This window comes from Melanerpes formicivorus, unplaced genomic scaffold, assembly GCF_026170545.1.
Source record: "Melanerpes formicivorus ecotype bairdi unplaced genomic scaffold, bMelFor1.0.p_v2 SCAF_74, whole genome shotgun sequence".
Taxonomy (NCBI): domain Eukaryota; kingdom Metazoa; phylum Chordata; class Aves; order Piciformes; family Picidae; genus Melanerpes; species Melanerpes formicivorus.
Genome location: NW_027142426.1, coordinates 2,279,713 through 2,350,072, shown reverse-complemented (window position 1 = coordinate 2,350,072; position 70,360 = coordinate 2,279,713). Strand labels below are relative to the sequence as shown.

Below are 70,360 nucleotides of genomic sequence, written 5' to 3'. Positions count from 1 at the left end.
AGCTAAATAAAATGGCTTTTTTAGTGTTTTCTCTAAGAATAGCCCTGCTTCTTTGTAAATATAGCAAAGGAATTGTTGATAATAATTCTTTGGGAGAATAACTGGTGTTATTGATGTTAAAAGTGGAAAGATTGCTGTTTCTGTCTCAGAAATACAGCTAGCCACTTAGGCTGGGACTTCAGAAAGCCTGAGCATTCTTCAGCCCGTTACTGAGATTAGGCTGGTTTCATTCCTCTGCCAGAAGGTGTAGAATCAGAGAAGACTGGTACTGAAGCTCAAGTGAACAAAAAAAAATTTTTCTAAGCTTTTAATTTTCTTTCAGAATGTAAAACTGAACGTTTTCCCTTCGTGTTTGCATTTCTCAGTTTGCAGAAGACTCTGCTTTTTGACAGCTTACCCTGAAAAGCTAGAGGTTAATCTACTCCGATCGACTCAAGTATGCACAATTAAGACTTGGGCACCCCTAAATTTCTGAGGTCTTAGGTGAAGTTCCATCCTTCTGAGATACCAGAAGGCAAAGGCTGTCATTCTCATCTAGAAGTTGACAAGTTGAGACAAGTGCCCAGGAAGGTGGTGCTGCCCAGGGAGGTGGTAGAGTTGCCATCCCTGAAGGTGTTCAAGAGGGGACTGGATGTGGCACTTGGTGTCATGGTTTAGTCATGAGGTCTGTGGTGACAGGGGGGACTGGATGATCTTTGAGGTCTCTTCCAACCTTGGTGATTCTGTGAAATTTTAGACCACAGGACCCTGGCAGCAGCTGGTTTGATGCCCATCATGCACCAAGACCTTAGAAGTGTTTTGTAATGCCATATGCTAAACCAGGATTGCATCATGAGACCTTGAACCAACCGGTGCCATGCTCTGACTACAAAGCATTGCTGCCATCCAGGATTACCAGAAAGTAGAAAGCACACAACCACCTACTCATATGTCACTTTCAGGAAACCAAAAGGCTTAGATTATTTTTTGTAAGGTTGACTGAAAGCCATCCCTGCAGTTGAGGCAACCTCTCACAAAGGTTCCCTGTCGTTAACTAGACCTGCACTTCAGTTAAGCATGCAGAGATTTGATGCCTGTTCAACCAGGCCTTGTCAGGGCTGGTAGCCCTTCTTAGGATTATTTTTCAAAACAGAGACTCTATGGGGCCAGGCTGTAGAATACACTGCCCAGATGCTGCCTTTTATTTGTTCTGACTCGGCTCCCTCCTAGCTTCCCCAGTTACTCCCTGTCTCTGCTGGAAAAGGCAGTAGACAGTTGCTTCTGATTCAACATTGTCAGTGTCATGCAGCAGTTTATAGACCTCTATCATATTTTCTCTCTTGTTTGCATCCCAGACTGAAACACCCCAGCCTCTTCCTCATGGAGATATAGTAGAAAAAAAATAGGATCATTTTGGGGAAAGAGGCAAGCAGTCAGTCCTGTCATGACTTTTTTCTCCTCTATTGTCAGTTTAGTTACATGGTCTCCTTGTCAGTGAGATTTACGCTGTGCTAGATGGCATTTGAGCCCAAGAATCTTGACATCTTTTGAGTCAAAGGAATTGTTCTGTTTCACCTTCAAACCTCTGCTCATTTCACAGCTTTGATGATATTCTCTATCCGAAGCTATGACATTTAGAATGGCACCCAAAATCGTGGAGCCTGTAAGGGAAAGCCATTCCATCATGTCTCTTAGTGATTTGTGAATGTGAGATGAAGAAGGGTGAAAGGCAAAGCTACCTCCCCATAAAATTTTCAAGATTAAAAAAATAAATAAATAAATCAGCCTCCAATGGTCTCCAAATCTACCAATTTAACACAAAAAAAATGGAGGGAAAAAAAAAACACCTCAGCACCCAAACTCAGTTTGTTTTTATCAAGATTGAGAGATGCCTCACAGGGGCATGTCTGTGGTTTAGTAAAGTCAGGATTCAGATCCTTGTCCTGTTATTTCCAGTATATGTATGGGCTGTTGGCTACTCTGCTTTTATCCCTATATCTTATGTTGTTGCCTCTAGTTCCAAAGCAGGGTTGAATCTCAAACAGGCAGGATCTTGTTCAGGTTGAAACAGCAACCAGCTTATCAGGCTCACATTAAAATCGGTTGTCCTATGATGAGATTTTTGTCTTTCAAAGCCAAACCCACATGCTAAACTTGATTTGTCTATTCCTTTTACTGCTCACTGGAAATGTCTGAACTTTGTGATAAGGACCAGGTGGAGTATGATGAGAGAAGAACAGGTTAAACATTGCAAATGTGCTCAAATTTGGGTTAGGGAGAGAACTCAATGGGAGAGATCGTCTGGGATCCAAGCCACTTTGTGACTTCTGTGTAACTGGAGAATTGAGTCATAACAGGATACAGAGAATCTGTGTGTTTGTCTGGCCATGAGAGGCAGAGCTTCTTTTAAATTGCCTGGACCACAGGCCCTGAAAGATCTTGTACTAACTATAGGATAAAATAACTGTTGCCTCCCTGAATCCCTCCATGTATGTAAGTAAGAGGGTTGTGAGTGAGGGCTGAGTTCCCAGAGTGGTTGCTGGGAGCACAGTGTGAGAGCGTGCGATGCTGTGCAGAAACATGGCTTAAGGTCAGACTCGGCTCTAAAGCTTCCCCAGAATCCCAAATCCTCTTTTTATATGAGTTTCACTCAAACACAAACAATTAAAGAATTTCATCTTCTCCTAGTATGGTGGGAAAGCCTGGATGCTTCCCTGGTCTCTAAACTTTATTAAATAGCCCCAGAGTGTTCCCTAGATGAGGGTCCTGCTTGGCTTCAGACAACCCACATCTTTGCGCTTGATGAGAATAAATTGGTCAGTGATTCCAGTTGGCAGTGGGGAAGAAAACACAGCCTGTTGCAAAAGAAAAGAGGGGGAAAGGGTAACTATGAGCCTTGTATCTGCTCCTATGCTTGGTGTCATTTGACAAAGACTTCAATTAATAGCAGCTTTTCAGAGACCTGGGATAGTCTATTGCACGTCTCCCCTATCTGCCTCCTTTTATGTTACCCTTTCTAAGGACAACACTCACACCAGGTTTTGAGCTTAAATGTTTGCCCAGAGCACAGGGAGACTTTTTTTGTAGTTTTAATTTTGGAATTTGCCACATTAATAGGAATGGTCTGGTGGAATGGGGAGAAATTTCCCCCCCGAGCTGGATTGCTCTGGACACCAGCAGCTCTCTCATCACCAGGGGTTTGTCAAAGCGTGCAGTATGCTAACATCCTGCCAGCTCACCTTTCGCAAGCTGAGTCAAAAGCATTAGTCCCACCAGTGCAAATAAGGTGTCTGCCACATGTCTGCTGGTTTCTCCCTGGTGCACTGAGGCAAAGCAGCCCTTCCTTGTCAGTCATTGACCAAAACTGTTGATTCTGGAACAACTGACTGGGCTGGTTGTAAAGGATGCCAAAAGCTCTTAAAGTTGGGAGGCAAAGGTGTTTTCTTTTTAAATGAATTAAGCTGTAGAAGGAATTTTCCTAAGAGCTTACTTGATATATGGAGTAGTAGTTACTTTCCTTCTCCATCTCCAACTTCAGCACTCAGAATCACATCCAGAGACTCTTTCAGACACATTTCTCTTCTCCACACTCACTGCATTCGGAGTTCCTCTGCATTTATTTCTAGACAGCTGACAAATGTTCCAGGTGAGTCCAACTTATCTGCTTGCTGGGTGAGTGAAATGGTCTTACTTTAGCCTGGGAAGAATATATCAGTTGTAGACATAATTTTCTATTGTATTAGATGGTTTTGGCAGGGCTGAGCCGGAGGAAAGTTGGTCCAGTTTGGTTAAACTGTCTGTTAAAATGACAGCTAGTACCTGAACTGCTTGTTAAAGCCCAGCTCTGCTACATCTCACTTGATGTACATGCTCTGTTTTCCTGAAAGCCACCCGTGCTCAGTTTCACAGGCAATTCTACCCTTCCTCTCCCCAACAGCAGGCTGAGAGGGGATTTCAGGCCAGCTCCAGGCCCAGGGTTACCCAGACACCTCAAGACCCACTCTGCCGCTCCTGAAAAACGTAGCTGTGCAAAACAAAAGCAGACCCCAAAAGCTGCGTGAGCCCCGAGCTGCAGGGACCTGTTGTGTTGCTAAATGCTGTCATGTGCTGGGCAACTGGGGCACGACCTTGCAATGCAAAAGTCATTTTGCAGACACGTAGGAGAGCAACCCCTGATAACAGTGGCTTTTTAAAAACAAGTCTTATGGAGAGGAGTGGTAAACCCAGCTCTACCTGTACCTAAACATGCAGATAACACCTGGTGACACTGATAAAGCACTGGAGCTGTGAGCCTAATGCCCCTTGGCTCCTGTAGGAAACAGGACCTCTACCAGCATGCGTAAATAAATATCCCTCTGTGGCTTTACACACTTAAATACCTTTGCAAACCTGGCTCCCTGCCTGTTTCCCATAGTCAGATCCTACTTCTTTACTTTTGCACAGCAGCAGGAGCAAGGAGCTCAACTGTAGTTTGGGGCTATGTTGTGCTAACTGCTGTACAGGCACAGAACAAAAGCCAGCTGACCATTTCCCAGCATCTAGCTCTTCTTGTCTTTTTAAAAACAATCCTCTCTGGTACTCTCTCTCTCTTTTTTGTTTTTCCTTCCCTTTTATTCATTGTTTTCTTGCTTCCTTTATATTCCTGGTGCCTCCAAGCTAGAATTCCTTTGCTGAGCTCCTGAGTGAGCCAAGCCAAGCCAGGCACATGGAAAGGACTTTTTACCTGTGTCCATCTTATGTGTAAATGGTAAGTGTGGCTGCAGTGAAACTGCAAGGGTTGAAACTAAAGTTGTGAGGGGTAATGTTGCACAACAAACTTAGTGCTTCAAGGTTCCCACTGGGATTAGGAAACGTAAGCGTCACTGGGTGCAAACCCAAAACTTCAGACTTTCCTCTAGGTTTATGTCAAGGAGCTTGGTTCCTTGTGTCTTGACCCCTAACTAGGTAAAAGTTGTTATATTAACAATCAACCAACCTTGGGCTCCTGCTCTGAGTAACGATTTGCATCTGTCCTTGAGTTACGTAAATCTAAGCCACCGTATTTTAGAGAACATTTTCTTGAGCTAGTGTTGCTCATGAAATCCCAAGGGGAGAAGTGTGTTTTAACGCGTGCTTTGATGCATTTCACATTCACTTTGGGGCTCTGCAATGCGTGGCTGCTGGTTCTCTGATTATTTTATATTAAGGACCAACTTCCAGTAACATCAATGGGAGCAGGATTTTAGCTCTAAAGCTATTATTAACTAATGCAGCACAACAATGCCTGGCTTTCGTTCTGTTTTGTTTTCTCCCGGGGTTGGAACGTGTGTGTATCCCATTAACTCTGTCCTCGCTGCGCCCAAGATGCTCCACACAAATGAATTTATTTTTTTTGTAAGAAAATATACTTTACTAGGCAGTTTTATGAGAGCTGACAAAATGCCTCGTAAATAACCCAGCAGGAAATATGGGGTAAATAAAATTTTTACAGCTTTATCATAAACCTGGGAAGTCTTTGGTTCCTTTTCGAATGGAATGAGCGAGGTATTTCATTAAAGGAAAAGACATGCTCTCTAAAGCCCAACAATTATAGACACAATGCCTTTTTAACCTGCAATTCAGTCAAACAGGTTTGGTGGCAGTGGAAAATGTTAAAGGCCCTGTTTTGACAATTTGGGTCATGCTCCCCACAGATCAGTTTGTGCTGCAGGTTCCCTATGCAGCAGAGCTGGAAAACTCATGTGTGCCTGACCTGCCCACAAGGTATCCAGGACCTCTAAGGAAACACGTATCTAGGGGAACATACTGAGGACAGGCTGAGGTTTTCTGTTGCCTTTGTACATGTCCTAGTACTGGGGGCTGTGGCTGGGCCCCTAAGAGCAAAGGGAGTGCAAACAAATATGGTCCTCAGGTCTTCCGCACAAGCCTGAAATGCAGTGATTTGGTCAAAGACCAAGAGTCTGAAATAGAAACGCTTGTAACAAGCCTCAGTTCTTGAACTTTGCGTGAAAGGGGAATTCAGCTCTCAGCAGGGGGATCTTTGACGTGTGATATTTTGGTACTGTGGGAAGACAGGGTGGGGGGGTGTCACTTTTAAGTAGTTTGCCCTTGTAAAAATTCATGTTGACATCCATGACTATTTTCTTCTTACAGTGAAACGGGGATTTGGCAAAATGCAACCTGTTCCCTGGGTGCATAAGAGGTATGGAAACTACCTCTCCAAAGAAGTGGTAAAGTGCCGACTCAATCTGATGAAATACCAAAGAAAAATATTAGGAGTGAAGATCTTTGGCATTTCTCACACTACTGTTTCTCTGATCCACCCTACTTGTGTCTCTGAGTTGACTGAAAACAGAGAGAGAACAGTCCTGGAAAGACCAAGCTTCACAGAACAATTGGAGATGTTCTGATAAGCAACTTTATCTTCCCTGTCTTGAAAGCAGGACTCTCAGACTCATCAGAGAAAGACCAGAGTGGACTCCAACACCCAGGCCTCACCTTCCTGGCAGCACAGGTAGTACTGCACAGCCATAGTCTCCACCTCTCCTCCAAGGCATTATTGCATAAAGCCCACCACCCAGGGTGGTATGGGCCCCACCTTCCCTTAGAGGCACTGTCACATTCCCCTGCCTTCCCTTCCAGGCCCTCTGCTCTATAGTCCTTCCCCACCTGCTCACTAGATCACTTAGGTTCCTCAGGACATCTATAGCAGCTTCTTACAGGAATGTCACTGTCACCTCAGGAAAGCATTTAAAGCCTTTGTAGCTCAAATGCCACATAAACAAGGAGAGAAGCATACCCTACACAGCCATTCTAAAGCCCTTTTAATGTTGATTTCCTTGATGGCCACCAGCCGTGCTTTGGGAACAGTGCACCTACAGGAGAGCTGGTCCCTGCACCAACAGGTCTGCAGTCCTGCAACCTGGTCCTACCAAATGCTGAGTACTCAGAGCCCCAGCTGCCTTTCAAGCCAAGTCAGAGTGTCCCTGAGAGCTTTGACTGTATAAGGGCTCCAGTCTCTGGCATGTTGTCTAGAAAGCACTGTGTTAAATAGGAGAGACAATTATCGCAGTCCTTTCCCGAAAGGAAATTCCATATTGGCACCAGCAGCACATTAGTGTGGCAGAGCACAGTCCTGCCAGAGCAGGCTGGGCTGCGTGCAGGGCTTTGCCCTGCTTGGCAGCAGCTGACAGCATGTCAAGGGAAATTGGCTTTTCGGTGGGACATGCTGCTTTAGTGAGAGCCCATATGTGAGTTATCTGCTCTGAATCCCTCCTATTATCCCCACGCCTCTGTTACCGCCTCCCTGCCTCTCCCCTCCCCTCAGGCCCCCACCCTGATGCAGAGGTTAAATAAAATATCATTTCCTTCTGATTTAGCCTTTGTCTTTGGCAATCAAAATGCCCTTCAGGCCTCTGTGGATTCAACCTTCCAGGTCAGGGTAGGACATGGGAAACCCCTTCCCAGGCATTTCACTGCAGATAATGCCGTGGCTGATTCATGAGATCATTCAAAGTGCTGCCTTCCGCCGTGGCTGCTGCTTTTGGTGCTGCTGCTTCTTGGCTTGGGCTCTAGCTCCTTTTCTCTCCCAAGCAAAACCACCTCTCCTTCTTGTTAGATTTTACGAACCATCTCCTGGGCAGCTGGGAGATATAGGAGGGGTGCCCAGATCGAGGGGAAAAAAATGAAAAATAAAATCTTTTAAAAAGGCAGGTTAGGCATAGTGCAGCAAACCTCTGTGCAGAGGAGGAACAGAGTGAGTCAGGAGTGCCAGCAAGCTCTGTCTCTCTGCTCCAGAAGGGGCTGTGCTAGGTAAGCAACAGAGCTCTTGCAATCCTCCTGCTCCTGTTTGAGCCTCCAAGTTTCAAAGTGGACAGAGGAAGCATGAGAGCTCCTGTTTTAATGTTACTAGGCAGGTAGAGCAAGAGACAGGAGAACATGTATACATGCATATCAACAGCAATGCTCAGCATCACATCTGTGTCATTCCTCAGCTTAAGGGTGCAATACAAAACAAAGGAATGTATTTTTATTTGTTATAACTCTTCTGTTCTCCTGCTCAGCATCTTCCGGGAGACTCCCTCTAACACCCAACAGAGGTGGTGCTGGTAAAAGAACCAGTGGTGAAAGAGGAAGACCTATAAAGGGGAGTATATTGACTGTCTTTTATTACAGACTGCTGTTATTTTAACCTCCCCTTCCTTGTGCAGTTTTACATACTTGGGTTGAAAGTGCAAAGTGGCAGCAAGGAGATAGCACTGACTTCACCTTGCTTGTAATGGTCAACACAGGTAAAAAGGGAGGAAGCTTGACAGTATTTTGTGTCATTTGTGTGATCACCAAGGTAAACAGGGTGAGCGCGGAAGGGAAATCTCCAGTGCTGGTGTACCATGCACTTTGCTGACTGAGTTTGTCCATTTCTGACACAGTTAAGTGTGCAGATGTGTGGCTGGGGTAGGATCAGGCTGCTGTCTTAGATATGCAGCAGGTATACACCAGGATGCTCTGTAGGTGGAAGCCTCTATGATTGCAGGGCTTTCATCCACCCTTCTGTCTGATCAAAACCATTCTGGTTCAGCCCCATGCAGGGATACATGCTGGTAGAAAATCATGCTAGTGAAAACTGTCCATGAATCATCAGTTATCATTCCCCCAAAAAAAGTATCTTTTGACATGGTTTAACTGCAGGTATAATGGCTGGGTGAGTCCCAGGACTCAGCCCCACGCATCTCTTCACTGTCTGTTCTTTGTAGAAGACAATGTAGGGATGCAGAAAAAGGCAAGCATGAAGTAAAAGACAAGGTATGGGTTGTGTGTGCACATCCACCTTACCACGGGGTTATCCATGGGTCAAAGGACCTTGTATCTTTGGTGAATGGAGTTGTAGGGAATTAACTCTCAGGAGTTTGGGCTATGAGGCTGTTCCCTGGTGTTCCTTGCAGATATAGGGCCTATTTATCTATCTGTTTATTTATTTGGTTTTAATCATCAATCCCCTAAATAATTATCTGAAGCATTTCAAAAAGCCATGCTGGCAAGACAGGAAAATCAGAGGGAGCCAGCAGGGAGGGGAAAGCGCCTGAAAGCCGGGAATAGAGGACAAATGGCCCCCGCCCCAGCAATGGTCCCAGCCCCCACCCCCCCATTCTCACCCTGCTAACATCCCTCCCTTTGGTAAACGGAGACAGGCAGGTTGGCACCTTGTCTCCTCTGACAAAAGAGCTGGCCCTTTGTTTCACTGTGTGACTCCCTGGCAGCTGGGGGGTGGAGGGTGCCTGAGGGGTCTTGTTCAAGGAAAGCCTCCAGTATGCAAAGCGCGCCCACAGGCAGACAGGAGAGCGATGAGTTTCCTCCTGTGAAACTGCTGGGGAAAACAGTTTCTATCTCCTGACGGTTCTTTTTTGATTTCGAGAGAACATAAGTGGGCTATAGTTTTCTTAACTGAGCCTCTCGTTTTTAAAGGAACAGAAAAGGAAGCCTGGAATTTGGAGTAAAAGTTTGTTCTTTTCTGGAAAGGGAGAAAGCCAAAATCCTGATGGCAGGAATGCATGTATGTCTTAAATATTTAAAATTCTTGCACGAAATTTCTTAGGAGGTGAGAATATGGCCCACAAACCAGTGAGATGCAAGTTTGGCAATGCTTGCCCATCCCTGCTTTCAGGCCCAGGGGATTTACTGGATTTTATTCTTGCTGCTTTCCGGGGCCTGTGTGTGGCAAACAGAGGAAACAGCCAAGCCAAGTCACAAGAATCGATGAGAAGCCCTTAGTTAGTTGGTCAATTAGTCTATCACCCACTGGTGTGTTTTAATCAGGTCTTCTTCCAAGGCCATTGAAGCACATGTGTAGCCTAACCTTGGTGTTACGTGCTTTCTCCAGACTCACACACCAAAAGGAAAAAACAAGAAAGAAAAAGAAAAAAAATAAAGGCAAACAAACAAACAAAAAAGGCTGAAATAATTAAATCACTGAGAATATATTGATGTCTTCAGGGAATGTGTCAGGCACTGCATGAGGAGACTCATGCCATATTTCCATATCCAGCTCTACTTGTGGATGGGAAGTGTATGAGCTTAAACTGGTTTCAGCAAATGGACCTATAGGGCTGGCATGGGGCTCTCAAACCAGCTGGTAGCAGAGGCATGCCTGCATTGCTGTTGGCATGATTTGTCCCCTTGTTTCATTATTTTCTTTCCCTACTCTGACCTATTATTAACAGACCCACCTTCTACCTAGTGCTTCTGTTTCCCCTGATATATTTGTAAAAGGCCTCTTATTCTCCTTAATCCCTTTGGCTATAATTAACTCATTCTGCATTTTTGCTGCCCTTATCTTTTCCCTGCAAGCCTTAACTGACTGAATATTCTTGTTTGGTTGCCTCCCTGTTTTCCATTTCTACTAAAGGTTTCTTTTTAATCCTTAGATCTCTGAGCAGGTTTTGCACACTTATATCTTGCATTCTTTTTCTTTATTTACTCTTTTTTCCCTCCCACCTTACTTACTGTGCGTGTAAGGATCCCTGTGTGCCTTACACATGGGAAGCTTTCAAGACCACCTCACATGGCACCTTACTTCCTCAATCTCTTAATTGCCTTCGATGGATTCGCTTTTTGCTTTGGCAAGATGCAGACATTTTGGCACTGTTGAATTTGTCCTTCACATTTGGGAGATTCCTACCTTTTAGGCAGCTTGTTTCTTTCACCCAGTACCTTTTGTTCTACAGAAAACATGGAAGGTAAAAATTATGTTTGTGGTGATGTTTTTGTTTGTTTGGGTTTTTTTTTCCGTGTTTTTTGGGGTTGTTTGTTTGAATTGTTGGGATTTGTTTTGTTTTGTTTTGTTTTAGTGTGTGCAGGGTTTATTTTTAATCCAGAAAACTAAAAGGGCTTAGTGCTATTCGTGAAAGTGGATCTTGGCTCTCGGTGCCAAACTCTCTTTAGCATTTGGGTCTGGTGTCACTTCCCAACAATACCCTCTGATAGGTCTTTGCTTTTACTCCTCTCAGTCACCAGCTTTTCCACATGGATTTGACTTTACCATAGTGTGTTTGAGCAGATTTTATCTTCTCCTAATGCAGTTTAACTCTCTTGTCAACAGCAATACCTCTGAGGGGAGTGCTCTCCTGCTACTGGGGCCTGGCTGGGAATTGGGGTGTTCAGAAGAACAAATTGGTGGCACATGATGGAGATCCACCGTGTTTACCTGAGAGGAAGGTGCCAAAAGCCGGGCTGACACTGTGTGGCTGTGGACTGGGGTGGTAAAAGCCCACAGGGGGTGATGAAGACCTGTTCACCATCATAGCACTGAAGTAGCTGCCATTTTAGGCTGCAGAAGGAGAGAGCTTGGCCACCCCCTCCCTCCTTGTCCTGCTGCTAACATCTGCCTCAGGTGCAAGGGAGAAAACTTTTATTGCTAACAAAGAGCTGTAAACACAAGTGGATCTCCAGCCATGCTTTACCTCTCCCTCCTGCAAACCCCAAGGAGAGGCCACTGGGCCATAATTTGGTGGGTGGGGATGGGGATAAACAGCCCATTCTTTTGTTCCCATTATTATGGAAACAGAGGCTGATTGAAGCCGCCTTGGAGGAGACCCACAGGTGAACTTGCTCTGTGTGGCATCAGCACCCAGGAAGCTGCCAGAGTGAGTGGTGAGAACCTGGCTCAGATTCCATCTTCTCTGTGAGACGACAGGACTGACTGAGCCCTGCAGCATGTACCCTGTGAGAGAGCAACCATCTCACCATGGTTTGAAGAGCAGAGTAAGACAACTAAATTGTCTGTTCTTACCCCACCAGCAGCTCCTTTTGTCCTTCCCACCAGCTTCCCCCAGGACTGGTACTCCATGGAGGCAAAGGCTGTGCTGCATGGACACCAGGATGGCCATTGAGAGAAGGGAGGTTTAGAAGTGGTGGCATGTAGGGTGCCTACCCTCTTCAGTCTCACTCCCTCACACTGGAGCTGGCAGCTGGCTACCCACTCTGCTCCATGCTCAGGACAAAGTGAGGGCAGCAGTAGCTGCAGATGACCGTGCCCGTGGCCAGTTTGCTGGCATTGGCCCCTCGGCATCACTTTTTGCAGCAGCCATGGCCATTTGTTTGTCCTTCATTCTCCTCTAATTTCAGGCTCTGCCACTCCAGGGCTGTGGTTCAGCAGGGCAGAGTGGAGGAGGGAAGGAGGAAGAAGTGGAGGGCTGCTTTACAGAAAAGAGAAAAAAAAAAAAGTGAAAAGCAGTCTTTTGGGGCCTGGGCATGCTGGTGGTTTTGCTGCTTCCGTTGCCTGATCCACCTTTTCAGACACGCATGAGGAGACTTCTGAGAAACAGCCCTGGGCCAGCCCTAGGCACTTCGGCACAGCCATGCACGCGTGCGTGCAAACCTTCGCCTTGCACACCAGGAAGGAGCCTGCGAGGTTGGGCTGCTCCCCAGCACACACTCACACATGCACACCTACCATCCTTCTTCCACAAAAGAGGTTTCTTTCATTTCCTGCGAGAGGAGGAGGTGGGAGAGAGGGAACTTGAAGGCTGCAAATTCCTCAGCCACATATCTTGACTCCCTCTCCTTTCCTATGCTGCCTGCCAGCTCCACATTCAGGAGCCATGGCTCCCACTTCCCATACAAATAGGCAAGGCTGAACAACTGTGCTTTTAAACCTTGTGAGACATTTCTATTGCTTTGTGGGTTGTTGGCTCTTTTTTTTTTTCCACAGCATTTGTGCTTTGCCTGTCAGAGCCACCTCAAGGCTGCTCTAACTCTATAATGCCAAGTTGCAGTTTAGCTGGTTAGGAGCTTGCCTTGTGCCGTGGTGGAAGCATTTTTTTCACCCAAGCTGTCCTCTTCTTGCCCCCAGTCAACCCCAGGAAGCTTGTCTTCATGCATATTGACAATTACCCTGTGCTAGAGCAAGGCTTTTCCAGACCCTGAGCAGTATATGTGGCATTTCAAAGGGATTTTGCTGTCAAGCACCCAGTTTGTCACAAAAATGTGTGCTGGAGCCACTAAAGCAGCAGGTGGTACCCAGGTGTGTGTTAGGCTAATCCTCAACTCTCCTAAGCCAGAGTTACTTTCCCTCGTGAGTTACTAGGACAAGCATGGGAGACACAGAGAATGTTTCTGTTTCACAGATACTTGGTGTTTGTAGGCTCTCCTTTATTTTCTACAATGTTCCTCCAATGTCATCAACAGAGATATTAAAGATAGTGTGTAAGATCTTATTCTGTCCAGAGCTGTAGCAAAGCATCTTGCACCAGCCACCCTAGGGCTCCCACGGATGTGAGATGGTATTTCTTAGCCTGTTAGGAGCATCTCAGTGCAGTGTTATTGCTCAGTTAGAGCATCTGCTGATGTAGGAAGGAGTCCAGCTAGTTAGAATAAACCTTTATTAGAATAAACCAAACCAGGTTGGAAGAGACCTTCAAGATCATCGTGTCCAACCCATCAACCAATCCAACCCACCCAAACAGCTAACCCATGGCACCAAGCACCCCATCAAGTCTCCTTCTTCCGTTCCTTTGCCTGGCACTGCAGGTACAAATAAGTAGCATCAATCACAAACTACACCTGAAAGGCAAGCAGATTTTATATTCATCTAAGCAGGGGAAATCCTGTGCACAGAGATTTCAGGACCTGGTGGCTGGAGTGATGAATGCGTGGAGAGTGCGCTTTTGCAGAACATTTCCCAAGGCATCCAAGGACTCTCTCAAACCCACAAAGCCTGCCCTAAAACCACAGCTGCAACAAAAGAGGAAGAGTCCACAGCAGAACTCGGAGCATATTAAACCTTGCAAAACAGGTCTCTCTTTGTGGGGGGGTTGTGTGTATAAATATATACACATGTGTACGTGAAGAGAGAGCTGGGTTTGTTCAGCAGCAGGGCTAAAAGTGAAAGCAGCCTGCGTGAATGCTGAGCAGCGGTGGTGATTTCATGCCGGACTGGCAGTGGCAGGCCTGGATCATGTGAAGGAGTGGCCCACAGTGATGGCTTTGCAAGGACAATGGCCAGTCTTTGCAGGCCCTAAGGTGACAGAATTAAAGGACTCTGGCTGGTTTGAGCCGCAGAAGTAAATTCAACAAAAGTGTACATGTGAGAGTGAAATGTCATAAAGAGAGCACCAAGACGGCTCAGGCAAAAAGATGTCCTACTGGTGTAGGGTGCATAGGCTAGGAAGGTCATTTCCATGTCATCACCATGAGAGTGGTGAAACCCTGGAATGGGTTGTCCAGGGAGGTGGTCGAGGCCCCGTCCCTGGGGGTGTTTAAGAGCAGGCTGGATGAGGCTCTGTCCAGCCTGATCTAGTGTGGGGTGTCCCTGCCCATGGCAGGGGGGTTGGAACTAGATGATCCTTGTGGTCCCTTCCAACTCTGAATGAAACTATGAAACTATGTGACAGCAAGAAAGAACACAAGAAAAGAAAGTAGAAAAGGTATGTTAAAATATAGTAAGCTGTCTAACATGCTGGAGCCATCACTGTTATTCTCAGTCCTGACACATCTGAGTGCAGCCTCTGTTGAATTTGGAGTTGTGCAGGCTCCCATGAAGGCAGTGTTCAAGCCTGGCCCCACTGCAGACTCTACCTGAAGTGGCTGCATTCTTGTGCATTGAGTCAGGCTCAGGGTTAACACTTTCAAGAATGCAAGGCCTTTGCTGAGCAAGTGTGAGTCCCTCACGGACAGCTTTGCTGGGGCTGGAATGGTGCTGGACAAAGGGATCTCACCAAAACACAGAAATTCAAGAAGCTTGTGCATGTAAGAATTGTTGTTTCATTTGGACAAACCTCTGGCTCACAGTGCTGGCACATGCTTTGTGAATGTGCCTATAGTATGGTTTGCAGTCAGAACTGCATACTATGGATGCTGAGTGCATCCAGCTTCGAGTTTCCATTCTTGGAACATGACAGTGTTCAAGGCCTACACTAACACAGACTCATGGATTGCCACAACCCTACACAAAGGTAGGTAAATCTTGCTTTAACTGAGTGGGCAGAGACACTAAGCTTGTGAGTTAAGCAGATGCAGAGCATGTTCTAGATCTCAAGAGTCTACAGCTCCTGGAAGCATTGGGGGTGCCTCCTGCATCACTTTAGAAAGCACAGAAGAAGGAAACACTGGAGATCCCTGCCTCTATCTCAGCTCTTGTGAGCACAAGATCAGCTGAAGAAAACCTACTCCAGGCAGAGAGCTACTCCACTGGAGAAGCCACAGACCTTTTTTCCTGGTCATCTCGCCCAGGCCAGTGTCACTGTTGAAACTCCCTGACCTCCTTTAACCCCCACACACAATCTTTCTTCCTAGGAAGTCAGAAAAGAGCTGCTGTAACCCTCAAGATGGAATGGCCAAGGGGTGACTGAGACTAGGGGTTGCAGTAGCATTTCCATCTAGGGGATTATGTGTCTTGTCTTACACTGGAGCAAAATACACTTCTGCATCCCTCAAAGTCAGTCTCCTGTAGAAGTGATGGAGAAAGAGAGTAAAGCAAGCAGATAATACAGTGAGAGAGCATTTCTTTGCACCTTTCCTGATGAGAAGCATCGTCTCTGCTCTCATCACTTGCAGGACCAGCTGTGTTTTCTGGCAATGCCAGACACAGCCATCACCCTCTTGGTTCCTTTCCCTTTCATTGTCTCCCTGGAGAACAGGAGTCCTGTTAAAAACCCTGAAAGTATCATTGAGAGCCAGCTCTATTATTTACCAGTCAGTGAAGCAAGACAGGCATACTCTCCCACAACCTAGGGATGCCCCTCTGATCTGTTACCAATGGGGCTATCTTTAAAGGGATCAGAGCCTGCCCTTTTCCACATCCCAGTGGGACAACACCTGCCCACCAGAGAACAAAGAGGAAACCTGTTGTGATGGGAAAAAAGACAGAGTCCTCCCCAGAGACGCAGTGAGGCTATTTGATTAAGAGCATCTTTCTCCCAGCCAGCTGGTTTGCTAGCAAAACAACCGAATAAACTTCATCTTTATGCAAGAGAGAAAATCTCTGTGAAGAAAATGCCACAGGTCCAGCTGTACTCATCTATAAAAACCATGAGAAATCGTTGCAGAAGAAGACTGCAGGAGCAAAAGGTAAAATATTCCTGCCTAAAACTAGTATTTAAATGTATTTTTAAAAGGTATATTTGGAGCAATGTTTGAAATGCTGTTGCAAAGATATCTAAGGTGAAGCTTCATCTCTAACTTGTCCTACTCAAAAGACCCAGCAGTTACCCCTTGCTGTATGTTTCTCTCAAGCCCCTCTTTTTGCAGGAGTGTGACACCTCAGGCAGGCAGGTCTAATCCTGGCTGTGACTTCTGTATGTATGTCCTCTGGAGACTGACTGTCCCATGTGAGCACATCTGTTCAGGAGTGCCCTTCATCTGTATAACTCCCAGCTCTGGGGGAAGGAACAAGGACAGGATCAACCAACCCACGTCTCCTCAACAGTGGCGCCAAACTCCAGACTGCCTTCTTGTCTATTTCTCAAATCAGAGACTGTAGGCCTGGTTGCTGGTGCTTATCCCATGAGCTGCCCAGAGCATAAACCAGCATGTAAGCATAGGTGCAGGCTCCAAAGGTGCCAGAGAAAAACTTGTCTGTGAACCACGAGCCACTTTGTGGTACATGGTTCATTAGCCCCGTCCAGAGCTGGAGTGGAAGGACTCAGGCACGGCTTGGATGTGTTTGTGCATCCTAGTTTCTTTGGCAGTGTTGTGATTTTGGCAAAAGCAAAATCCTGAGCAAATCTTTACTCCAGGGGACGCAGCACGTAGCAAAAAGTTCACCTTCAGTTAGAGACGGTCTTAATATGACCTCCTGTAAAAAAAGGGGCATTGTTTTGAGTTGTTAAACAGCTGCTGTGTTCCACCCCAGTAATGATTGCAATTCAGTAGTGAATAATATAAGCCTTAGATAAACAGCCGGTAAAATAATTTGGGATCTTTCCTGGCAAGGGGAAGCAGGCAAGTTATTCTATGAAAATAAATTATTATTCTCTCTGCCTAGGAAATGAAGTCTTCTCCTTTCATCACCAAGTGGGCTGTCGTACAAAATCTCTTCCCGCCCTGTGTGCTGGAAGCCGCCCAACACCATTGGCGGTGCTCTCTTACCATCTTCACCGTCTTGGGAAGCGAGGAGGAGTTTTAGTTTGCACTCATGTCACTTCTTCATTTTCTCCTTCAGCCTTTGCCTGCTTCTCTATCCCATCCCAAATATTCTTAGAAACAGCCCTCCCAAACTGCCCATCCACTGTTCAGCACAGGCACAAACACCATCTCCTTTCTCGAAGCAGCCCCAACACAGCTGCAAGAGAAGCAGAAGTTTCCCTAGACCACTCCCTCCTGCCAAACACTGAGTGTCTCCCCCGGTACACACTGTGTCTGCTGCTGTGCTGGGGCAGGACTGAAAAGCACAGGGCCTTGGGTCTTGGCCTCCATCGGATGAACAATTTCCCGTTGAAGGTTACTCACTTCCTGTTTTCTGTATTTAGACAATCTGCGCCTATAGGGAGGCTTTGATTTGTTGTAAACTTCAGCTGGTTTAAACGTTAAGTCGTGAGAGACCGAGGCAGAGGGAGGAGGGGAAAGGCCTGAAGAGAAATTAGAGCTGTTTAATAGCACGACTGTGAGCTCTCACAGTATTCTAGTGGCCATTAGAGCATGTGAAAGGAAGGTCAGGGGCTGGCTGCATGGGAGATGGAGAAAGGGCTGCTTTGCAACAGGCTGGGCTGCAGGCAGTGCATGCATGTGGCGGGGGTGGGGGGTGGGGGCTTTCTGTGAGGGACTGTGTGCTGCAGTTGGGAGCAGCCAGGTGATACACTCCAATGACTAATTTCTCCAGTGTGTCATTTTTGCCACAGACATCTGTACAGCGAGGCTAACAGCAGAGCAACAGCTCCACAGCAAAGGCAGGGAGGAGTCTCCAGTCTAGAGGGGAGAGTGCTGTGCCTATCAGCACACACCACACACAGACGTTTGTTACAACTTGCCCAGAAGTCTGCCAGACTGGAGCAAGTGAGCACTTGTACACAGCTGATAGGGGAGGTCATGGCTTTTTTGTGCCTGTTTTGCCAGAGGAAACTGAGGCATGGAGTGCTGTTACTTTGCATGTTATCAGAAAGTGAGCATAGGAGGGATTGGGGTAAGTCCTGCCACCGGTCAGACCGCAATCTGTGTCCTGAGATGTGCTTCATCATGAAGAGCATCCTCCCCTATGTTGGTGGGAGTTACACTTGAGAAAAGTAACACACAGCCCACGGTGCCTGTGGACACAGAGGTTACATGAATGAGTTAGTTCTGTTTCCATTTGCTCATCTAGTTGTCTTCTAACAGATTAACTCTTGAAATTGGGGTGGGTTTGCTTCAAAATTTTACACTGGAGGAAGAGGAAAAGGAAAAGGAAAAGGAAAAGGAAAAGGAAAAGGAAAAGGAAAAGGAAAAGGAAAAGGAAAAGGAAAAAAGATGAGCTGAAATGTTGCAGGAGACAGTCAAGTAACCTGAATTTCACAGCAAAATCCAGTAGGGATTTACAGGGTTGCCCTCGAATCACTGTAGCAACATAATCTGCTACCAGAATGGCAGTGTGGGCAGGTAGATGTGAATGAAAGAAGCAGAGATAAAAAATAAAATAAAAATCAAACAAATTGAAAAAAAAAAAAAAAAAAACCACAACAAAACCCAACACCAAACCACACCACCAAAAAAAACAGCCAACATAATGCTCCTGTGTCCCATGTAAAGAAATCTACCATGTCCTCTCTTCCTGACAGAGAGCAAGGAGGAGCTGAATCAAGCTCCAGAAGAAAAGCCAAACTCCCCCAGCTCCCTAGAGAAGACTTTGGTCTTCAGGAGAAACAAGAGTCCATGTTCATGCTCTGACATTGATAAGCCCAACTCCAGATGATTTACATGTGCTCTTGACCCTCCTGAGCCAGTGCCAGCTTTCTTCCAAATAACTTCCTGCAGCCCAGAGTGCAGAACCACAGAGAGAAGCACAGGAGCGAGATACAGGTGGGTAGCTGTTTTCTCCCTGGTATTGCTGCATAGGCTGGGTTAAAATTATACTTCCCTGATTTAGTTTTTATAGACCAAACAGTAGCAGTTCCCTCCCTCAGCAGTATGTTGAAGCCTTTCCCTGAAGGAGGGGTTAGTTCTCCATTGTGTTACTACCTGCTGGATGGGGTTTTTTCCTGCTATATCTTCTGCACTTTGCTTGGTAGAGCTTTTGGTGCTCAGAAATGCAACTTAGTTCTTACTGTAAATGCAGTGTGGTTCTTGCTCCAGTCTCTCCCACAGTTTTCCTCTGATGTGACCCTCAACTTCTCAGCAGCACCTCGATGTGATGTGAGCCCTGGATTTAGGTTGAGCTCATCAAGGACACATCAGACTGAATCAGGATTTACTGCAAAGCTGACTCCATGGAGAATTGCACCCAAAGCTGTTCAAGCAAATGGTGTCTCTGAATCGGCACCATCCAGCTGCCCTGATGCACTGATGTTAGATCCAGAGCAGCCTGGTTTGCGCTCATATCACCATGCTTAAAGAACAGCCACTTAATCTCACTTAGAAATGTTTACTTGCAAGGACCAGATGGCCCAGGGACTTGGGCTAAACAAAGCGTTTTACTTCTAGGTCACGCATTCTAATCCAGTTCAGGTTGGTGATAAATGAACATATTCACCTGATAGTGACTTTTGGCTTCATTTTTGGTGTTTTTCAGGCTGGTTTCCAAAGGGAGATGTCACACCACAAAACCTCCTTCTGTACCCTGCCACAGTTGGTACTGATTTGACTGTCTCTGTAGAGAAGCCAAGGATCAAATGCTCTATGGCGCCAGACTGTTTTCTTTTGCAAGCTGCAGGTAAGGGGAAGTTGTCTTGTGCCTGCCTGTGTCATGCCTGCTCTACAAATGGGCAGGCTTTCAGTTTGCAGAGCTGCCAGTCTGACCCCTTCCACCAACATGAAATTCATTTTAAAAAAAAAGGAAAAAAAGAAAGAAACAAGAAAAAAAAAGAAAGGGGAATGTTTAATTGCAGCTGACATATAGGCACTCTCTGCTATGAACTTTACACACAATCACAGATAACAGCATCAAAATTAATGCCTGCTTCCCACTCGTCCTGCTATAAGCAATAAACGTTTGGCAAGTCAGTAAATAACAAAATTCTCATGTGGCCATCTACAGGTCACCAGGATACTTAAGAAGTTTGCGTTAATTATACCATGTTTGCCATCAAAGAGGGGATATTAACCCTTTCAGGCCGTCCCGGGAAAGAAGTGGAGTTATTGGGAAGTAAATGCGATCTCCTCACTAAAAGTGCAACCTTAGCACAATTTTAAAAAGGGAGGGGAAAAAACCCACCAAAAAAAAAACAAAAGAAAGAAGGTTGGAGGCAAAACCCTCCCTAGACATCATGGAAAGCACAGTACATTTTCAGCTTTCCTTTTATTTATTTTGTATTTTGACATCAAACACTCCCTGTAACCTAATCTTCTTGGCTTTTGATGTGGCCGTGGAGACATGACAATTAAGCATGGCTTAAAAACAATAATCCCAACAACGGGAACCAAAGGCAAGTAATGTCAGGGTTCTCCCCTCACAAAAAGCCTGTCCCCCAGTGCTTGGTGGTAGTGAAAGGACCGTAAATCCCAGTTTGTTGCCTCAATATCTGCTCTGTGCTTACACTTTGTGTTGAACTTTGCACACTTGCTCCATTTCCATTCCCTGCTGTTTGTTTTTCTTCCGCTATGCAAAATGTCTGGAGACAAATACGATACACACATTGCAGAGGGATGGTTTGATCTTTCATAGATTAGTGCCACCTGACAAACATGGGATTATTTGTTATCTGTGTTGCAGGAACTGCTGAAGATCCCATTTGGAAGAGGCACTCTCCTCCAGGCACTGGGGGGCTGCAGCACCCCTCCGGACTAATAGGCACAGCCCTGATTCTGCAAGTGGATCTGACCAACCCAGTGAGATGCCTGCAGAGAGGCAACACCAAGTTCTCATCAAAGCCTGTAATGTACAAACAAAGGGAAGAGTTTGATTATTCTACGTTATTTTAAAGCGATGTTAGTTCTCCCACTCCGTCTTCATCTCAACTATTCAAATGTGGAGACGTGGAGAGAGACTGGCTGAGTTCAGTTATAACCCTGTTCTCAACCTGTCTGAAAATGAACATGTTTCTTTTTAAATGAGGCTTGTATGGTATGCTATAAACTGCCTTCTTTTTTTCCCCCTTTTATTTTTTTAATGGGTGTTTGCACTAAGCCTTGCTAAACAAGTTAGAGAGATGATTAACTCGTCTGAAATGATGCGGGAAGGCCTTGTCCTGCTTGTGTGTGCTTCCTTCAGCACATCTAGAGCTGCTCTGAGTCCCTCTCCCTCATGAGCAGGGCTTTCGAAGGGGGCTGGGGAGGAGGCTGCACGGTTAAAGAGAAGCAGTGATAGAAAGGGCTGGAATTTGCACACACTGAAAAAAAAGGAACTTGGGTTATTTTTTTTCTTAATGAGTAAGGAGTTATCCCCAAGTTAGTTTCCACAGAAATGAGACGCAACTCCCAGGGGGTCAAAGGAGGAAACCCAAAGTTCATTAGCAGTTTTCTTGAAAATATTGGTTTAGTAGCAGCGGTGCTCACCCCCACACATGGCAAGGAGGTCTTTGCAAGACTTCACTTTGCTTTGTAAGGCCCTGAGGAATTCCTTCTGTGGGTCAGAATCAACCATGTGATGAAAGCAGCCACAAAGTTTTGGCCATGGTAAGCACTCGTCTCCATCTTCGTATGCCAGCCCACACATGCTCCCCCCTGGAACCCACAGATGAACCCCTTCTTTCCAGGACAATACTGAGCATCTCAGAGCTGGCCATCCCCCCCTTGCTCCATTCACACCACAGATGATGCCAAATGGTAAGAAACAGGTTTCTAGGTTGATGGTGTTGCCTGTTAGAGCAGGGGAAAAAACCTACAGAGAACTTTGCATGGTCTAACACTGGCCCTGCCTTGAAACCCATTAGGCAGCTGGCTGCTTCTGCATGTTTACAGTGCTTTTAAAACTTCTTTTTAATTGAAAACTATTTCTCCAGTTTAAAAAGAAAAACACACACAAAAAAAACAAACAAACAAAAAACCCAACCCCAAGAAACAACACAAAAACAACCAGAGAAACTGCCGTTCATCATCTGCAACGGCTGCCACCTTAGATTTGAAGCTGGTTTAGAAACTTTAGCACACTTAGCTGCATGACCTCCTCACCCCAAAACAACACCAGAGAATGAGCTTTTGTACCTGTGCTTTTTATACTAAATCATTCCCCAACTACTTTTTTTTGTCCTACCCTGGTAGGTTTTTGAAATATCAATAGACTGCCCTGCATATAGCTTAAGCTAATAGTGCTACTGGCGACAATGACCGTGCAATTTTTCCTCTCTCCCTCTTAAAAGCAGCCTTCATGACAACGAAGCTGGGCACCAGTGCTTTCACAAAAAAAAGAAAGGTATTTTATTATTCTTAGCAATATTCACCTTGGAGGAATATGAGGGAAAGCATACACTTTTTACAGACAATATATAAACATGTTGTACATAATTAACAATAACTTAGTTCACTAATCCAAAAATAAGCAAAATAAAATAAAAATTAAAATAAAACCAGAAAATACTGAAGAAAAAAAAATTTTTTTTTTCTTTATGCTGATACAAGTACAAAATAATTTAAATCTTGACTGCTGTTGTCTATGCTGCAGTGACTGACAATATATTGCACTTTGTCAACTGTTATCAATTAATCCCTGTCTTCCACCCACATCCCTTCCCCACTCCCCTGCCCAAATCCTACAGAAACTTGAGTTGGGTACAAATAAATGTACAACTGTACCATTGTGAAAGGTTAAAAAAAACAAAATGAAAAAGGACCCAATTTTCTTTTTCTTATCTCTGTAGATTAAAAACTCTTATGATTTCTCCCAACCAATTTAAGCCTTCTGTTCATTTCCACTTCTTTACAAAGTGCACCTATATGCCTTATGCAGACCAGGAAACAAAAAAAAAAAGGAGGAAACCAGGATTTTCATGGCTGCTTCAGTTCTTAATTCATCTTCAAAAGATTTGAATTATGTGTTTAGAAGAAGAAAAAAAAAAAAAAGAGAATTAAACTTACATCCATTTTGATTTGTTTAGTTGGTTTGGGGTTTTGTCTCTTTAAAGCAGGACTTTTGCAGTAAAGATAAACTGTCTTGATCCAACAAAAAAAAAAAATAAAGGGGGGGGGGGAAAGGATAAAAAAGAAAAGAAAGAAATAAAACCCCCAACAACAAAAAAAAAGTTAAAAATAAAATCAAATCAAATAAAACAAAAAGCTTGTCACAGAGTTAAGCTTACGTGGTTTACATTATCAAACCCCTCTGCTCGTGGGGGGCATTTTCATCAGAAGTATAGCTAAATATGTACACTGTATGTTATACTGGAGCTTGTGTTCACGAGAGGCATCGGATCATAACAATCAATAGAATACACTTCACATTGGCAATAGCTTGGTTTTCAGTCATTTACGTACAATGTGGTTTAATAATGGGAGATTTGGATTTCTTTTCTTTTTTTTTTTTTTCCCTTTTTCTTCTTTTTCTGTTTTTTTTGGTTTCTTTTTTTTTTTTTTCCATATAAAATCCGCTAGGGAAAACGGACGTTCCCCGTAGGACGAGGCTTTCCCTTGTCTCATCAGCTGTCGCTGCGGCTGGGATTTGACAGATGTGTGAAGCTCAAACTGATTGTCTCTCTCTCTCTCTCTCTCTCTCTCTCTCTCTCTCTCTCTCTCTCTCTTTTCCCCTCTCCAGTGATTTCACCCTCATTTCTGCCCTTCCTCCCTGTGAAGCCCACCGGGGCCTGGATGCCTGAGACAGCACACGCGCTGGCAGGCCGCGTGCGGACGTGGTGGCCGCCCTGCCGTGGTGGCCACACCGCCGTAAGTTTGCCCAAGCAGCTAATCTGCATCTTTAAGCGACAGCTGCCAACACAACACAACAAAAATGCTTCAACCTCTAAAGCCTGTGAATTGGATGCTTTTATGCCCTGCGATGGTTTTTTACTGTGCTAGAAAGTGAGCTGCGCGACACAGCTTGGTAAAAGTTTGTATCTCACCCCTCGCTAGTACAGGATTGGCTTCCTGAGTTTTATTTTCCCAACAGTTTGTCTCATTTTTGTGATCTGTTTTGAGGAACAGGGAGAGGGGCTGGTTTTTTGGTTTTTTAAAAAAAGAACTCTTTCATGCTGGGGGAAATGATGAAAAAGTTGTGTCAAAATCATCACCATCTTGGGCACATTAAAATCCCCTATTATGGCTACACGTTTGCCTTAGCCCCAACTGTTTTCCCCTTCTTAGTAGATATTTTGATAGAGAAGGTTAGATGGAGCTAATGCTAGGGGGCTGCCAAATATGTTTCCCCACTCTCTCCCTTGTTTTGAAGGCAAGTTTTCTTACAGGGTAGCCATTGCAAGTAACAGCATAAAAACATGCAGTCAGAGGGGTTGAGGCTTTTTGTGAAAAATAAGAACAAAATAAATATGAATTTGTGTCTGATTTCATTTTAAAAATTACATTTTTATAAAGATGTTCTTTTTTTTTTTCTTCTTTCTTTCTTTTTTCCCTTCCCCTCCCCACCCCCATCCCAAACAAAGTTCATGATAGAAATCCAGCATGTCTGGCTTCAAGGGAGCCGATTCCATCCCGGGAGGCTGCTTATATCTCTTTACAATATTCACAGTAATAACAAAGAGAGAAAGGAAAGCCAGTTCCGAGCCTTTTCCTTCAGCTTCTGCCACCTTTTGCTTCCTGCTGGACCATTAAGTATCAAACAGGTGAGTTCATTTTTCTTATACCTGAGGGGGCAAAGTGCATTACAGGCACCACTACACATTTCTGCAGAAGACCCGTCATTTGCAAGGTTGCAGTCCAGCATTAAGAGTTAAACCACATGGGAGCAAAGATCCCTACATTCTCCTTTTGGCAGAATATTTTACTTGGCATCACCTTAGGCAAACCCCATGCTCTCAATCTCTGAGTGGGCCTCTTGGTCATCATGCTTTATCCCATGGCTGTAACCATGCTGGATGGATGTGGATGTCCAAATGAGATGCTGGAAGATGGGTGGATGGGGGTAGGTGTTGGTAGGATGTGTCCAGAGTGGCTGAAAGGTGGCAAATGCCCCATGGGCGCCATGTGACTAGCGAGGGCAGCAGCGCTGAAGGGAGACGATTTCTCCTGCATGCACTTGGACAGTTCCTCAAAACACTCAGAGCCTTTCTTGCTTTTCTTTGATTTGTTGGACATTTTCCTATTCCTGGTCTGAATTCCTTCCTTTTTCATGGTCAGAGGCCTGTTCACCTGCAAGAAATGAGAAAATCAGGCTCATGCAGACAAAATGACCTTATTGTGCAAAAATGAAAATATTTGGACAGCCCCCATGTGTTTTTCCTGGATGGAGACCTTTTGCTGGCCAAAAAAGAAAAAAAAAAAGTGGCATTTCTCTCTTCAGAAATTGTTTATATTGATTTGTTTTATTAAACCACACACACAAAAACCCCTAGACATGAAAAACAAATTGAACCGAATTTGGCAGCCGATGACTCTCTTTCCCGTAGGCTTAACCCTCGGTCCTCATTCATTTCCTAATAGAAGAGATCAAACTAGAAGGCACATGTTGACCCACATTCAGTCCTAAGACATGAGCAATCTTGCACCAGTAACCTCTGTCACTTATAGTTTATAAGGTTCCAACATGCCAAGCGATTCCTGCTCAGGATTCATTTCTCTTCAAATATGGATAATCAAACAAAGCCTCAGAGGTTATTATTTTTTTCTTTAAATATTTAAAACCAGGATTAATTTTTGCACAGAGCCCATTCCAAACATCCTCCATGTTTCTGGAGGGAGCACACTTACTTTAAAAACACGCTCAGTTACGACCAAAGTGTGGTAGCTCTGTTTGGCCCGGTTTGCTCAAGCGTTAGAAGCCAAGCTAATACATTGTAATGTCATTGAACTTAGCATCACTATGCTGACAAAGAATGGCTGTCACTTCCCAGGGGAACCTTGGAAACAAGGGAAGGAATAAAACAACAACCCAAACCCTGAAACCAATAAAAGCCTAGTGTACACCACGCAGTTAAGACATCAATCCCAACTAGGCAAGCAGCGACACATGAGCTGAGTAAATACTCACATTGTGCAGTTTATAGTAGAGTCCGCAGGCATTACAAACTGGGTCCCCGTTTGCATTACGTCGCCATAAGGTCGTGGTGGTTGTCTGACAGTTGGCACAACAAGTCCCTGCTCTCCTCGCCGCTGACTAACCGAAACAAAAAGAGCCATTTAAAATGCATCAGCAGGAGGAGGGAGATCCTAAGAAAGGTCAAGTTGGACTCGGTATATAGGCTGAGAAGAACTAGCTACTGAGATTTCACAGAGTATTATGGCCCACCCAAAGCTCCGGTCAGATTTACATTTTATAGCCTTTTTTGATTAAATTCATGTATTCTCCTTCACAGGGAGCACCCTGAGCGCAGGGGAAGTAGGGAGAGAAACAATGTATCTCCAACTCCACGAATGAGCATTTTAGAAGGGGAAACATCACCTGATTGGGTCAGGTTTTCCTTTCTGCAGGATTCTAGAATGCATAATGGAAATGCTTTTGTGTTTTTCTTCTTTTCTTTTTTATTTTTTTTTCCTCATTACCGACTTAGTTTGTGCCAAATGTTGGGACTGGGTTTGAAAGAGGGAATGATCTTAAAGAATGTGATTTTTTTTTTTTACCCCTACTCGGCCCTCTAAAGATAGGCACAAAAGAAAACTTAACTTAACTGGGTGCAGTATTTATCAGAGCCATCACTGAAAATTCAGTTTCCATTTACAAGTGAAAGGGAGAAAACAAAACTGGCTCCAACTTTCTTTAAATACTTAGCAAACCAAATTTCATGCCTTGCAGCAATGATTCTGCTGACCAGTCCGCTGCCTCTGTCCCTACCCAACTCTTTGGCTGACAAGTCCCCAAATAATTAGCTTAAAAAAGAACAACAGAAAAACAAAAAAGAAACAAGTCACACAACCTAAAAGTCCACCCACCCACTCCTAAAACCATTGTTCTGCTGAAACCAAGTTGGGGGGGGGGAGAAACGCTCAAACATTCCCCCACCCCCCAAAACAAGAACAGGAAAAGTAGAAGGCAAGCAGACAGCAATTTCAGGATGGGCTCTCGTCTAGCACACCCCACAATAATACTCCTTTGTGCAAGCATGGTATCGTATAATGAGTTATGGATGGACTAATTGCAGCCCATACTTGGGAAAATCATTTTGTATTAGAAGAAAGCTTCAGGTCTGCCTCTGAATGCGATCAAAATGCAGTCTGTTTTATGCAACTGGATTAATGATGAGGACTAAGTATTTTCTCCTCTTAAATTAGCAGAGTTTACTTTCTAATGCGTATCAGTTGTGATGATTTCCCCAGGGCCTGGATATTTTTGCAATTAGCTGCAGAGAGCCATAGGGTGAAGCAGCAGTGAATCTCAGGTCAACGTGCAGGGCATCTCTGTGAGCAGGGCAGGGTCTGGAGCCATCAGTTTCACATTCAGAACTTTATGCACCCCGATGCCTGCCGGCAGAGCTGGGCAGCTGGTGCTGCACAATGTGAAGTTTGACCCAGCTCCCAAGAGAGCACCAGGTTCTGTTCTCACTTGCTCCTGATGTATACTATGGCCCTCTGTAACTTTCCAAAAGCCAATGGATAGCTCAGCAGCTTGAGGCAAGAATCAGGCCCTTGGTAACTCATATTTCAGGCCAATGGCAGAAAGAGAGGGTACCCCCTACTACAATGCAACCCAAACACAATTAATGCCAGGCGTCCTAACAGTGATGTTATTAATATGATCACTTTGCTATTGCATGTCAGATGAACAAATTCCCAAAGATGGCTACCTCTTCTAGCCCACAAACAAGCAAATCAAAGTGGAAAAGGGGACAATAAACAAAGCTGCAAACTGATTAAAACAAAACACTAAAACAACTGCACTAAAAAACCACTCCCTAACATCCCCCAAGCCCCTTGCAGGATAGCTACACACAACAGTTTCCCAACACACTGGAAGGTGGAGACCCATGTTTGCATATTTGAGATGGCTTACTGGTATTCAGCTATGCTGCTTAACTCTATGGCCTGTCCCATTCAGACCAGAAAGCACTTGAGCCTGAGAGACGATAATGTTGCACTGTTGCCTTAACATTTTTCTATATGTCAGTCACTTTGGAAGGCAAGTCATTAAGAAGCTCGCATAGCTCAAATTCTGACTCGTGACAGAAATTTTCTGTCTCTCATCCCAGTGTTAGAACAGTAATGCCAATTTTCTGCTCTCTCCAAACCTCGTTGAAATGTGCCCGCCAATAGCTAGAGAGACTTAGGCATCATAAATCACAAAGCTCACCCCCCCCCAAAAAAAAAAAAAAGAAATAATATATTTATTATTCTTAGCATTTTACGCATTATTTGTGGAGTGGAGTGTATTAGAAATTTCAAAACAGCAAGCATGACTGGCAAGGCTTGCCTATAGAAACTCTCTAAAGCTTTTAAGAGTCAGGAAACAGATACACAAAGTTTCCTTATCTTTAACGTACAGATATCCGGATAGGAAACTACTACCAGGAGCTTAGAAAGGACATTTTTTTTTTTTGTTGGGTTTTTTTTTTTTTTAAATCACTCAAATGAAAATACAAAGTATAGGTGACTCCATGGAAAAATAATAAGATTAAAAAAAAAAAAAAGCCCACAGTAGGGGATTGTCCGGGGAGGGAACCAATATTAATATGAGCGAAAATTACTTCATGGCTTTTATACAAATAATTATTAAGTAGGGAGCAGTAGCTTTGACTCATCTGATTTGTTTTCCTTTTTGGAGCTGGAACTTTGCTTTTTTTTTTTTTCTCTTAGTACATGGTGGAAGACATTCAAACTCCTAACCCTTTCGCTCCCAGAATGTGCACAGAACATCCCAAGAGGCCAAGTGAATGAGGACTTAAATTAAAAGCTGTCATCTGAGGATAAACGGGGAGACGGATATACGATATCCCGCACGCATTGCGAGCGGCGGGGAGGTTCGGGACGGAGGCGAGCTTGGCGGGCTCAGCGGCGGCCGCACTGCCTTGTGCTGGGGATGCCGGGGCCAGGGGGAGAGGAGGGAATTCTGCCCCGAGGCATGGCAGTGACCTCGACGTGACTGACCCCCCGTGTACAGTACAGCTCGGCTCCACACAGGGGAGCAGAGATGAGACACATTTGACTTGTGCCTGCGTGTGGTCCCCCTTTGCCTAAGTTATCCCCAAACCCAAGAGAAATAGAGACACCTACCAGCCTTCGCTTGGGTTTAATGAGAGGTCGGTTTTGACCATTCATTTTGTGGTAGAGCCCGCAGGCGTTACACAGGTAATGCCCAGTGCCGTCTCTTCTCCAGAGAGGGGTAGCAGTTGCTCCACAGTTCACACACTCTCTGCCTTCTAAATGGAAACACGAAGAAACCGGATTTCTTTCTTTAAAAACAAATTCACAAAAGCTTTTTGCATTGTCCTTTAGGCATTTTCCAGAAGTCAAAACAAGTGTGTTAATTCAAGCACAATCAGACAGCAGTGACATCTACAGCACATGCAGCAGTGTTTTGAGAATGCCCAGACTCTGGTGAGTATTTTATGTCATGATCAGAAATAGGCAGCTCTCTGCAAGGTGAGAAAGAGTGACACTCTTATTGTGTCAGATGGAAGTTATCGGTTCAGTAAGGAGAACTCCCTTAATCTGCGCTGAGCACCCTCTCCCCTCCCATATGTACTGCACTCCAAGGGTTAGATCCTGCGTTCTCCTGCCACAAGTAACACATGTACACGTGTCCACACACACACCTGCAAACACACAATCTGTTAAGCCAAAAGAAGAGGTTTTCTAGAATTCCATCTAAGAGAAAATACCTCCCTTTCTGTGCTTTCCTTTTTTGTTGCACATTCTAGAAGAGGAGAAAGCAAAGCCGAACAGAGAGAGAGTGGGTACAGAATGCCAAAGACTCGGTTACGATTTTTGTCCTAAAGGCAGAAAAATGTTGTTAAAGCTGCTCTCTGAGAAAGTTCCATTTCACTCTGGAAATTACTGTTAAAAGCAGGCTTTTCTATTCTGTGATTTTTTCAACAGCATAGTTTGGATTTGGTGGGGAGCAATTTATCTTATTGCTGCTTCATTATTAGTTTTAGTAGCACGATATGGGAAACACGGCATTGTAGAGTGGCCCTATTAAAACCCAGCATGCAACTCCTAGATATGTGTTTCTGCCTCAGAAAGCTCTCTGCTAAAAGTTCATTTGCCTCTGATGGTTTGAGGGCAGGTCTGCTTAATATAGAAATCTCTCTTAATATAGTTTATGCAAATCCTACAGTATTTAACTGGAGAGGAAATTCTTTTTGCTCATAACTGAAGCAGGCCATGTTGAGTTCAGCAGGGCTTGTGCCTCCTTTAATCTAGGGAGTGGGTGGCTTTTAAACAACACAGCCTAGAGTGAAAAATGAGGGGAGCACCGTAGTGGTGCATTTGTAGCTTTTGTCCCTCCTAGGGCAGGAAGCTGCAGGAGTCGTGGTGTCGTGAGTCTTAGCTTTCGTACAAAAACACTGAGTGGTCACGAACTTTCCCCAGTTCCTTAAAAAAAAAAGAAAAGCAAAAGCAGCTCCTTGCTTCTCTCAACTAAGAAGATTGTAGGACAAAAATAAATTTTAAAAAAAAATCAAGATCCCTTTATTTTCAGACACCCGGATCTTTAATCTGTTTCCAAACTAGAAAGGCTCAGGCTGCCAATCGCTTTTACTTTCTACTCCATGCAGTACTGAAAAATACATATACATAGCAGCAGCCACATTTAAATAATGGCAGAAAGAGATTGTATTTTTCCCCCTCAGAGGAACCATTTGAAAGAGCTGATGAGCTTGTAAAATAGCTGATATTTTTGTGGCAAAACTCACAAGAGATCACTCTTCTAAATGACTGCCTGCCTTAAAAATAAATGCATGTAGTATGTTCAGAAACATATGTGCAGTGGTGGATAAGGATACACACACAAGCACCTAGGTAGTCCTTTATTTTTAAAGGGCTATTTAAATTCAGTGCCAATATGCTGTAGCTCATCTCCTTTCATTGCTGAGGATGTTAAAACAGGAAGGTTAGTAGAATTACACAAACTGCTTTAATTCATCCATCTAGTTGCTCATCGAGTGTAATTCCAGAGTGGGATCAAAATTTTGCCCATCGCCTAATTTGCTGATTGAGGACTGCACTTCTGGGAAGCAATGCAGGAGAGTTTGTGAACAAGGGAAAGCTCTGCAGTCACTCGTTTGGAAGCAGAGAAACGTCTAGTTCACGGAGGGGAAAAAAAAAGGGAAAAAAACCCAACGGAGTATTTTCCAGTTAAAGTCAGGCTGCAGTTAAATAAGACTGGACACCTTAGTCTTTCGCACTGGTATGTAAACTATATTTGAACTTTTGCTCCTGTAGAGGTGAAGCAAGTAAGGCCCTCTGCGACGTGAAACGGGCCGGCCGGGTGAGTTTCACTTTCATCCTGCGCCGGGGCCTTGGTTTGTTATTAATGAAGAGACGTTGAAAGTTATAGAGGCAAAAAACCCGATCACTAGAATCCTCACGTGTGATTCATGCGGGCTTGACAGACAGGGGAGTAGGACCGTGCCTGAGACCCTCAGCTAGCCGAGGCCAGCTTTTCTCCGAAAGAAACATTTTTTTTTCCTCTCTTACAAATCCCTTTGTACATCCCGATCGGCCAGCTCACACCGCACCACTCCTCCTGCCCCTCGGCCCCCTCCGAGTGCCCCAAGGTCAGTGCCTGGTGGCTCCGCAGCCACTGTGGATATGCTGGCACCCACAGAAGCCTGGCACAAGCTCCATCTCCTAGTTTAAAACCCCAGAAAAGCAAGACCAAGCAGCCACCTGCCCCTCTGTCCCCAAGGGAGCTGACACAAGCACTCAGCCTCGCAGCACCTCACAACCTCACCCCTAAAACCGCCAGTGAAGACCTCCATGAAGGCACTCCCCAGCCCTCACCCCTCGGCTTTTCCATCCGGGAAGCGACGGGGCTCCAGTACAGGCTGCAGTACTTACCCGAACAGGACCTGGCCTTGCTCCGTGGCTTGGGGGTGAAGCTGGACGCGGGGCCCCCCAGGAAGCTGCCGGGGTGAAAGAGGCTGCTGCTGTAGTCGTGGGCGGCTGGAACGTAGGAAGGGTAGGTGGGGATGGGGTGGTGTGTGGAAGGCTGGGCCCCCATGCTGGTGAGGCTGCTTCTGAGCGGGCTGGCACTCTCCATCTTCATCCCCTCCGAAAGTGACACTTGGTACTTGATGCTGTCTTTGTCCTCCTGCCGGGCCCCGGTGGAGGACGAAGGGGAGGCAGCGCTGGTGGAGTTGGGGTCCGGAGACACTTCCTTGGGAGGGGTCGGGGGGAAGCCGAAGAGGTGGGATCCGGAATGCGAGGCGGGGGTTAGCGAAGACACAGAGGCGGTGCTGGACGTGCTGCTGCCAGGGTACACGGAGATGGCGCCCGGCGCCCCGGCCGCCGAAGGATGCAGAGGTGTCTTGGTGAAGGGGTTGACGGTCCAGGGGTTGTGGTGATGGGCAGACAGTGCCGCCTTGCTGCTGTCCAGCCAAGGGATCCCGGGACTGTGTATAAGATGAGGCCGGCACATTTGACTCCCGGTCAGGCGGGCTGTAGGAACACAAGAGCGTTTGAGATCAGCGTGGGGTGGCTCAGCCTGGCGAGGCTCTGGGAGGCCCCCCAGCTCCCGGCCCAAGCAGCTCCCCAGCCTGCGGGCAGCCGGAGGGGAGCCGAGCATGGCGTGGGGGAGATTTCACAAGAGCAGCCAGGCTGGCGCAACAGCCCCCTTCCCTGTCCACTCCAAGGGAGACAGCAGCCAGCCCAGCAAGAAAGGCACCTTTTTCTCCGGCCCCACCCCTGGGATAAGCAGCAAACCCCTTTCTGCTCTGTCTTCCAAGATGCTGCTGCGTGTTCTCTCCAGCTCCTAAAAACACCCCCAATTAAAATCCATTGCCGATTTTGACTGGTTTGTATTTTGCATCCGGGAAGCAGCCGTGTCTGAAAAGTTTTAGCCTGTGCTCACACTATTTCCCCTTCCTCTCACACTTCCCCCCTCCCTCCCGCCCTTTCTTTCCCTTCCCTTCAGCAGCCCTTGGTTATCTCTAGGGTTAAAATCCACCCGTGCCGCCCTTTCTATCCTGTTTTCTTACATCTCTTTTCCCCCTGGCTCCAACACACCGAAGCGGCCCCCAAGTGAACCCCTTCGTCTCCACCGCCGTCACAGAGGGGCCTAGGGAGCACATGCAGAGGCGGGTAGGGAAGGGGCCAGGGGTGCCAAGGAGGGCAGCGGGTGCCGATTTACCGTGTGCCTGGCTGTAGGAGACCCTGGCCCTGGCATGGGCGGAATTGGCATAGTAGGGGTTGCCCTGGGAGTCCAGGTGGTTGAAGAAGACGTCGACTTCGTCTGGAGGTAGGAGCTGCGCTGGTTCCATGTAGTTGTGAGCCAGTCCGGGATGGTGGCTCTCAGGGTGCTGCCCGTTGAGCACGGCGTGGTGGGCCATCCAGCGAGGCTGGTCCGTGGCCACCTCCATGGCCTCGGGCCTCCCCTCCCACCCACCCCCGGATCAGGAGCGAGCGATGCTCGGTGGATGGGGAGGTGGTGGTGCTGCTCGGGGGGTAGCTTTCGGCGTTGCTGGTGGCTTTTAGGAGATAGGATGACTTTTCTTAAAGGGAAAACTGCCGGGTGACTGGAGCGAGCCCTCGGAAAAGTAGGGGAGAACTCTCAAAGTCAGCGTGTCCCTCTGTCAACAGGCGGGTGGCCGAGGCAGATCCGGGAAAGCGCCGGGGTAGCACCTGCAGGGAGAGACAGGAGGGTTAGCGACTCGACTGCCCTGGGGTGAGCTTCCCGCCTGGCCGGCTCCTTTTCCCGGAGGTACATGGATGGGGAGGGGGAAACAGAGCCCCTCCCCCCTTCCAAAAATATCCTCTCCCCCGAAGTCCTTCAGTCCTCGCCTTGAGCACTCCCTGCTCGTTGCCCCACAAAATAAACAGAGATCCCGTTTCAAACTCTCTACCAAAAAGAAAGAAAAAAAAAAAAGAAGGTAAAAAAAGTTTTCTAAAAAAAGGAAAAAAAGATGCATTTTTTCCCCCTCCGCTTTCCCTACACACGTCAACAGGAGTTTTTCCAGCTGGCTTCAAAAGCGGGGTAAAAAAAAGGAAGAACGGCAGATCCGATGTAGCGTAGTACTAGTAAGAACTCCGACTGACACAAAAGGAAAAAGAGGGAAGAAACAGGGAGGGAGAGAGGGAGACGGTGAACAGGGGGTAGAAGGGTGTTTAGCGAAAGCAACGAGTGTCCCAGGCAGCGGCCCCCCCGCGCCCCACACTTACCCGGCACGGGAGGCTGGTGCCTCGGCAGGGTGGGTGGCGATGGACGCCTGCTCGGAGGATGCGAGTACCGCAAAAAGGGGAGGGGGGAGAGGGAGGGGGGAAGAAAAGAGAGAAGAAAAAAAAAAAAAAGGCAAGGAAAGAGATGGGGGGAAAGGCAGCGCGGGAGGAGAGGAGGCTGATAGAGGGTGTTACTCAGATGGCAAAGCCGCTGCTCTGGCCGGCTCGGTCCCATCCCCGCGCATCCTATATGAGCGCTGGCGCCAGCTGGCCGCGGCGCCGCAGACGGGCCGGGGCGCGCAGGGCCGGCGGCCGGGCCAGCCAATCCCGCCTCCCCACACCGCCCCCAACCGCACCCCCGGCCCCAAACCGAGCCGGCCCGGGGGGTGGGAGGGGGGGGAGCGCGGCGCAGACCCCCTCCTCCGCCCCCTTCCCCCGCCCGCAGCATCCTCACCCGCAGCGCCGTGGGGGCTTTCCCTGCCCGGGAGCTGCACGCCCCTGCGGGGCGGGGACGGCAAAATAAGGAGGGGGAGGGGGGGTTGTCCCACCGGGGTGTGCAGGGACGCGGGAATGAGGGGTGCCGGGGTGGGGGAGCAAGGACGGAGTGCGTGAAGGGCTAGGCAGTGGAGTCGGCTCCGTCGAGTGCTGCCCGCCCGCCGAGCCACGATTCCCAGAGCCGCCGCCGGGATGCCCGGGTTGTGTGGATGGAAACCGGCACCGGGGAGATAAATACCCTAAATTTCCCTCAGTCAGGCACAGCAGCGCAGCCGGGAGGAACCCCAGCGTGGTTGTTCCCATCACGTTAATTTGAAATAACTGTCTGAATCGGGGAAAAAGAAAAAAACAAACCACAGCAGAATAACAACAAATACATGTGAGGCTCCACGATGGCCCCGGGGAACTGCAAAGCGAGGAGGTCCCGGGCTGCGAGGCCGCTCTAGCAGGCTGCGGGGCATGGACGGACCTAGCCCGGCTTCTCGGCCTTGGGCCCTCGGGCCGGGCGCGGGGAGCGCGTCCAGTCTCCCCGATGGGGGTACAGCCCTGCGACCACAGACTTTTCCTTTTTTTTTTTTTTTTTAAATACATGCCAGAAAAAAAGCTCCCCAAGCCCCACAGTTCTAATATGTACAAGCACTTCGTGTGCTCTGGGCCGGCGAGGAGGCACAACCCGCATCGACAGGCGTGTTCTGTGAAGTTTGCGGCGCGGCTAGGCTGTAGTCAGGGGTGCTGGTCGGGCTCTGCTCCTCCCGAGGATGGAGAAAACCCGTCCGCTTTGGGGGCACAAAGCAATAATAATGGGAAAGTTACAAGCAACCCCCCAGAGCGCGGCCGGGCGCCGCTGCAGGTCCCGTTTACCAGGCTCATCTCTGCCTTTCCTCAGCCGTGTCTTTTGGGGAAAAAGGGAAGCTCTCCTCGAGATTCCTTAAACCTCCGAGCTGGATGCAGGGCTAGGAAGCCGCCCCCAGCCCGGGGAGCGAGGCCGCTGTGCGGGAAAGAACGGCCCCTCAGTCTGCCTGGCTCTGGCCGCGGCTCCAGCCCGACGACGCGGCTCGGGCAGGAGCAGCGGGAACCCGTCGATGCCATGGGGCTATTCCAGGTCCCTCTGTGAGTATGGAGCAGGGGGGAGCGAGGCGACCCTGGGGGAGCGAGGCGACCCTGGGGATGCTGCTGCCCCCCAGAGTCGCCCCACCCCCGGCGGGCAGCGCTGGGGGATGGGAGCAGGAGCCGGCCTCCCCCGGCCCGGCCGCCCCAGTCACTACGACGCCGGGGCTCTGACGTCACCCGTCACTGCCAAATTCGCCAGGAAATGAACTTTTTTTTTTTTTTAATAATAACAATAATAATAATAATGACGATAATAATAATAAAACTCCCTTTCCTCGCTGCGGAACCCGTCTGGCCGTAGCGACACGAGGATCCTTCTTTAACTATTCTCCCACCACCCATTGTCCTTCCCCAAATCTCCCTCGAGGGTACCCCAGTGCAGCCCCCTGAGGGAGACCCACAGTGCAGTCTGGAAGGGCGGGGACGCGGGGGATGGGGTCTCCAGAAGCTAGGGCAGGGGAAGCCAGCATTGCTCTCTCCCCGACTTTCGTCTGCCGGCCTCCTGCACCCAAAACCGGGGTTGCCCCGCTCATCCTCACCCCTGGCCCCCTGCCCTCGGGGCTGCGCGGCGCCGGCACCGCGGGGCCCCTGGCCCCACCCCCCTCTGCTGCCGCAGCGGGGGTCGCAAGAGGCGAGCCGCGCGGCAGCTCCTCTGTCGGCTGCCGGGCGCGGAAGAGGCGGTGGAGTCGGCTTCTCCCGGGACGGACTGGTTGGTTGGCCCGGGCAGGCCGGGGACAGGCGCTGGGCCGGGCTTGGCGAGAGAGGGGCTGGGGCTCGGCAGGCTAAATGCCCCCCGCGCTGCGGAGACGCTGCCCGCCGTGTAGCCTGCCCGGGTGCCTTAGGCCGGAGGTGCCAGGGAGGAAAAGGAAACCAAGCAAAAATAACAAATAAAAATAAAAATGAAAGTTGAAAGGGAGGGAGAGAACCCAGAGAGCTTTCTAAAAATCCGGCTTCTCCCTCCGAAACGATTTTCTTTCATATACCAAAACCATCCAAATATTCTCCCCCTCACCCCCCCCAGACCGGATCCTCATATATATTTAATTGAAAGACGGATGCGTATAAACATGGGCGTTTGCAGGTAGGTCCTCTCTGCCCCTCGCTTTGCCCACAGACTGGAGGCTGCCGGGGCACACAGTGCCCGGGCGTCTTTCCTGATGCAGCTGAGAGGCGGCCAGGCCGGGATCTCCCCGGCCCCACCAGCTCCCGGCGAAGTCCAGTAGTTCGCTACGTCCTTAATAATTAATATAGATGTTTTAATTATTGCCCGGCTACCATCAGCTTGTGGCTGCGGGCTTTGTGGGTTTTTTTGTTGTTTTTTTTTTTTCCCTTTAGTTGTTTTTTTATTTTCTTCTTGTTTTTTGGTGTGGTTTTTTGTTGTTGGGTTGGTTTTGGGTTTTGTTGGGTTTTTTTTTGGGGGGGGGAGAGTGGGGGGGCCTGTTTGTTTTAGGCAGGTGATAAAATCGCAGTTAACGAGCTGATAATTCGTTCGTGTTTGTTTTAAAAGACAAATTGTAAAGATTAATCAGGGGGCTTGATTTATGGTGAGGCAGACCCCTGCTCTGCCCGGCCAGGACTCCCTGAAGCCCTCGTCTCCGGTTACCCGGGGGCCGGCCGGCGAAGCAAAAACAAAAGGAGCTAGTGGGCAGCGGCTCCGGCTCCGACTCCGGTCGCCCTGCCTCGGGTCGGGCCCCCGCCTGGCGCCCGCACTCTCCCAGTACAGGGGGTTCGGCCGCCCCCTCCCCGAGGTGCTGGCATTGCGGCCGGCGCCTCTCAGCGCACCCACCTCGAGGTTTGTACTCATCCCCAAACACCCATTAACCCCCTTTGTAAGCTAAATGACCCCTCCAGCAAACATAAACGATTTGTGCTGAGGGAGAGGTTTAATTCCCGCGCCTAAGATGTGAGGTTTCCTAGGCTGACTAGGAAACCTTCTGGTTTCCTGGCTCGCAGGACTTTATTTCCCCGCTTGTCTTGTCCTCACGTTTGCGTTTGGCGAACCGGCTGCCGGCTCCGGTCTGGGCCGCTGAATGCCCCGGCGGCGCGGCTGGGGTTTGTAATTCAATTAATTCACCCACCGGGAGCGGCGGCAACCCGCGCTGGCTGCTGGAAGCCAGCAGCTTAGCTCCGCTCCGTAGCCCGCTTCACACGGCTGGTTAAGCAGCTCTCCCCTCAATTTTCTGCCAAGCCTCCGGGGAGAGGGGCCGGCGGGGTCAGGACGCGGCCCGCTCGCCCGCCCCCCCTCTTTCCAACCCCCTATTTACCTCCCTTTCTCCCTTTCCTCCTTCCTCCCCCCAACCTTTCGTCTTCCTTCCCCCACCCCACCCCCGCCAGACACAACGGCCTCCGGGTTTATTAACTTTATTCTGTTATTGCATTTGCAATTTTTTCCCTTCTTTTTTAATAGGGAAGCTTTCCCAAATCTGGGAACACAACTGGTTATTTTGATTTGATTGACAAGTGATGTCATATCGTTAAAGGAGGGGGGAGACGACAACGTTTTAGCAACAATTAGTAGCGCTATGTGATGGAGTTGACACCTATGCCCGAGAAAAGGCGAAGGCAGAAAACAAATCTCCCCGGCCGTACACTCCGACGATTTATTCACACACCCGGGATGGGGTTTGCTTCCTCTTTTGCTTTTTTTCCCCGATCCTAGGTGCCTAGCCCTCGGAAAAAAAAAGTGTACCTGCGCCAGAGGGGGTGGACTGGGTGGGGCGCGCAGCCCCCGGGGCACTTTCTTCCAGACATTGCCTTCCCGGGGTGTTCCCGGCGGCTTCCAGAAGGACCACGCTCCTTCCCGCCGCCCGGTGAACAGAGCCCCTGGGGTCGAGACCACCCGAGGCGGTCGTGCAGCACTCCCTCCGCCCCGCTTCGTCCCGAGGTGCAGCCCGTGGCGGCCACAGGGAGGGCAAAATAAACTCCGTGAAAAGAAAAAAGGAGGAGAGAAGCGCTCAGCCCAGCGCTGGGCCGCGGGTGCCGGTGGGGCGAAGTGTGAGCCCCGGGGCGGGCCGGGGAAGGGAGGGGGCTGGGAGGGCCGTACCACCCCGGCACCCCCCTCCTTCCCCCGACCCCGCCGGGGCCGCAGCAGGTACAGGACCCACCGGCCGCAGCGAGCAGCTCCCCCGCCTCAGGTTTATTTCCTAGGGTGTGATTTTTTTGGAGAGAGGAAGTTCTTGTTTTCTGCCATTCTTTTTCTGTGTTTTCCTCCCTCTGGCCTTGTCTCCTTTTTGCTTTGCTTCTCCCCCGGCCCCCCCGTCCTGCGTTACTAACTCGTATTAGTGGCAGCTAATAGGGTTATAAAATGGCACAGTTACCTCTTAACCACAAGACATTATTTAAGCTGCATTAAAGAAAAAAAAAAAAGAAAAGACGAGACGGCTCGGGGAATGAACCACGGAATACTTATATTTTTTTCTTATTTTTCGCTAAATACTGTAGGAACTTGTTCACTGTCTCCCATCCCGCAAACGATTTTTGCGGGGTACGCCGCCCACCGTGGAAGCCCACTATCTCAGTCTCCCTCACGGGTCCCTTCACCTGCGCCTTGTCCGCAATTTGCCTGCAGCCCCATGGCTTGTTCGGCTGCAAATAAAGGGGAGTAAAAGCCTCAAGTCGACCCCATCCCCCCCACAAAAACGCCTTTTGTGTAAGTTCCTAAAGAAAAACGCGCTGGGGGGAGTCGCGGGGAGTCGCACACACACAACTTCGTCCAGAGAAAGGTACAAAGATTTTTTTCAGGAGCTACCAGGACAGATTTCGTTCGCAGGTGATCACCCTAATTTTATATTGATTTTTTGGTTGGTTTTTTTTTTTTTTTTCCCTTGCAAGTTTATTTCGGGGGCGGCTGTTAGAGGAGAGAGAAAAGAGGGCGATCCTGCAGGTTTGATTTATTTCCCGCAGGCAAAACTTCGGCAGGGAGGGACCGAGCCGGCGCCGGGGAGTGGGGCTCGTCTCACGCTCTGCACTGGCAGCTCCCGTGGTGCCTGTCCCATGTGGCCCCTGAGAGCCGCGGGGCAAGAACCAAGCCGGGGTTCGGACTTCCGAGGGAAAAAAATACATAACTGCCTTTGATAAAGGTGTTCCGTGCTCTGGGGGGAAATAATTCCCACGACCGAAACCCGCAACCCACTTAGCTAAATCACTTTTCTCATTGAAAGCGCCTCAGAATCACGCAGGCTCCCTTCCTGGTTGCATCTACTTTATTTCCCCCCCCCGCCCCCCTTGACTTCCAGCCTCAACACTCCAAAGCAAAAGGAGGATAAATAGGGAAACTTCGCACATTAAAAAGCAAAACAACAAAAAAAACCCTACACGCAGACGCGAGTGAAAGAGCCTGCGGAGAGGAGCGGCGCGGTCCCCGATGTGGCTGGGCAATTTTAAATCATGCAAAGCCCCATAAGCTGCTGCACGGGACTGGGACGGAGAGGACTCCCCGGGAGGCAGGTGCAGGGAAGCGGGGCCGGGCCCCGCCGCCTTCCCGGGCCAGAACAAACCCTCACATCTCTTTTTCTTTCTGTTCTTTCTTTATTTCTTTCCTTTTTTTTTTTTTTTTTTTTTTTTTTTTTTTAACTGCTCAAATCTGCCAACAATGGGAGCGAGGAGATAGGATGTAGCTGCGGGGGGGTGTGTGGTGGTGGTGTAGGGGGGGCCCGCAGGCCTCTGCCCACCCTGTCTCCGGGAAGGCTGCACAACTTTCCAAGATGGAGATTTAAATAATTACCCCGGTCACAATGGCAAAGGGAAAAAAAAAGCACACGCACACAAAACAAAACCAAAACCAGAACAAACCTCAGACCCAATGGCCGCTTCCCCGCAGGGTGCCGGTGCGAGTTGCGCCTCGGGCTCGGACGAGCCGCAGGCAGAGCCGGCGGAGCATCCGCCATCCTCCAGGCCGGCGAGGTCTGCACCGGGCTCGGCTCGCCACGGCCGTGGCCGGGCGGGAGGAGCTGGCCCAGGGGTGCTGGCGGCTCTGCGGGCATTTTTTCGTTGTTTCATAAAAGCCTGCCAGGTTTGTCCCCAGAGAAAACCGTCCCGAGCTATGCGCTCCGGCAGCAGGACTCTCATCTCTGCGCTGCGACGGCGGAGCCGTGGTGCCGGTCCGCGCAGAGCCGCGCAGCCGTGTCCCCTTACCTTGCCTCTCGCCCGTCCTCGTTTTCCTTCAGTTTTCCCGCCGGTTCCTGGAAAGCGCTGTTTCTCCTCAACCGCGGGGCCACTATGCGGGCCAGGGAGGGGTCGCCGGCCGCGGGAGCCCCCCCGTCTGCCTGCTCCCGGAGCGGCGGCTTTGCCACGGGCTGTGGGTGCGCGCAGCCAGGCGGAAGGGTGCCCGAGGTGCGCGCTGCTGCAAACTGGCAGCAGTCTTCGTGTTGAACCCTTTTTTTCCCCTCTCCCTTCCCTCTTTCCCCCCTTTCCTTCCTCCCTCCTCCCTCCCTCTCTTTTCCTCTCTCCTTCTTTCCCTCCCCTTCTCTCTCTCACTCTCCTGCATTCAAGGATGGCACAGCGAGCCACTGTGTATTTATGTACATAATAAGGCAGCTCGTCCCCTCTACTTCATTTGCATCATTACAATATCTGTACAAGCACATCACATTGTCTGTTGCTTGCACCTTTTGTTACGGTTGCTGTCACAGTCTACGCGACTTGACTTTCATATTTTAAATGAATTGATATTACACCAACAACACGAACTCACATCCCCGGCGCTGGGAAGCCGGGCTCGGGCGTTCTGGGTGCCGCAGCTCCAGCCTCTCCCGGCCGCTCGCTTCTTCCACTGGATCCCGAGGAAGGTGGGGTGGGGGGACTCGCTTTGCAGGATCGCATAAATTATTCCGATTCCTATTAATTTTGTTTCCACTCCCTAGTAAAGGGAATGTTTGGGATTTTTCTCTCTTTTTTTCTGCATTTATCAGCTTGGTTTCGTGTAACCTCGTGTTTCTGCTCCCCCCTCTCCCTTCCCAATCTCAGTCTTTCGGGCTATGCACCTGCACGTTACAGAGGCACCGGAGAAGCTGGAAGAGGCGCAAGTAGATACAAGGCGACGAGTCGATGTTAGAGCTAGCAAAGAAGCGGTAAAAAACGTATCTCGCAGACCACTGGGAAATCCAGCCAGGACGAAGGGGTTCGGAACTTACTGTGAGCCCCAGCCCCGGCTCGGCAGCCCTCACCTGCTGAGTATTCTCCTCCCGGTGCGTGTGTGTGTGCGGGGCTAGGAGATCCCCTTGCCAGGCGCCCAGAGGTTACAAGGGGAGGGGGGTGGCGGGCACCGGGGCCGGTTGCGGGGGGCTGTGGTGGGCCGCCGGGTTCGCGACGAAGTGCAGAGGGGCGATTCCTCGGATAAACGGGGAGGGGGAGTGAGGGGTGGCGAGCGAGACTCCCACTCGCGACTGCAAGAAAGCCATATTAACGGAAAGACAAAGGCCGGACCGTCCGGCGGGGGCCCTGCGGGACCAGGGGAACGAAATACGGTTCGGGAAGGGAAGGAGAAAAGTTTCGCGGGAGAGGAATTATCATCATAATGGAGGTAAAAATGTGAGCAGGGGAAAGGGGAGGGGGAATCCTATTCTACTGGCATTTTCTGTCTGTCTTTGTGATATGGTTCGGGGGAAAAAGGGTCCTTGATATGCGGCAGATAATTCTTATCAGCCTCACGCAGCCCATTTCCAAAGTAACTGTTTTAATTACTCCTTCTGTATTACCCTTCATCCTTTGAGAAGAGATACATCGCCAGATTTATGCAGGGGGACAAAATACAAAAGAATGAGGTATTAAAATATATACATATATATATATACACACACAGACCCCTTTCCCCCCCTCCCCCGCCTTGTGCCCAGGAAGAGGGACACGCTGTCGCCAGCCGCGCCCTGGGATCGCCCCTACACAGAACGACTCTAAAACGAGGGACTGTCGCTCAGGCAGAAAAACTATGGAAAAAAGAGAGTTTGAAGACTGAAGATTTTTTTCCCAGGCTGGGACAGACGGATGTACCCAGCCGGGTGCTTGTAGGGGCTGAGCCCGGTGGAGGCGCAGGTCTGCCCATCGAGGCTCCCCGCGCTGCTGCCAGCCCGACGACCGGGCTGTCCCGAGGCCAGGGTCAACCCCACAAATGCCATCAGAGGCATTTGGGGTAGAAGCGGCACGAAGGTGTGTGATTTTTCCCTCACGCCCGGTGGGAGAGAACGACGTTTTCATCTGCTCTTTAGCTTTCATATTAAAGATGTCATTTGAAAACCTGTGAGGAAGGAGGGGAACAGTGCTTCACTCTCTTTCGCGACAACAACCATATTCTGCATATTGAAAAAATATGACAGTGTAGACAGCAGGGAAGGTTTAAAAAACAAAACGAAACAGAACAAAAACAAACCTCCAACAAAACACAACACCAAAATCCAGCAACTCAACGTTTTCAATATTGATTTAAAAAAATAAATAAATAAGTTAAAAAAAAAGGAGGAAAAAGGGAGAAAATTTAAAAAGAGAAGAAGCAGCACCAGCAGCAGGGAGAATATAGGCTCAGCAACTCTCCAGGTTCGCTTCCTTATTATTACTATCCAGGGGTAATTTTTCATCTCTGCTAGCTAATCTTTGTTCCTTGTGAAGATAATGAATAGCCCAATCCTTATCTCCTGGGCTCCTGGAGGCTGCTGGAGAATGGGGTTGAACAGGGTTGAAAATTGGTTCCAAAGTGCTGCTGAATAAATGGTGTTCCTTATCTCTCGCTTCCAGATTATCGGAACCCTTTCAAAACTCACACAACAAATACAGCCACCGCATCTAATGCATCATTTACCAGAGCAGATCTCCGCGTTTGATCGGCAGATAGGCAAAATCTATGTAGTCCTTGCTGTACTTAGCATGCATGGATGTGGGGCTGCTGTGCATGCGGGGTGCCCCCAGGATGGGTCTGGGACACCCCCGAGGCTTTTAGCGCACACATGTCTTTGCTGTGGACTCCATGGAAAGATGAAAGTGTCCCCTGCCTGCCACCAGCCCGGGGCGGCAGGGTGGGACAGCAAACCTCGCGAGGTGTTGCTACATGGTGCACTTGGAAATTTGTATTTCCTCCGCTGGTGGATTTTCAGGTTGAGGGAAAGAGGTTTGAGCATCACCCTGGGTATCCCAGGCTCCTGCTTGTATTACACTCAGTCCTGCACCCACAGCCACATTCACCACACCTACAAACAGAACCAGTTGCTGTTCCAGGGGTACTCAGCCCCTACTACCTCTGAAAGCCACTTTTAGGCTTAGCAGTGCCCTAGTCCTGCCCCAGCCCTTAGCAGTCTCAGGGCACAGGGGGACCCCAGCCCATTTCCTCCCAAATCCTGACGGCCCTGTCATGAAGCCCAGACAGTCCCTTGGGTCCTGGCTTCCAATCATCCCAGTCAGTGCTAGGTGATCCTCCCACATTCCAGCCGCCGGCAGAACAGGGCACATGAGGCAACCCAAATTGGTGGAGCAACTGGTGATCCTGGGAGAGAAAAATTGAACAAATAAACTCCAAAGAAAGGGAGTCTTTTCTTCCTCCTGGAGTTAGTGTGAACTCTGTCCTTTCCACTCAGAGAAGTATCAAGTTTTCCTCCTTTCTCACCTCCACCCCCCACCCTCGTTCTTCCTCTTTTCCTTTTGCTTGTTCTTTTACTTTTCTTTCCTTCTTATTCTCCCTTGGGGTTTGGTGTTTGGTTTGGTTTTATTTTTCTAAACAGTTGCATAACAGTAAATGCCTCACAACTCTGCTGTGTAAGCCTCTGGCTCTGGAGCAGGAGATCCTCCAGACCCAAGCTGGGTACAGCTGCCTCCTCAGTTCTCACCATCATATTCTTTACCCAGCAGTGCCTGAGCCTCTGCCCAGGTACCAAACAAGGTGTCATTTTATTTTCTGTTACCACAGCACACCCTGTGTCCAGAGTGATGCCCTATACACCCAGTCCAAGGGGACAGTGAGATTCTGGACTGGGGACAGGACAGCCACAGTACTCCAGTCCCTTCTGTCCACTCAGCAAGGTTCATCCCTCTCCTGCTTGGAGAGAGAGAGAAACTTTGGTGGGAAGTTGTGGGCAAGCAGCAGCCCCAGCCAGCCCCTGCCCATGCTCAAGAGTTTTGCAAATGTTCAACTTGTACTAATGTTGGGATTTTTAATGGCTGTATTCACAGTTGTTCCCTGTAAAAAATGGACCTGTGTTAGTTTATTAATAACCTAAACATTACGTATTAAAGACCTATGAGTGACACAAGATGACAAAAAGCTGTATTTTTCCAATATACACAAGCACACATTTAATAACCTTCTATTGCATCTCAGCTAGGCCTTCTCTCTGATGGTTCCCATGGCAACTGAGATAAAAAAGCAGCCATTTTCCATATCTCTATGAAAGTCTATTATATTGCAGGATTAGTTCATCTTCTGCTAAGGTCAAACACAAAGTCATACAACCTGAAATATTTAGAATCCATGTACATTCATTTTTTTATATGCCCTTTCATTTTCCACAAAAGACTGGGCTCCTCTGAGGTTTTATTCCCCAGAAAATGCTAAGCAAAGCAATAAAAAAATCATGATTAGCAGCTGATGAAAAGTTCAATTGTTTTTTTTTTTTCCTTTCTTTCCCCTCCCAGGATTTTTTTCCCCCCCCTTTTAAAACCCCCCGCTATTGTTGAGCAGATAGCGCCTTCCCCATTTATCTCTATCAGCAGCCGTGATTGCGGCCGACGCCTGCTGCCTAATTGGGCTGGGAGCGATTCGCGGGCTGACGGCGTCACCTTCTGGCTGAGGCCGGTGGGACAACGCCGGGGCAGTGACAGGGGGGCCCGGGGTGGGGGCTGGGGGGACCTGGGCCGCCCCTCGTTAGCATCCCCCCACCCACAAAGAGAGGACCGAGCCGGGTGAAGTGAGCGAAGCAGCTCTGGTGATGTCCCCGCCGGGAGCAGCCTAGGGGCGAGCAGCCACGGGACGAATAGCTACGGGACGGCACCGCTCAACTCTGCACTGCTTCCCGAGCATCCGCACCCAACCCGCACAGGCTCGTCAGCTTTTCCAAGGGCGGCATCTGCCGCTTTTTGATGCGGTGATTAAACATTGCGATGTCTCCGTGTGTGGGAATGAGGTGTCTGAAGCTTTCGCCTGCAAGTTTAGCTACCGTACTCTTGCAAAAACAACAACAAAAAAAGTGCTGAACACATCTGCGTGGCTGCCGTGAGCCCTCCACCAGGTCCTGGAGGGGGAAAGCGAAGACACTGCGCTCTTTTTTAATTTTTTTTTTTTTTTTTCCCAGAAGGAGTTGGCAACGTAATTCAGCTGGGTCTTGGTGACACCTAGAAATGCAGCGAAATAAAACCTGGGCAGCCTTCAGGCAGTTTGATTGGTGACAAACATGCTGTTGCTCGTGGCATGAAGTATGGCTCACTCTTTTTCCAAGGTCACTCCTGAAAAATCGGGGGAGAGAATTCATGCACGTGGCTATCCACACTTGTTCATGGGTGTCTGCTGCAACGTGGCATATCTTCCAGTCTCTTTTAATGTGGAAAAATAGAGGCTCTGGAAATACATGCTAAAGGAAAGAATGTCATGAATGCCAAGAGTATGGAAGATCTCCTCTTTTCCTTCTTTTCCCCATCCCTCCATCCCCTGGGGGACCCACAGTGACATCCAGGTGGCTCCAGCCATGTTGTTGGAGCAGCAGAGGGTGGGCCAGGCAGGGGGTTAGCAGGTGTAGTGTATTCCAGGCTCTCTCCAGAGATGACCTACACCCTCTGCAGAGAGGTGGAGAGGCAGTGGGGGATAAGAATCCATGTAGGTAAAGCCAACCCTCAGCCTTTCGTTCGCTGCTGCCTGGGTGAGATGGGTGGCACAGGGCACACATCTGACGGTGTTGCCAGATGTCAGCATGTACCTGAAGGTGATTTTAACAAGTTGTTTGCAGGTAGGTGTTGAACAGCAGTGGCCAGAGCCATGCACACCGCTCAAAACCAGCCTGTGCTCTCAGCACCACATGTGGGAGGGGGATGCCAGGGCAGTTTCTTCACCTGGGGACTCGCTCCTGCATTTTTGCCCTCTCTTTGGGTTCCTATTCCTTTCACTCCTTTTAGTGGAAGGCAGATGGCTGCATTTTTAGGGCTAATGTAAAGCTTATTTATTTTTAAGCCTTGGATCCTGGGATTTGGAGGTCTCAATTTTTAATTATTTTTTAAATAAGGTGGCAATATTTCTATTCTCAGGGTTTGCACTAAAGGGAAGAATCCTGAAAGCATGCTCTGTCTTGAGAGTTTGAAGATGAGTACATAACATCACCAAAAGTAGGTGGTTTTCTGGTTTAAGTCCTGTGGTTTCTTTCTTTCCCTACTTCATCCCCACCACCCCAGGCAGCAGCTGACATGATGTTTACACCATGTCTGGGGTCTGCAACCCTGAGAAAGCCTCTAGAAATCTTGGAAGTAGCTGTGTTCAGCCAAAAAGGAGTGTTCCCCTGCCTACAGGGCTATCACCCTCTTCTTTCACAGCTCTTGCTTGCTTGTGAAATCTGCTGCTGGGCTGCCCCAGTGCTGGAAGCATGTGTGCTACATGAGGGCTTGATGGAGGACACTGCAAGGACACCTGTCCCAGGCAAGTAGGGATATTTGTGTGGGGGTGTCCATCAGAGCTGCTAGGAATGCTGTGAAGCTGTGCTAGGTGCTGTTCTGAGCGACATTCAAACCCAGCATGGAGCAAAAATGGGGAATAAGTGCTACAAATATTTAGATTATTTCCAGTGGCTGGCTACTACTGAGGAAAGCCTGGAGGCATGTGGGACTGCTGCCATGTGGCTTTTACAGGAGCAGGGCAACCACTTGTGCCTGGGAGGAAGGGGCTCTGCTCAACTTTGGGGGCTCAGGAGGTTGGTGGTGCCACTGAGGCACTGATGTTCTCTGCTCCCTTTCCCTGGTGAGTCTGGCACCATGTGGTTAGGGATTCAGGGCAGTGGTGAAATGCCCCAGTTTGGCCCCCAGTTGTTTTTCTCTGTGACATCTGGTGCATCGCTGCAAGTTCCCAGAAAGAGGCCCTGATGGAGGATGTCAGAGTAGGAAGAAAGAAGCTGACCTTGCTATTAAAAGGCAACAGAAATGGAAATGTTTCAGGCTGTTTCTAGCAGACTCTGAAAAGAAAATCCCCTTGCTCTGCTCCATCAGGCACCTTTTCCCTGCTAATTGTTCACTTGATACCACATTGGAGATGCTTAATTTATCCTAGCTCCCCCATTGCTGTGCCTGAAAAGATCTAGTGGAATTTGAGAAGGATTTATGTTCTAGTGATCCCTCATGACTTTGGACATTCTTGGTCATCTTGATGCTCATCTTGAGTAGGAAAAGTCTGGGACTGGATACTGCTCCATGTCCAGAGCAATCCCACTGAATCCAGCCCAGCATTCTCAGCAGCACCTCTTTAAATAGGGAATATCTTGCAAATCTCTGATCCCTGCTCTGAGTAGGGCCCTGTGGAGGAAGGGAGCACTGCCATCACATGGCTGTTCCTTGTGATGGAGGAGGAGTGGAGTAATTACCAAGATTAGTGAGAATAAGCCTTGCTTGCAGCTTGAGATGAATGAATGTTTTAAACCCTCTTGGCTTTTTGGCTGAGATCAAATGTGGCATCAGTTTAGCATCATATCCTTTATCTGGAGAGTGGGAAGACTAACCTTTCTTGACACAGGGCCTGAACTTGATTTAAAAGGGCTCTCCTTCATTTCCACACCCCCCCCTACCCCGTCCCCCCTCCTTTGCTGTGTGATTCTGCTAGGTGATATGGCTGGGAGCAGGAGCTGATTTCCCTGCCTGGAAGGAAAGGGGAAGAGGACAAGGACAGCATGGGAGGCTGTGCTGGACACTTGGAGAATAGTTAGAGCAGTGCATGTGTGCTTGAGGACAGCACAGGCATAGTGACAGCAGGCAGCCATCAAGATTGAGATGTACAGATGGTCCCTGCTGGCCACAGAGCCAGCAGCTCCCCTGGTTCCGTCTCCTCTGAGCTGTTACCCGCTGAGCTGTGGCTGACAGCATATCTTGGAAAACCCAAACAATATATCTACTGCAAAGGCATAAATCATCCCAGGTGCCATCTTCCTGTGCCCCAGCATTCTTCCTGTGCTGCAGGCTGCTGCTCTCACTTTGTCCTGGGAAGCACAGGGCTGGGAGCAAGCTGTCAGCCGGCAGTCACCCAGCGTGGGTGGCAGAGGGGGTTTGCTAGCAGCCACCAGAGCTAATAGTTTAAATGGTTAGTGTGAGGAGCACAGGCAGCTGCTGCTGACTTCAACCAAAGTGCTCCCATTGGTCAGGCTGCTGTTTTCCAGTCTCTGCCTGCAGAAGTGCTGCCAGTGCTGCCAACAGCCACCTTGCTGGGGTGCATTGATGAAGCAGTTTCCAGAAGCTGTGGGCACAGAGCAGGGATAGACAAAAACTTTCTGAACTCTGCCTTCACATGCCTTTTGGTGATAAAACTGGCTGTTTTCTTGGGATGGGAGCACATGGCTTGGCTTGTTGAACATCTTCTGTCATCTGCCTTGGCTGTAGGGTGAGCTGTGCCCAGGTTACTGGCCTGTGGTGGTGACTAAATCAGGACAGTGAGGCTGGTGTGCTCCAAATGGGGAGGACTGGATGGGGTTTCCTGTGGGGTTTCTGTACCCTCAGTGCATTTGGTCTGTGTTGGACTGCAGGCATCAGCCTCAGTTCTTCACCGAGCGAGTCATTCGGCATTGGAATGGGTTGCCCAGGGAGGTGGTTGAGTCATCGACCCTGGAGGCGTTCAAGGGGAGATTGGACGTGGCACTTGGTGCCATGGTCTAGTCATGGGGTCTGCGGTGTCAGGTTGGACTCGATGATCCTCGAGGTCCTTTCCAACCTAAGTGATACTGTGATACTGTGATACTGTGATACCTTTCCCCTTGCTTTCCCTTGGCGTGTTGGTCTTGGTCTGTTTTTACAGTCCTTAATGGTGACAAGCCCCTGAGGAAAAGAGCACCTAGTGACCTTGTTTTCCACACATCAGAGCGAGGAGGTGGTATCTCATAGAGCCTTTCACTCCCTCAGGGGCCAGGCCTGGGGCTTGATTGAAAAAGTCAGCCTGGGCTGGCCCTGTTCATCCATGCAAAGTAAACCTCATGCTGTGGAGTCACCATCATTGGAGGTGTTTAGGAGGAGACTTCATGGGTGCTTGGTGCCATGGTTTAGTTGGTTAGATGGTGTTGGATGATGGGTTGGACACGATGATCTTGAAGGTCTCTTCCAACCTGGTCTGGTCTATTCTATTCTATTCTATTCTGAAGCAGGTTTGTTGGGCAGAGAAAATGAAATATAATCTGAGAGCAGGGCTGGACCTCATCTCACCCACCATGCGCTGGCAAGTGGCATATGAAGTTTCAGAGCCACATCCTACACCCCTTGTCCTTGAAGACCCTGCATATCTGGGTAGCCTCCCCAAGTGTGTCTCTCCAGCCTCATACAGGCAGCTGTCAAGTCAGTGAGTGGATGTGATACACATAGCCAGAGAGTTTCCGTGAAAAGCCTCTCCTCTTCAGAGTCTAAGACAGTTGATGCTGGCAGGCAGAGCAGGTCCTGTTTGACTACTGTGGGCTCATAAGAGCCAGTGGATCATCTGGTCAAGCCACTGCCAGGGACAGGATATTGCAGCAGGGGGTATTGGAGCTGGTCCACCAGCTGGTTCCTGTGCTGTGGGGATGTGTAATGCACACCGGCACAGTGTATACTGTGCTGAGTGTGTGATTCTGGATGCAGTATTTACTTAGGTGTTAAAGGTGAAATGAATCTGTGCTGTTTCCCTCTGGGCTGAATCTTTACCTGCTTCCCCAGCTGAAAGCCAATGCTGCTTCTCTGGAACACAGTTCCTCCTGGCACAGTGGGTGCATGTTTCCCAGACTTGAAAAGTTCTGTTGCCCCTCCAAGCCCTGATGAAACACTTCCTCTTACCCATCTTCCCGCTTACTTTATCCTTCATTTCCAAAGGCTGGTCGAGCTGCACCTTTTCCTTGTTTTTCTCAGCTAGTCTGGAGGCCAATGAGTGAGTCAGGACAGAAACCAGCCCAGCTCACAGAAGCCATAGAGATGCTTCCTATGGGGCTGAAAAAAAAGCAGTTTGTTTTTTTTCCAGAAGCCATTTCCATTGCAAAAGGCACACTGCTACCAAGTCAGCTCAGCACAGTGACTGCAAATCCTGTCGGACTGTGATGCTACATAGGAAGCTGCTGGGCTGCTTCTCTTCCCCAGTGTACACAGTGGGAACTACTGCACTGGGATCAGTAGGGCCATTAGGAGCATCCCTTGAGGCTGCACTTTCCTTAACCCATTGATCTCAATCCTTGCCTGCTGGGCTATTCTCAAGACTCCTAAACAAAGCCCATCCTTCATTTAGCAACATAGCTGCTTGACTCTTTCTTTCTTTTCTTTTTTTTTGACTAGTGGATGGATTTCTTCATAAATCACTTTCTTTTTTTTTTTTTAACTCACCAAATGAAGAGGGAAGAGAAGTGGAGGAAGGGGAAACCCCCCAGCCCTTGTCGTGGTGGCTTGTCATGCCTACCTTTAATTGACAGACCTTGTTATTAATGCTTTCCAGCCGCCTCTCATGCAGGGCTCCAACCTCCCTTTTACAGCCCTGTCATGGTAAAAATTGGTGTGTGTTGACTTTGGCCTGGGAGAAGCCAGGCCCTGGCTGTAGGTAGGAACTGCATGTGTTTAGTCTGGCTTACATTTTATTTTCCCCTTTCATCAAATTAGTTCAGCTGTACCTTTTTTTTTTCTCTCTTCCTTTTCTTTTTTTTTTCCTCCTCTCCTTTTTTTTCTGTAAGAAAGAAAAGAAAAACTGTTTGACAACCCGAGGCCGTGGGTTAAAATTGCAGCATTGCATTAAAACAACACAAAAACCAGCTTACAAACGTGGGCTGCAGCAGGCTGGGTCGAGATGGGGCCAGCAGAGCAGATCAGGGACGGGAAAAGCCACTGCAAGTAAACATTATCTCCAAGGAGGTGGACAGAGATTCCTCCTGCAACTCCACAGCCCTAATTGTTTGTTTGATTTATTCCAGCTGGGGTAGTTGCATTAAGCTTTGCTAAAATTAGCACTGTCTTGACTGCATCAAGTGGTTTTGTTCCCCCCTCTTAGTTCAGCTGGCGTGGCAGATTTGCAGTGAGTACCTAAGTGCACCCCCCTAAAGCTCAGCCAGGGATGTGCTGCAAAGCTGTAGAGTGAGCACCAGGCTGAACAGGGGGTGCAAAGCCAAGGAAATCCTGCTTCTTGACCACTAATTGTCTGCCCATTTCACTGGGATTGAAGTTAAGATACAAACTGGATCAGTCAGGGGTACTGCTGCCTGCAGGTGTGGAGTGGAGAGCTTCCACACACTGTGGGGAGCATGTCCAGCTCCTGCTGCCCTAGGATTTTACAGACAGTTTAGTGCCTTGCTGTGGGAGGTATCTACCACCATCCTGGTGTGTTTTCTCTGGGCTTCAGGGCTAAATGCACCTGAAATGTCAGTGGGGCTCATTTAACATAGGAGGTCTCCCCAGCCCCAGGGCACTGAGGACCAGGGAAGCACCATCTGCTGCTTTGGTGCAAAAGGTAAAACTAATAGCTGAAAGCTCAGGAAGTTACTAATGTGCCCATTTCACCATCCTGCTTGTGCTGAACCCAATCCTGTTCTGCCCAGGGCAGATGAGAGACACTGGCCTGAGGCTGGAAACAGCAAAGGGGAGAAAACCCCACGTGAGCTGCCAAGAGGCTTTGTATGGATAAGGGTTTCCATTTCCACTGCTTTAAGAGCATGACAATGGCATGTCCTCATGGCCCCATCAGGGTTTCCCCTGCAGTGCTTGTGGACAGAAGAGTAATGGTGCTTGGCACCTGCTTCTTGCTTGATGTCATGCCTATGTGGAGCCACTGTCCCTCCTGCAACCACCCCATTGCACCCAAACAGTGTCAGCAAAGCAGAAACAGGTAGAGAAGGATTCTCTTTTACCCTAGGGCATGTTTGGGACAACCTGTCTTTTCTTCCTGAAACAACTCACAAGTGGGTGCTGGATCATTGTTTCTTCTTGTCACAATTCTTGTGTATCCTTTCTTTCTACATCTTATGATAGTGTTTCTGTGGGCACTCGAGGGTGCCCAACAAATGCAGCACCAGACCCCACCATCCCAGGACCCTCAATCTGGATTAGCTCTGCTTCTTTTGCCATGTGTGTGGATAAGAACAGGCTCCACCCATGATGCTGGCTGCCTCACAGGTGTCATTGCAAACCAGTGGGGCTGGAGGGTTCCTGCCTCCCTGATGGGCCCATAATTAAATAGTTGCACCCAGGGAAGCGTGGAGAGATTTGGCACTGAGACATCTCCCCACAGCCACAATGCCTTTCCGGAGGGTCTGACTGGGCAGCAAGCCCATGCATGTGAAGACCAGGCCCCTCATGGGGTGGGGGTTGAAATATTTTCTAACAGTTATATTGTAACATTAGCAAAATCAAAGCAAAACGTGTCAAAATTCCCATTAAGACACATTTAACTTCCCTTGTTCCAAGACAAAGTGTCTTTGCCTGCAGGCAGGTTTTGAGTTTGCTGGGCGGCCATGGGAGACTATTGGATTACAGGCAGCACAGAGCCAGACTTTGCTGTCTTCAGAGTAAAGGCTTTTTCTAATCAGGATCAATTTAATTCTGTTATCTGAATTATTAGCTTGGCTCCGTTTCTGGCCTGTGCAGGAAGGAGACGAGGAAAAGGATCCTGTTGCTGGAGGAGAGGAGGTGAGTGGGGAGAGGGTCCAAGCCCTCAAGGGCAGTCTCTCTTCCTGCCTGGGACCTGCTCTTTGCACTGCAAAAATCCCAAGTTCACGTTCTGGATGATGATGGATAGTAGGTGTGAAGATTTACAAAGGCTGTCCAGCTACAGATTAAGCCTTGTCACCTGGCTCTGCCACAGATGAGCATTGACTTGATTTACTGGCTGGGAAACTGAGGCACCAGGTAGAGACCAGGGATGTGGGGATGTTGTGCTGGAAATGCTGAGCTGCCCTTGCCTGCAGAGAAGTAAGATGAATTAATCATTGAATTGAAGAGACAGCAAAATCCCTCCTTTCCTCTTGGAAAAACCAGCATCTCTGCATCCTGTCTCATGTGTCAGGGGAGGCTGTTTGGACCTCACCACATCCTTTCTTTGAAAAAGATACTTTTTCCCTTTTAATTTTTTTTTTTCATTTATTTTTTTCCCCCCCAAGAATGAGGGTGGGTATGGAAATGTGAAGGTAGTGTTTTCCATGGTATTCCTCCAGCACCCTCACTCCCTTTTCATGGGTCCTGTCTGTGATCCCCATTCCCAAGTGGATCCGAGTGCCTGTGTTTCAGATGCGCTCAATCCTTCTGTTTTCAGCCCAGACCCTCCAGGGCACACTTTGGTTGTGTAACCTGCTCAGAGGGCACCAGACAGAGCAGTAAGAAGTATTAACTAATTTGGTGGACATTGCTGATGGCGTCATAAGGAAAATGTGAAAAGGACTTTTAGCATGGCAGGGTTGAGAAGGGCTGGCTTTGAGTGAAGGGGCTGGGCAACACATCCTGAGCAGCTGGTGACCAAGGTCTGGGTTATCTGCACCTCAGAATGGAATGAATTCAGGCAGGACTGAGGCATCAAAGGAAAAGTGGTGCTTGGTCAGGCTGGACTGAGGCATCAAAGGAAAACTGGTGCTTGAACCTGAGGGGACCAACAAATTCTGCTGCCTGTGTGTTCCCAGGTGGCTCTTCAGAATGAGGGGAAAGCTGCTAGTGTGAGAATAACACCATTTATTCATTTATTTCACTCATGCAATTCAGGGCTGAGGAGAGCCCTACTTCAGCCCATGAGCTGGGTGCCTACTTGTCCAGAGGTGGCATTGAGACAACTAAGATGAGAGGGCACAGGCACTGTGGTCAGGATTAACAAGGCCATCAAGGCACAGCTGGGGTGGTTGAGGCTTATAGGTGCATGAAAGAACTCCGGTGCATCCAAGATAAGCTGAGCAAACCCGCAGACAAAGGCGCCCAGCATGAGGTGATGCTGAGTCTGAGTTACTGTAGCAGTGCTTCAGTAAAGATCACGCTTACAAAGTAGCAGGAGATGCAGGAAGAGACAGAAACAAGGGGATGGGTGGGCATCTGAGAGTCCAGACCCCATTTGAAAAGGGGAAAAGATTATTGCTTCCATGGGAGTGAAGCCTGCCTGGAGGAGGACTGGTCAGGCAATTGTTGGGTTAGCTGGTGGGAGGGTGAGCAGTCCTGCAGCTGGGCTGGCTGGTGGATTCACCTGAAATGGGACCCCCTGGGGGACATCAAGCTTTCTTCTGGGCTCCTAACATCTGCCCTGCAGCTGAAGTGTCAGAGCAAGAAACTGAAAAAAAGCAGCATGATGCATCCTCTCCTCAAGCCAAGTGGGACAGTTCCTCAGGTGCATTTACCCTGAGGCAAAAGGTAAATCAGTGTGACTATCCCATCCCATAGCAGTGCTCAGTAAACTCTCTGTCCTTCATTACACCTAGGCCATGGCTGTTCAGAGGTCTGAGCCCAGGCAGGACTGAGATGTGTTGGCAAAGCTGGTGAAAATGGATGTATTGCAAAAGACCAGAGGAGTCCTTCACTGATCCACCCTGAAGTGGATCACTCTTTATGGGTTTTATAAGGTTTTCTTAGCACTCATGAAAAACAAGAGCTAAGAACAAGAGCTGGCTGGTACATGAAGGATCGTCAGCCCATTAGATCTGGGAACAAAGGAGCTGCTTGTTCCCTGATAGGGCCAGTCCTGGAATGGGAGCAGGGAGATCCAGCACAGGGCAGAGAAGGGATGTGAAAAGCACGGAGTCTGGCTCATTGGTGATGGAGAATCATTGACTAGACCCATACTGGTTAGCATGTAGGGATCCCACAAAAGGCAGAGCTCAGCTACAAGGGGATGGAGGTTAACATGATGGGTTTTGCTTTTGGCTTTGTTCCTTGCTGGCATAATCAATCTTCTGCAAGAGATGCTCTCCGCTCAGTATTTCTGACGTTATCTCATCCCCACTGTCAAGTGCAGGATGAAAAAGTGTCCCAGAGCTTTAATTTTCAGCCACTTAAGCCCTGAGCATCTTTGAAGCCATGGCTCCGTGCTTCACTCTGGACCCACACCTCCTTGCTGATGAGTGGCTGTTGCACGGGAAATCCAGCTTGTGTTTTCGGTGCCTCGCCCCTGCAAGGTGCTCTTTACTCTGTGGCCTGTTTCAGTCTGTAGAGTCATTTAGGTTCCCTGTGTCAGACATTATATCTTTCCTCCTAAATCAGGAGCTGATAGTTGCATGTTTGAGTCCAGGAACACTGAGATCCCAGAGTCCTCTTTCCTTGGCCTCCTTAATCTGATGGAGTCAACACATTGTTCTTCTGCTGAGGCAATTTTTTTCCCAAAGAAGGTAATTCTGTGGGGATGCTGCTGTGGGGCATGCTCCTTTGCCTCTGGGATCACGCTGTGTATTGTGAGACAGAGGAGGGCTGTGGGACATGACGCCAGCGTGTGGGTTGATGGCGAGAGTCAAATGTTTTTCGGGTCACTGCTGTGAGCTTCTGCAATCGAGCTGCTAGAGCTGGTGTCCAGGATGTTTGAGGTATCAGCTGGTCCTCTTCACACATCTTTACCAACATCTTCCTGCCCAGTCTGCCACTTCACCAACCTCCCTGGTGAAGAAACGCTGAAATAGCCCACAGCCAGCTCTCAGCAGTTGCCGAGTGCCTCCTCTACTGCGCTTCAGTACTCCTCTACTTCTTCACCAGGAAGGTTGGTGTCACTTCAAGTCCTGCCTTGTATCTACTTTTTGGTGAGCACAGGCTGTCTGCACCTCCCATCTGAGCATTTCATGGCGCACTACACCCACCCATGGGAGAAGGATCTTCTTCCAGCTGCTGGGGGGGTGGGCAAAGCTGTGAGCAAGCCCACTGGGCTGCTGTGTCTCCAAAGCTGGCTGGTGCCAGCTCCTCTCACCTCAGGATGCCTCACCAAAACAGCTGCTATGGAAAGAGGTTTGTTGCCTTTTTTTTTTTTCTTTTCCTTTTCTTTTTCTTTCTTTTTTTTTCTTCCTGTGCTCAAACTTCCCCAGTCCTCCTCAGAAAGCTCTGGCATATCATCCTACAGATGTGGCATAGAAGCCCTGGTTGCAAAATATATCCGGCATGGCAGTTGGTAGTGTTGTGCAATCTCCATCAACTTACGGAAACCACTGTGAGATACTATTAGAGAGAGACTCCGGTCCCATCCATCACTCCAGCCGCAGTCACGTGTCCTGCTGTCAGGCAGACGGGCACAGGCAGGCAGCACAGGACCTGTAGGCACCAGGAGAACTTTCCTTTGCAGTGGGTGCTCTTGTGTGTGGGCAAATGGTGTGTATGACTCCTCTTCCGGAAACCTTTGCTGTTCAGACCAGATCCTTTGCCTTGCCACTTGTGTCCTACCATTAAATGTTCCTCTTCAGCATCTGCCAGTGATTCTGGTTTCACGCCAGGAGTCAAAAATCTGTGTGGTTGTGAGTGGCCATGCAAAGCTCAGCAGGAAAACATGGCAGAGCTGATGGTGATGGCTCTGAGAGGCCCAGACACAAGATGGGAGTGTGAAAGCCACTGTTCAGACCTCAGCACAACAGAGACGTTCCCGCAGGCTGCATGGCCTATGCTGTGCTCTGTGGCAGTCGGTGCAGTGTGCTCAATCAGGCTGTTCTAGTGCAGGTCAGCCTGTGCACCAGCAAGAATGTTTGAGAAGGAGCTGTGGAAAACAGAGACCCCAGATGCCTCCCTTGCAGAAGGAGGATGTTGTGCAGGTCAGAGGATGCTGTAGGGACTTGAAGACAGAGGAAGGGAGGGGATTGTGGGCATTTGTAGGAACAAGAGCATCCACATTGTTCCTGCACAGATGGTAGGCTTTTTTTTTTTCCCTACTGAAAGGGAACACTTTAGATGAGCAAAACCATATGGAAAACAGGACTTTCTACAGGTACAGAGAGGTTCCTGGAGGCAATGTCTGGGCTGGCCTCCTGTCTTACATCTCTGTTCTCTGGAGCTGTTGCTAGTCACCCTTCCAAATAAACAGGGCCTTTGCCTAAGCGTCCCCTTGCAGCCACAGGACACTGGTTTAGCCACTGGTATTCTTTGCTGTTCTTAGGGCACTTTCCCCACCAACCCAAACAGATGTGGAAGCCCCCACAGAGCACTGGGAACAGACGCAGTGCTGGTATGAGTGGCCATCACTCACCCATCACTTATGAACTCTGCTTGGTGTGCTAGGCTCCTTATCACTGCAGCTTTATTGCACAGCACCTTCTGGCCCAGCTCACCCTCTCCCCAAAGCTGCCTCTTTCCCACTTCACTCCCTGCAGGCATATTAAATCCTTGAGGTCTGCCCAGGAGAAATTGCTGCTGCTCCATTACCCTGCTGTCAGCATCTGCTGCACTTGGGAGAATCAGGCTCCACATCAGAAAATAATAAAGGCAATATTATGAGCAGAGGGGAGAGGAGATTAAAAAACCTGTTTAAAGAGCCTTCTGATCCCCATGCTGTTTATTGCACATCGTGACTTTGGGTTATTCCTGTTGTCACCAAAGTTTGACTTTTAATTTTCCTTTGGTCGTCAAGTGACTGGGTTGTAATTTCCCTATGGCTCTGAGGGTTCAAAAAAGGCTGGCTCTTAAAGTACCTCTTGCTCCCCAAGATCAGCTGGTGATACTTTTTCTGCTAGTTGAAGTGCTAATTAAGTCCTTTATTTAGCCAGGCCACACTCATGGCATGCACTGAGTCCAACCTTAAGGCTGAGCCAGACTCACAGTGGCAGTAATGGAGCTGCTTGGGGAGGGCTTTGTGTCCCCATGCTGGACTGGTTCTATCCTCCTTGGGATTTTGCTGTCATACTCACATTTATCCAGAACTCTATTAAAAGGAAAAAAAGAGTGATTTACTTTCCAAGGTGTTTGGTCAATTTTCACCCTTAATGCCTTTGGCTAATGAGCCTGCTGAATTTCACAGAATGGTTTTCATGCACTGACACGTTTGTGCTGTGTGTTGGCAGCACTATAAAGGGAAGGTATTTAAGTCCTCAAGGCAAAAATGCCGTCTCCTCCACCCCCATGCCAAACACTTTATCTGTGATAGGATTTTTCTTGTTGCTGTTGTTTTAATTAATGGGTAACTGCATGCACAAATTCCCTGAGCTGCAGAAGAGGTGCTGGATGTTGGTATCATGGACCTCTCATGGCCTGATGCCACAGGAAGGGCTGAACAGGTGCGTGACAGCCCTGGCCCTGGAGAGAGTGTGGTGTCCAGCGTGGACATGTGGCTGCTGCTGGCTACCCTGCCTGGCTGATGGCTTCCTGGACAGCCATGCCTATCTCTGTACTGATGATTCTGTGTTATACCTTCCCATTCAGGGAACTCAAGGCTACCTAGGATGACTTAATGAATTTTATTGCAGTTCAGGTCCTTGTCAAGACTGGAGAGTTACACCACTGTGAATCCAGGATCCATCACATAAGCAACTCTGCTTGCAGCTCCAGGGCAGAGATGGCTTCAGCTGGCTTGCCCATGGGAGAGGATGGTTGATTTTGGAGATGTTGGCTGGAAGCAACTCCTGGAGAGCTCCATACTGAGAGAGCAAAACTCGATGGTGCTAGGTGAGCTCAGCTCTGGCTTTGCTCATCCTGCAAACCTCCAAGGATGGGAATCCTCACCCCGCAGCTGCACTCTCATCATGCCAACAGCAAGAAGGAGCAGGTAGGGATGAGCATGACACTGCTTGCAACTCCTTCAGGCACAGCACTGGGGCATGGGGACATGGCAAACACTATTAGTGTGAGGGCCTGGCAAGCCATGAGAGATGCAATTGCTGGTATGTCTCCATGGCAGAGCTGCTGTATGCATGGCTTTGGTGCCTGATATGTGTGTCTGCATTGGAGTTACTTATTGCCAGAGAGGGCAGTGCAACCAGACTGTGATGTGCGTGCACCTGAAGGCAGCCAGAGGTGAAGACCCACCTTAGGACCTACTGCTTCATTTTGGTTTGCTGTCCCTTTTCCCCATTCTGTTCCCTGGGCATTAACATGCCCACCTTCCCAGGGCAGAAAGCTTGCCTGGGTGTGCTGGAGATGAGACCAGGTCCAGTTTCTGCTCCTGATCCCCTCCTGTTCAAAGGCCACTATGACACTTGATCAGCAGGAGGAGAGCAAAGTTCTATGCCTCCTCTGGTCCATCCCTCTCCCTCCTTCCAGTACTAGGGGTCCAGGTTTGGAATTCTCCTACCAACAGGCCATGGTGGCACCAAAGACTAGAATTATTTAATTTTATTTTTTTTTAATGATCCCTGTGTTTCTAGAGCAAACTCCAGGAGGAGCTTTCCCAGGTGGAGCAGAGGGGACGGTTGCACTCCCAGCTTACCGCTGAAAACATCTCGGTCAGATTTTTATCAGCACATGAACAGGAGCAGCCCTGAAGGACTGTCTCTGAGGAGATGAGGTGGTTGGCTGGTACATCGTGAGACACTCCTGCCCAGAGAGCTGAGGTGCATTTTAAGTGACACTGATTTGGTGTCATCTGGGGACTGGCATCCCCGGTGTTTTGTGGCAGAGCCAAGTGGCTGCTATCTGGCCTGGGGAAGATGATTAGCTGTTGGGTGGTGTCCACAGTGTGATGTAAGTGTGCAGCTGATTCCTGTTCATGGTGTCAAGGAAGGGCTGGGAATGCCCAGAAGGCAGGTGGAATGAGTTTACCCATCCTCAGAACAGGGTGAAAGGAGAAAGAGTGAGGAGGTTCACAGCTGTCTTGCAGGGAGAATGCTGATGAAGGTGAAGCTTGAGCTGTGAGGAGGGAGCAGTACAAGGTATCAAGAGGGAGATGTCTCTGATGCAGAGATGGGGTGAAGGTAAGACCAGATGATGTGAGGGGAGCTGGTCTGGACATGGTGAGATTTGATCTGTGGTGTTTTTAAGCAGTTTCAATGATAAGGTGCCTCCTGAAAAGGCTACAACATCCCCAGGAATGATGATCAGGCCTGGGAGAAGAACCTGCACAAGAGGAGGTGGATGTTGAAAAGCAAGAAACTGCTGCTCTAAGTTGGGATGTATGTACTGGGGGGCTGGCCTGGGTGTAGGGCTTGGGCAATGGGAGGAATTGTGTACTGGAAGGCAAGGGGAGTGAAGAGCCATGCTCCTACTAGGCAGTCAGCACAGCTCTCCAAGCTCAGACTCCACAGGGATGAGCCCTCTGCCCAGCTGCTGCAAATCAGGTGAAAATATTCTGGGTGATCTTAATGGAGATCACCTGCCCCAAGCAGGCTGAAGTGTCTTGCACATGCTGACATCATCCCCCACTGCCAGGCCTTGTGCCATTCCTCCCCTCTGCCTTTGCTGTCCCTTTCATAGCCCTATGGAAAGCAAACAAGCTCTGTGTTCCAGCAGCAGTATAAACCAGACGGGAAGGGGGAGAGCGAGGCCGTGGCTCTCACCCGTTCTTTGCCACCTGGACAGTGCTGGTGTCTGGGCTGGGAGCATTGGGAAACACTCAGGGTTTCCAGTAAAGCTGGGGCCGTGGCGGGGGGCAGGGATGGGAGCAGGAAGCGTGCAGCAAGCAGCAGGAAGCTGGCCGCCACGTCGCCCGGCATTCCTGTGCGCTGGAAACTAGAGTCATGCTTCCTGCGGTGTGCAGGGAGCGCCTCCGCCCCGAGCAGCGCCTGCGCCCGGCTGGATGCGGCCCCGGGTCTGCAGTCCCCTGCTTTCAGGGTTAGGTGCCCGGAGGCTTCAGTTCTCAGGGTGGGATGCAACCCCGCGACTCACCTGAAGATGCTCCAGGCAGAGGTCCAGCTGTGGTACCTCTAGAGATGAGTGTGTCCCAGCGGGGAACACAATGATGCTGAGGTGAGATGACAGCTAACTGCCACAGGGTGCTGCACAGGCATGATTTAGGTGACCTCGGTGTGGGAAAAAGCAGTGCCTCTATTGCAGGGAGTCTCTGACGGAGCCCCATGCCGTTGCTCCTCTCCTGTTTCAGGTTCATCCCAGTACATCTCCATGTCACGCACAAGTGTTGCCCAGAGGGGTCCGTTCTCCCTATGCACCTCTGCTCTGCATCTCCTGGGGTCCAGCCCTGAATAAACCCCTGATGCTATGTGTTAGGACAGTTAGCAATGGATCCATCCTTGAGGGACAGCATTTCCACTCCTCCACAACAGGACCATGGCCAAGGTGGAGCTTGCTACCATGTCCCCTTCAGCTGAGGTTTTGCCATTTCTTTCGGCTTATCTTGCTGCCTTCAACCCAGGCAGGGGTGTGAGACTTTGGGCTCCTCTCTCAAAACCCCTTCACACCTATGCTTTAGGTTCTTTCTTTTGTTAAGGTGCTTGTGCTTTAGCTGGAAAAAGCCCACCTGATTAATCAATACTGTAATCTCTGCTTCCCTCCTAGATCTGATCAGACAAGCCCGGGCTCTGCACTGACACAGCAGCGTGTCTCCAAGAGGGCTGTCAGTTTCATTCTCCTATGACAGCTCTGGTGAGTTCAATCCTCGGCAAGATGCTAATATCCAAGTTTACTCTTGCACCAGAAAGTCCATCCAGTGATCATGTCCTGGCTGCATTTCATCTGGCACCTTACAGTTATGCAAAACCACTGCTGTCCTTGGTCACAATGTTGCTGCTCTGTTGCTCTGTCCTTTCTTTCATCGTGTGGATGAGATTTCCCTCTCCAGGTGCTAGGAGGTGTTGATAGCCATGCTGGATGTTGCTGGCAGTGTGAGCAGTGTGAGCTGCACAAGCCCCGGTTGCAGAGCTGGGCTGGCACAGATGGCAGAAGGGAAAAGCAGATGGGTACAAATGGTGAGAAAAGTCCCACTGGACAAACTTTTGGAATAGAAAGTGTCCTGGTGTTCCTATTTGAAGTTGACACATGCCACTATAGCTTAGGGGTGCAAACTGGAGCAACTGAAGCCGCAAAGTTCACAGCAGGGCAAAATGTCACGTTCCCAACCAACACAGCATGGCCAGTGCCATGTATTCTTTATGCCCAGAAAACTTATTTTCCTGTTATTTTTCACCCCAGTACAAGCCTAACTGCCCTGGTGAGTGGTGCAAACCTCTTCTCCACAGGGTTTTTCCTGTGAAGCTCTGCCATGGAGCCCCTGCAAACCCCGCAGTGCTTTTACCTTGGCAGTCTTCATACTGGCAGCGTGAAGCCTGCCAGCTTAAGCCTGGTCCATCAGCAACCTCTGGTGCCTCAGCCACTTTTCACAGCGCACCTGGGAGCAGAGTGTTCTCTGTTTAAAAGCCAAATCCTATGTGCAAGCTCCACCAAGACCCTTGAGTACCAAGACCCACGAGCTTTGACAGCTTAGAAGCAGTTTGCAGCAAGCCCATGTGAGCATGGCCCCCATGTCTCTCCCACCTCAGTTCAGCAGCAAGCCCTGCTTGCTGAGATAAAAAAAAACCACCACCAAACCAAACCAGAGCCTCACCAGTGGCTTTCCTCTGGCCAGTGCCCCACTGCAGAGAGGTCAGCCCTCTGCCAACCTGCCGCCGTAGGAAGCGGGAGCGCGGCTGGTGGCTGCGGTTTCCCGCGTGGCCACTTTCCCAGCCGAGATTGCAGGGCTGGAGTAATGAGTTCCCCAGGCCTTGAAGGACAACACAGTGAGGCCAGCAGGGTTTCCAGGGAAGGAAATCCCAGCACTTCACCAGCTCCACATAATCACAGGCAGCAAGGAGCAGGAAGCACTTGTTAGGAAGGACTGAGGAAACAGAGTGGCTGCCTCAACCCAAGCACACTTTTTAGGACCGGAAAGTGGGAGTAGGAAGGCATAAAAGTGCTTTGAGCTTTCACAGAGGATTGCAAAGGGCAAGGGGTGAGGGGAGAGGGAACAAATACCGGCGTGGTGCTGGAGAAGGGGGAAGCCGCCGTGTGCGTGCTGTGGAGGAGACTTCATGGTGGAGCTGCTAATTAAATAAGAGCGGCTCGTCTCCATGCCTGTTAGGTTAACTCAGCAGGGATATGGCAAAAGCAAATTCCTCCCAGCAAGTTTAATTAGGGGGCCGGAATTCCTCCGGTTCCTTGTCCTCCCTGTGAATCCTGCTAAAGCCATCAGGTGAGGACATGGGGTGAGGGGGGAACACACAAGCCCTGTGCAATAACACCCCCCATCCTGGCATGGCAAGGATTTCACATCAAGGCTTGATGTTTTTCTCTCTAATTATTCCAGAGTGGAAAATACATGTCCAAAAAAACAGGCTCCCTCTCTGGGCTGGGTCACAGGGCTGCTTACCCCAGGTCACTGTGCTCGTGTTGAAGGTGGAAAGAGGACTGGTCTGGGCAGGGCACTGACAGCTCCTAGCCTACAGGATTTGGGAGGTGTCCTCGCACAGCAGTCCTGGTTGGTGCTGCTGACCTGTCAGCCATCTGCCTTGTCTTCCTCACCAAGGGGTGCATGGCTCTCACCCAACACATCACTGCAATGGAACATTTCAGAGCTCAACTGGCACACCGTGGCACATGTTGCTGTGTTTGTGCCAGTGCTGCCTGTGTGGGTGAAGGAGGATGCTCATGATGGGCAGCACATGAAGATGTGTCTCACCTGGCACCAGGTACCTCTGGAAACATGGGGACAATGGGAATTACATGGCATGGGTGGAAGGAGAAAGCCTAAGGCTGGCTAGAGGGGATGAGGGTGAGGGGTTGGGAGAGGAAATGTGGGGGGAGGAGAAAGGGTGAGCCTGGGACCTTAAACAGTAATTAGTCAAAGCTGAATTGTTTTTCCAAACTCTTAATGAAAACAAAGAATGGGGCATGGCCCAGATGGTGCCAGGGGATCAAATAAATGTCGCACTCAGGAAGCAGCTGCTACTGGGAATGTTTCCTGCCAGCCCTGCTGCTGCTCAAAGCCACTTTTATTATTTGTTATTTTTCAGAACTGCAGCTGGGGTTTCCCTCCAGCTGTGTGGAAATATGCTCAAGGCTGGTCCATGTTGAGAGGCGAAGGGCCTGCTAGAGCTCATCCCTGGCCCATGGCAGCCAGCAGCCCCAGGGAATGCAACCTCCCTACCTGGCATCTGCAGCCACATTTCTCCATGACAGGCCCTCTGATGGTGTGGTCTTGTCCCCCAGCTCTCACCCAGCCTGGCCCAGCCTTATTCCTGGCTTATACACTGTATGGGGGGTGGTGGCTGAACAGAGGGGGACTGTGATCTGTCCCACTCACTGGCTGGTCTCACCTAGTCCACCAGCAGCCTCTCTGCTCCCTTTATTTAGAACCTAAGAGACCTGACTGTCTTTTACATGGTTTTCTGTGCACACTGGCTATGAAAGATCAGATTGTGCCTGTCCCACAGATTTTCAGGGCTTATTAGTCAGCAGAGACTCTTCGTGGGGATGCACTTCTGTGGAACAAAACAGTCAGAAGGATGACTTTGTAGGGTAGCTTTTCCCAGACACAGGTTCCTTGAAGATATAAGCACTGTGGTGCATTTGTATATATTCAGATATTTTACTGGAAGACCAACTATAAGGACTACTCAAGTCCCTCTTAAGTAACCATGTGCTCAGTTTCTTCCCCTTGCATTTTTTTACACAGAAAAAGTATGTCAAAACATATAATGTTGTGGTGTGGCCTGATCTCTAGAGGACCTCCTTTTCCACTCAAACCCTACTCTGTGTGCCCAGGAGGATGAGCACGGATGGATTTCATCTAGTGTCCCCATTCGTGGTGGGTTCAGATAACTCTGAGCAGGCTGCTTCACTGCTCAGGGATGGGGACTGCATCAGACAGCAGGTATGGGGGCTCTGTGTGTTCCCAAATGAGAAGGACCTGGGTGAAAGGAAGCCGCCATGGAGCAGTTGGTGCCAGCTAGGATGGTGCAGGAAACCCCTGAGTGGCTGGGGTTTGGCAGCACAGCCCTGGAGCTGTGGTCCAGTGTGCTGTGAGGGCAGAACCCCCTCTATCAAGCCATGTCCCAGGAGTTTTGCTCCAGCCAAACCGTCGGCTACAGCCATTGTGGCCATTTGGAGATGCCCACTGGGGGTTTTGGGCTGGGTCAGGGTGTGGGGGGCTTTTTCCCGGCTGTGATGGCCAAGACTTTGCCAACTCATGCTGGAGACACCACTCCCCTGACCGTCACAGCGTGCCCCGGGATTTGCAGTTACGTCCTCGGAGCTGTTTGATCCGGTAAAATCACAGCTGATCAAAGGGGTAGTTTACGAGAACAAAACACTGGGTGACTTCCTCCACTGGTGCCAGAGGCTGCTTTTCAGAGGCAAGATGCAAGAAGAGAAGAATTCTTTCAAGTACTGAGCCTCTTGGCTCCTCAGATTGCTGCTTCTATGGGACAGCCCTGATGCACAGCCCAGGCAAGAGCCAAGTGATTTGGTTTAAAAAATCCCCAGCGAACAGTGCCTGTATCTACTGACAGAGCACCTTGGGTTTCCACTTCTACACACACACTTTAAAATACGTGAATTCCTGCATTTCCAGGCCTGTGAAGAAGTTTGGCTGCTGCAGTCAGCTCTCCCTCTCTCATCCTCTGAACAAGTGCAAAGTAAAAGCCCAATGGGTCCATTGGATCCAAGGTTTGTACATCAGTTGGGAGAAGCAGATGATGGCAAAAGCAGAGGCACCTGCCAGCCACAACTGCCTCATTCCCTTTGGTCCCACGTTTCGTTCCATGAGTGTTTTGGTTGTTAACAAAGGATTTAGTTATTTTTGCTTGGACAGGTAAAAAAAGAGACAGCTAACTATGGCTCTCCTGCTGCGATAAACATGGAACTGTGACCACACATTGGCCTCTTGCCTGAGACACCACATGGGAAGAGGCTTGTCCCAGGTAGGTGCTGCCAGGCTGGATCTCAGCTGTGCTCTCCTCCTTGGTCCTTGTGCTAGGCGACTGTCCAAAGCTTCCTGACTCTCTTTTTTGCCTGTCTAGTGAATTGGGAGGTTTGGTGTTGAATAGAAACCATGCTGAGCATCATTTCTAGAAGCTGGAGAAGCCTCTGGGATGGTGACAGTAACACTGATGGTCTCAGGAGTGGATGGGGATGGTGTTTTAGGGGTGACTGTGTAGGAGTGACCACCACTCAGGTAGAAGTTCAAAGCAGGACTCCCAAGAGGCACCTTTGTGTGCTGGTCTATGTATTACCAGAACACTGAGCTGCTGAAAACCAAATTGGTTCCATTGCCACACAGGAGTGAGAGGAGATGGGCAGAGAATGGAAACTCACCAGGAGGTAGGAAGCACTAAAGAGGGCTGGGCAGAGGGGTGCTCCCCACCCACCCTCCCGCTCTGGAAAAAGCTCACTCCCCAGGTAAAGCAGGAAGCTGACGGTGATGATGTGCTCCGGATGTCACCATGCAATCAGGGAGGCTATTTTTAGGTCACTAATTGATTAGGGCAGCCACATCAGGAGGAAATGACTTTCAGAAGTAACAGAAAACCTCAGTGTCCATCTGGCTTTGGAGAAGTGTCAGGGACCATCAACATGCTTTGGGAAGAGGTGTTTCGCGGGAAGGGCACCTGACTTGGGGTATGGCCTGAAGAGAAGTCGCATACCTGCCAGTGCTGGCTTTGGGAGCCCCTCAGTAGGTCAGAGATGTCATTGGTCTGGGAAGCTCCATGGAAATGTTGATGGCTGTATGCTGCACTGGAGTATGAGATGGAGCTTTTGGCTCTCCTCTATGGCCATCCCCCAAGGGGCTTTCTATCTCTTTTGGGTTTCAGTTAGAAGCTTTGGCTCAGGAGAGACTTTCAGGATTACTTCATTAAAAGCCGGTAAGCAGAACTGACAGCAGCTCAAAGAACATCTTAAACTCCAGTTGACGTTCACCTAGATGGGACAATTTTCTTTTTTGACTCCTTAAATGTGATGTGTTCCCTCCAGCCAGGGGTTGACCTTGCTGTTGGGCTACTCAAGTCAAAGCATCTCAGAGCAATTGCAGCTTTTCTTTACAGCCTGGAACATGCCAAGGGGATCTCAAGAATGACAAAAGCAAGAAAGAATCTGGGTAATGTCATGTGCCTATCACAGGGGATGACCCAATTTCTGGAAGTCCTGATGTGAGATCTCAGCCTGCAGGAATGCAAACAATGGAGGGACTGCCCAATGCAAGTGTGCTGAGCTGGTGTGAGCTGCAGGAATGCACTGTCTCTGAGTTTGCTCATTTGGAAATGGTGCTCTTTTCAACGGTTCTGTTATCAGATGGAGCATTTCCTTCATCAGTGTTAATATCCATGTAGTGAAACAATGAAAGGGCTTCCTATCAGTTCCAAATAGGACGTGAAAAGCTCTCAGCGTTAAGAGTAGAGGATGCTGGAATAGGGCAATGGGAAACGCCTGAGTCACTGAAATGCCTCTTTGATTCCATGAGGCTGATATGTTCAAAAAGGAAGAAGAAAAAAAATAAAAAGAGAGAGCAGAACTAGTTAATGATCTGCAGGACAGAGGAGAGGAAGGGCCTGTGCTTGCAGTGTAGGCTCTGCAGAGGGGAGGCACAGGGGGTGTCTGGCAAGGACTTTGGAAAGTGAAGAGTGAAGCAGGGAACTGAGCACCGTGAGCTGCCCAGTCTGCTTTTGGAGCAGGGGGAGGCATGATGGAGAAAGCCTTCCCATCTTAACCCTGCAGCCTCTTGGCCATTGTGTGCCAGTATTGCCCTGCTTGCCTGAGTGCTGCTGGGCCTGTGATCCTGGACCAGATCAGGGCTGTGCAGTGCAGCATGGTGTGGGGCAAGAAAGCAGACCAAAGCAGTGCTCTTCAACAAAAATTGAAAGGGCTGAACCAATGCTCCGTGTAGGTGTAGGACAGAGCAGTATCTTTTTCTTTACATCTCCCTTTTGCCCTGGCAGATCCAGCTGCAGTGAATGATAGAATTGCTTCAGTGAAGCTGCTGGATGGGCATGGAGAGGCTGTCCTAAGGACGCCAGGTGCACAGCCATCCTCTATCCAATGTGCAAGAAAAGCCTGCAAGCTGCCCCTACAGCTTGTGGGATTTAGGCTGTCAATCCTGCTCAGCTCGGGGCTGATGAGCTGCAAAACAAGCTTTTAAATCATTGTTATTTAATGGTCCTTCCAAGCGCTGCAGACTTGGAGTAAGGGAGGGGAAAATCTGCTTTGCAAAGCACTCAAGGTCACCAGCTTGCAACACAGAGGAGCTGACCCTTTCCATTGCCTGGTGTCCCAGCTGGAGGACGTGCTTGGCTGCTTGTGTGGAGTGGTGCCGGCAGGCAGGAGCGAGGGATTTGCTGAGATCGGGCAGCACCTGCTGTCCTGGAGCAGAAGAGCAGGATATCCCGAGCTCGCAGAAATCCCTGGCCAGGAGTGGGGCAGGCAGCCAGGGCAGCACAGTCACTGGCTGCACTTCTGCCGGGACTGAAGGTCTCCCTGCCCATCCCTGCTGGCCAGGTGTGAATCTCAAGGCCACCGAACAAAGACACGGGCTGTGACATGTGCTAGGTCAGGGGCTGCGAGCAGATTTTTTTCTGTTGCAGGAAGAGCTGCAAATATTTTAGACGTAACCTATGTTCTCTCTGTTTTGCAAACCGTCCTCAGTCCCCTGCAGGCAAACAGCCTACTGGGCAAAACGGCAACTGCTGTCTTCCCATGGGGAAATTCATCAATGAAACAAGCTGGAAACAGAGAGGATTTGAGTCAGACTTGCTCCTAGTGATGGTAGGAGCATTTGGCACTTACAAACTCAATGGAGAACAAACCTGTCTGTGAGGAACAGGTTTCTTCCCACCCTAAGAAAAGCCATAGAGGGCTGTACTCAAGGGGTATGGCTGCAGGCTGATGGAGCAGTAAACACCCAAAATCACTGCTCTCCCTCACAGATGCAGGCAGGAGGTGTGGAGGTACAGCCTTTGTGCGAGTTGTGCAGGAGCCCTCCTGAACCTGCTCTCCAGGGCTGTGTCCTGTCCTCCACCCTGGGTACCCAGCAGATGAAGCTCCCTCTTTGCTTCTCTCACTCCATGGGAAGCCCTGACCCAGGGAGCCCAGGCTCCCGGTGATGCTCAGCACGTATCATCCTGCTGCGGCTCCCATTCCCATGCAGGGCTGCCCTTTATGATGGGTGAGAGAAGAGGTGATGAAAAGCCAGGGGGAGATGTGCCAGGGCTGGAGGGAGCCCAACGCTAGGGGTGAGGGCAGCTGGGGGAGGCTCACACACAAAGGGCTGTCCTGTCTTCACACCTGCAGAGCAGCCAGAGTGGTGACAGGGGAGATAATGTCACTGACAGAGGCACACTGCTGGCAGATGGCAGCAAGGCGCTTCAAATATAGGCAGGCGGCACAGTCACAGGAGATGTACCTG

At 49.1% G+C, this 70,360-nt stretch overlaps 1 protein-coding gene across 3 annotated transcripts; it reads right to left on the bottom strand.

Annotated features, from left to right (window-relative positions):
• Positions 1 to 23,056: 23,056 nt before the first annotated feature.
• Positions 23,057 to 41,285, bottom strand: GATA2 (GATA binding protein 2). 3 transcript variants are annotated; one of them, XM_068163779.1, is made up of 6 exons: positions 41,164 to 41,285; positions 33,401 to 33,891; positions 32,110 to 32,709; positions 29,320 to 29,498; positions 26,147 to 26,272; positions 23,057 to 25,308 (listed from the first exon to the last, which is right to left on the bottom strand). In XM_068163779.1, exons 2-6 carry the CDS (start codon positions 33,627 to 33,629, stop codon positions 25,009 to 25,011), a joined length of 1,434 nt encoding a protein of 477 aa, XP_068019880.1. In that variant the 5' UTR covers positions 33,630 to 33,891; positions 41,164 to 41,285; the 3' UTR covers positions 23,057 to 25,008. The 3 variants fall into 3 exon arrangements, with proteins under 3 accessions (XP_068019880.1, XP_068019879.1, XP_068019881.1); XM_068163778.1 differs by lacking the exon at positions 41,164 to 41,285 and adding an exon at positions 34,429 to 34,713; XM_068163780.1 differs by lacking the exon at positions 41,164 to 41,285 and adding an exon at positions 34,429 to 34,687 and having other exon boundaries at positions 29,320 to 29,465.
• Between the last annotated feature and the right edge of the window lie 29,075 nt (positions 41,286 to 70,360).

Bases quoted from the DNA above. Each gene is read 5' to 3' on its own strand.
- GATA2 (XM_068163779.1), bottom strand. From the start codon at position 33,629: ATGGAGGTGGCCACGGACCAGCCTCGCTGGATGGCCCACCACGCCGTG. The intron at 32,710-33,400 runs GTAAATCGGCAC...GTGTTCCTACAG, and splicing joins CTCCTACAGCCAGGCACACG to CCCGCCTGACCGGGAGTCAA. The intron at 29,499-32,109 runs GTAAGTACTGCA...TTGTTTTTAAAG, and splicing joins CAAGGCCAGGTCCTGTTCGG to AAAGAAATCCGGTTTCTTCG.